The 71,048-nt window shown below is 45.0% G+C and overlaps 2 protein-coding genes, 2 long non-coding RNA genes and 2 pseudogenes across 10 annotated transcripts in view; 3 read left to right on the plus strand and 3 right to left on the minus strand.

Annotated features, from left to right (window-relative positions):
• The first annotated feature begins 2,563 nt into the window (after window positions 1-2,563).
• LOC309363745 (olfactory receptor 13H1-like) lies at window positions 2,564-3,842 on the plus strand (annotated as a pseudogene). The gene is made up of 3 exons: window positions 2,564-2,662; window positions 2,807-3,374; window positions 3,610-3,842. The product of its transcript is annotated as an olfactory receptor 13H1-like (transcript).
• A 22,242-nt stretch (window positions 3,843-26,084) lies between these two features.
• LOC309363760 lies at window positions 26,085-32,989 on the plus strand. The gene is made up of 3 exons (XR_014165580.1): window positions 26,085-27,409; window positions 31,665-31,784; window positions 32,622-32,989. It is a non-coding gene; the product is annotated as an uncharacterized lncRNA (long non-coding RNA).
• Window positions 27,881-33,039, minus strand: LOC309363758 (olfactory receptor 10K2-like). Its single transcript, XM_081900158.1, has 2 exons — window positions 32,988-33,039; window positions 27,881-30,119 (listed from the first exon to the last, which is right to left on the minus strand). Exon 2 carries the CDS (start codon window positions 30,078-30,080, stop codon window positions 29,130-29,132), a length of 951 nt encoding a protein of 316 aa, XP_081756284.1. The 5' UTR covers window positions 30,081-30,119; window positions 32,988-33,039; the 3' UTR covers window positions 27,881-29,129.
• Window positions 33,040-35,404: 2,365 nt separating this feature from the next.
• On the minus strand, window positions 35,405-36,713 carry LOC309363759 (1-phosphatidylinositol phosphodiesterase-like; annotated as a pseudogene). The gene is made up of 2 exons: window positions 36,609-36,713; window positions 35,405-36,431 (listed from the first exon to the last, which is right to left on the minus strand). The product of its transcript is annotated as a 1-phosphatidylinositol phosphodiesterase-like (transcript).
• A 23,192-nt stretch (window positions 36,714-59,905) lies between these two features.
• Window positions 59,906-71,048, plus strand: part of HTATIP2 (HIV-1 Tat interactive protein 2) — a gene marked incomplete at its 5' end in the record, with an annotated part of 14,805 nt that continues 3,662 nt past the window's right edge. Inside the window, 5 exons of one of the 5 annotated variants that reach the window (XM_081900911.1) lie at window positions 59,906-59,951; window positions 63,935-64,194; window positions 66,210-66,317; window positions 67,100-67,237; window positions 68,683-68,744. In XM_081900911.1, coding sequence (XP_081757037.1) covers window positions 64,000-64,194; window positions 66,210-66,317; window positions 67,100-67,237; window positions 68,683-68,744 — 503 coding nt within the window. The other 4 variants (XM_081900912.1, XM_081900914.1, XM_081900915.1 and 1 more) reach the window with 4 other exon arrangements.
• On the minus strand, window positions 66,082-70,407 carry LOC309364140. The gene is made up of 2 exons (XR_014165750.1): window positions 70,281-70,407; window positions 66,082-66,287 (listed from the first exon to the last, which is right to left on the minus strand). It is a non-coding gene; the product is annotated as an uncharacterized lncRNA (long non-coding RNA).

Genomic DNA, 71,048 nt, shown 5'->3' on the forward strand with positions numbered 1-71,048 from the left:
AAGCTGTTGTACTACAGCTACCATCAGCCCCTGACCCTTGACCATGCTGGCTGGGGGGATGGGAGCTGGAGTCCAACAACCTCTGGAGGGCCACAAGTGGGGGCATCCCAGCCAAAACTGTCACATTGGGCAGGGGTGGAGGACAAACTGCCATCTATAGATGTGGAAATATGGAAACAACGAGGAGAGGCAGGATTGAGATTTGGAGCTATGCTTCAAGGTCCAGGCTATGGGAAGTCCCGAAAAATTAATAATTATAATTTGGATTATAATTTGGTATTTTTTTATTTTAATTGGATTATGATTTGATATGTTAATTGGATGTTTTTTATTTGGAAAATTAATAAAAATGATTTAACAAAAAAGAGAGAGAGAGCCCTCCATAGCTGGCAGTGACACCGAGGAGGAGGAGGAGGAAGGGGGGCTCAGGGGGGGTGATGTCAGCGAAGCTCAGATGCTGACAGGAGGAGAAGTAGGCATAGGGAGAGGACAGTTAGCAGCAGAGAGGAGGGGGAGAGCAGCTGTAATCTGAGCTCTAAACAAAGGGGAGAAGAAAAACAGGGCCAGAGTAACAGAGTGACAGTATGAGAGCTCCAAAAGTGAGCCAGACGTTGGAATGCAGGAAACATTCTCTCCCAAATCTCATAGGATCTCAAAAGTGGCCAAGACACAATACTGGAAGAGAAGGTGGGGGCTTCCGTGCTGGGGAAGGGGGAGGAGCTCAGTCTGGACAACTCTATCTTCTGGGGAGGACGATGAGTAGAGGAGCTGCATCCTAGTTCATTGTTTTAGCAATAAATCTGAAATAATTAACAGCCAGAGTTGTCTCACATTTGTGGGCGAGACCAAGCCATAACACCAGCCCTGATTGGGAGGTTTTAAGGGTTTATTAATTCAACATAGTGCCTACAAAATTTATCATGTTCTTGTCTAGAGTGGAGCTTGCCTCTGAATTCAGTAGCTTCCTGTGATGATTTTCTATGCATCTTTCCACATATGTACTCTATATCCACGGGGCCTCTTTTAAAGGACTCACCCTGTATAAAGTCCTGAGTGTCAGGCACACAGATTATAAAGCTGAAAAGATGCTTTCCCAGTAATTGTGTGTAACTGAGGGACTGTGTGTCCAAAACAAAATTACTTTGGTGTGTATTGATAACAGGGAATTCAACACTTCAGCTAACCCGGAATCAAGGATTATGCTTCTTAATCTACAGGATTTGTTCCACAACTATGTTGAGAAAGTATCTATAGTGTACTTGACAAATTACAGTGCACTGAATACTAATTTTTGAAGATACAGGATTACTGTTGCAAGCTTTGCCCATGTCTGCAATGCTTTTGCTCAGGCTTCCTCAACCTCGGCCCTCCATATGTTTTGACATGACAATCTTATTTAAAGTCAGTAAAATAAAGTTTACTCACAGTATCATCAGTTCACAATTGGATCCCTGAAGGCAGACTTAGGTTACAAAAGTATATATACATGTGGAACTATCCCATAAGCGAGTTAGTTCCTTTGTCCCTTGTTGGCTGAAAGCCATCAGGGAATCTCTAGCTGAAGAGATGTTGCTTCTTCGAAGAATGGAGTCAGAGAGAGAGGGCTGTGTCACCTGGGCAGGTAAGGTCACACCCACCTCTAGTCACATGCAGAAGAAGTTTGCCCCAGCCCAGGAGGAAACAGGAAGTTTACCTACTGGCTGGTGCAAACATTCCTCCTTATGTCCACTCTAGGAATGTTGTACTTGACTGCTATGTGTTTCACATCCCACAAATTTATGGTGTTGTTGTTGTTTAGTCATTTAGTCATGTCCGACTCTTCGTGACCCCATGGACCAGAGCACGCCAGGCACTCCTGTCTTCCACTGCCTCCCGCAGTTTGGTCAAACTCATGCTGGTAGCTTCAAGAACACTGTCCAACCATCTCGTCCTCTGTCATCCCCTTCTCCTTGTGCCCTCCATCTTTCCCAACATCAGGGTCTTTTCCAGGGAGTCTCCTCTTCTCATGAGGTGGCCAAGTATTGGAGTCTCAGCTTCACGATCTGTCCTTCCAGTGAGCACTCAGGGCTGATTTCCTTAAGAATGGATAGGTTTGATCTTCTTGCAGTCCATGGGACTCTCAAGAGTCTCCCTCCAGCACCATAATTCAAAAGCATCAATTCTTCAGTGATCAGCCTGCTTTATGGTCCAGCTCTCACTTCCATACATCACTACTGGGAAAACCATAGCTTTTACTATACTGACCTTTGTTGTCTCTGCTTTTTAAGATGCTATCTAAAATTTATGGTAGACTTTGCTTAACATTTACCCTTCATCCTGTGAAATTTAGGGGGGAAAGAAAGAGGGAGATAATATATAAGCAAATGAAGAAGAGGAAAGGATGAAGGAGGTTGTCACAGGCTTCAAATAGCTTTATTTTGCATGTAAACTCTAGTCAGGGTCTTGCTAGGCTTATGACTCAGATGGTCTTCACTCATCAAACAGCCTGCTAAAGAAAAAATCACCATCCTTTCATCTTTTCCCAGCCCAGAAGCCAGAGCTTTTCCCAGGAGATGCCAAGACCATGGGTAACAGCAGTGATGCAGTGGTGACTGAATTTATTTTGCTTGGTCTCTCCAACCATCCCTTGGATCAGGTTGTATTCTTCTGGATCCTCTTGGCAGTCTACCTCAAGCTTCCTCAACCTCGGCCCTCCAGATGTTTTGAGACTACAATTTCCATCATCCCTGACCACTGGTCCTGCTAGCGAGGGATCATGGGAGTTGTAGGCCAAAAACATCTGGAAGGCCGAGGTTGAGGAAGCCTGGTCTACCTTATCAACCTAGTTGGGAATGGGCTGATGGTGGTGCTGATCATAACTGATCCCCACCTACACACACCCTTGTACTTTTCCTTCAGCAACATTACTGGACATTAACTACACCAATAGCAGTGTCCCCCAGGCCTGGTCACCTGTACCACTGAGAGAACCACCATTTCTTTCATGGGCTGCATGGCCCAAATCCACATTAGCTTATATTTTGGCATGACTGAATGTATCCTCCTGGCTGTTATGGTATATGACTTTGCACTGCACTCTGATTATGAACTGGAAAGTGTATGTCCAACGAGCAGCTGGGACACGGGGCAGTGGCCTGATATTGACTCTCATCCTCACTGCAATTGGTCAGAAAAAGTTATGTGGCTCCAACATCATCAATCACTTCACCTGTGAGGCACAGACCATTGGCAAAGTGCACTGTGCCAACACCCATCTCAATAACATCATCTCTTTTATAAACACTGTGACTGATCTCATTGCCCCCTTTTTATTCATCTTGATGATGTACTTGCGCATTGGCTTGGCTGTGTGGGAGAGCCAGTGTAGTGGACTTGTAATCTGGTGAACCGGGTTCGCTTCCCTGCTCCTCCACATGCAGCTGCTGGGTGACCTTGGGCTAGTCACACTTCTCTGAAGTCTCTCAGCCCCACTCACCACACAGAGTGTTTGTTGTGGGGGAGGAAGGGAAAGGAGAATGTCAGCCGCTTTGAGACTCCTGAAGGGGAGTGAAAGGCGGGATTTCACATCCAAACTCTTCTTCTTCTGTGTGGTGGTTCCATTCTGCTCAGGATCAAAGTAAGGCCTTTCCCACTTGTAGCTCCCATCTGGTTGTAGTTGGTATCTTCTATGGCTCAGCCATGTTCATTTACCTTCAACCAAAATCTAAACATACTATAGACAAGGACAAGGTGATCTCTGTTTTCTATGGAGCAGTGACTCCCAAGCTGAAACCTGTGATATACAGCCTGAGGAACAAAGATGTACCCTGAAGAAACTGCTTAGGAGGAAGTTCCCAGAATAAGAGACCCTCAGAAATCTAAACTGATTTGTTCATGTCTTGCCAAGTTTCTAATAAATATCTGAAAAGATAAAGGACTCCTGACAGTTAAGTCCAGTCGCAGACAACTCTGGGTTTGCAGCGCTCATCTCGCTTTACAGGCTGAGGGAGCCGGCATTTGTCCACAGACAGTTTTTCTGGGTCGTGTGACCAGCATGATTAATCCGCTTCTGGTGCAACAGAACACTGAAACCGGAGCAGCGCACAGAAACAACATTTACCTTCCTACCAGAGCGGCACCTATTTATCTACTTGCACTTTTTGGCGTGCTTTCAAACTGTTAGGTTGGCAGGAGCTGGGACTGAGCAACGGGAGCTCACCCCGTCTCGGGGATTCGAACCACCGACCTTCCGATTGGCAAGCCCAAGAGGCTCAGTGGTTTAGACCACAGCGCCACCCGCGTCTCCTACCTCTACATTGAATTCCAGTCACTGTGGAACAGTTGCCCATGTGTCCTCTTCACAGGCCTCCAACAGTCATCTTCTTAGCCACTGTGGGGAACAGGATGCGGGACTAGATAGAACTTTGTTTGATCTAGCAGGCATCTTCTTATGTTCCTACCTGTCTTCAATCACACCAAATTTTTTAATGTTCGGTCCATGCAACCTTTAGTGTGTGAGTCAATTCATTTTTCAAGTGGATATGCACATGTTAAACTGAATTGTTCATTAGACATCCAGCTCCTGATTGCTGGTTTTGATTTCCCAGCAATTCTGTAGATGTGTCTAGGGCTGCCATTTTTCACACCTTTAACACAGCTTGAGCCACACACAATAGCAGATGGTAACACTGATGTTACAGTGAAAGGCATTCACTGCTAATTTCTGTGGTTCAAGCTGCTGCTAAAGGCATAACCCTCCAACTTATAGTACTGGGATGGATCCAGGCTACAGCAGGCACGTTGTAGCCTCATTGAATCATGGGGGGGATAAGTTAGGGCTTAGTCACAGTTACCATTCCTCCACTCTTTCCAGGCACAATCTGTGCTTTAAAGCACCTTGTCCAAGCACCTTTTCCCCTGCCAGAGCTTTCCGCATGAAAAGTCACCCTTTAAAGCTCAATCGGAACAATATATGGAAAACCTGAACTGACATTCCCCTGATTGAGGGGAAGAGTGGGTTTTTGCAGAGAAAGCTCTGGGGCAAAATAATATTAACAAGTGATTTTAAATACAGGTGAAATTCCAGAAACATGGAAAGAGGCTTACATTACAGTAATTCCAAAACAAGGTTCAGATTTGCTGCAAATTAAAAATTATAGGCCTATCTCATTGTTAAATAATGGTTATAAATTATTTGCAAACATTTTAGCTAACAGAATGGAAAAAAATTAAATGAGTATATACATCAAGATCAGGCAGGATTCCTTCCAGATAGACAAATGAAAGAGAATATAAGAAATATTCTGAATACCTGGAGGTCAAAAATGAAAATAAAGCAGCAATGATGTTTATAGATGCTGAAAAAGCCTTTGATAGCATCTCTTGGAATTTCATGACAAAATTACTTGAAGAAATTAATTGTGGATCCAAATTTTAAAAAGGAATACAAGCAATATATTCAGAACAAAAAGCCAAATTAATTGTAAATCAGGTGATAATGGAAGACTGTAAAATACAAAAAGGAACTAGACAAGGTTCCCCACTATCACCGCTTTTGTTCATCCTGGTCCTGGAGGTGCTTGCCAGAAATATAAGAGCAGACAAGGAGATCACTGGGATAAAAACTGGGGAAAGTGAGTTTAAATTGAAAGTATATGCTGATGACCTAGTGATTACAGTGGAAGATCCAAAAAACTCTCTCCCTAGAGTTATAGAAAAGATTCAAAAATTTGGGGAAGTGTCAGGATTTAAATTAAACAGAAATAAAACCACATTATTAGTTAAAAATCTGAAGGAAGAAGAGAAAAAAGAGTTGGAGCAAAGTATTGAGATAGAAGTCCATAAAAAGGTAAACTATTTAGAGATATGGTTAACACCAAAAAATATAAATATCTATAGAGATAATTATGAAAAAGTGTGGCTTGAGATAAAAAGAAATTTAGAAATATGGAGTAGAATGAACCTTTGCCTACTAGGAAATATTGCAGCGGTAAAAATGAATGTTCTGCCAAAAATGCTCTTTCTTTTCCAGACAGTCCCAGTAATGGTGAAAGGTGACTGCCTCAAAAGATGGCAGAAGGAAATTTCCTAGTTTATCTGGGGGGGGGGGGAGGCCAAGGATTAAGCATAAGATACTTACAGATACAAAAGAAAGAGGCTGTTTTGCCCTCCTAGACCTTAAATTGTATTATGAGGCTGCATGTTTGTTTGTTTGTTTTTCCCATTCTGTTTTTTTTAAAAAAGATATTTATTAAAGTTTTACAAAAAGAAGAAGATTACAAAGTAAAAAGAAAACAGAAAAATAGAGGAAAAAATACAAAAAATACAAAAATACATAGAAAAACGATTAAAAAATACAGAAAAAATAGAAAAACAAAAAAGTAGTTAAAAACAATCAATTTTTCTTTTTGATAACCGCTATCCTCCCCAGAAAAGATAGCCTCAATCTCTCCCAGATTTCAAGATCTTTCTTAATATTCTTCCAAGTGACTTCATAATTATCCTTATATAGGTTAATATTTTTTGCTGATATCCACACTCCAAGGTATTTCACTTTCTTTGCTGTTATAATTCCCGTCTTTTGTTCTAGTTCTACAATATCTTCCTTAGTTGGATTTTTAGTCAACATTTTAGTCTTATTTTTATTAATCTTGAGGCCTGACTCCGCTCCAAACTCTTCAAATTTTTGCAAGGCTTCTTTCATACTATTTTTCGGGTCTTCTAGAGTTAATACAATATCATCCGCGAAAGCTTTTATCATATGTTCTTTAGTCCCTACCTTAATCCCTTTCACTTCCGCTGCCTCTCTCAGTCTCTTAGTAAGTACTTCAAGTACTGTTATAAATAACAGAGGAGACAGGGGGCAGCCTTGTCTAGTCCCTTTAGATATGTCAAAAAATTCTGATGTCGAATTATTTATTATTAGCTTAGCTTTTTGTTCATTATAGATAGCTTCTATACCTTTTCTAAATCTTCCACCCAGCCCCATCGTTTTTAGATTTTCTGTCAGGAAGCACCAAGAAACGTTATCGAAGGCCTTTTCGGCATCAATGAAAATCAAAGCGGCTTGTTTGTCTATTCTGGTTTCCAAATATTCAATGATATCTATCACATTTCTTACGTTGTCCTTCAATTGTCTCCCTGGAAGGAAGCCCATTTGATCTTTATGGATTCTGTTATTTAATACTTTTTTTTTTATCTTTCTGCCATTACATCCGCAAACAGTTTATAGTCGTTATTTAATAACGAAATCGGCCTATAGTTTTTCACCTCTAAGGCATCCACATCTTTTTTAGGAATTAATGTAATATAGGCTTCCTTCCAGGTGTTCAGGGTCTTCCCTTCTTTTAAAGTATTGTTCATCACTTCACATAGGGTTGGGCTTATTTGATCACTTAATACTTTATAATATTTGGCTGACAGACCATCTGGCCCCGGCGCTTTACCAATTTTCATCTTTGATATTGCCTTCCTTACCTCCTCCTCTGTAATCAGCTGATTTAGTAATTCTTTTTCTTCGGTTGATATCTGTTGTAAATGATGTTCTTTCAGATAGCGTTCTATATCATAGCCTGTCTCCTTACCTCTTTTATATAAATCCTTATAGTATTTCTGAAACAACCTTTTTATTTCATTTGGGTCTTCCACTATCTTGTCTCCATCCCTTATCCTACAGATCATATTTTGTTTTTTCCTTTCTCTTAGTTGCCAGGCCAAATATTTCCCTATTTTATTAGCAGATTCAAAACTCTTCTGTTTCAACATTTTAACTTTCCACTCAATCTCCTGGTTTACTATCATAGAAAATTGGGCTTGTAATAACTTTATATTTTGTTTTATAGTCTCATCACCTGGCTTAATAGTTAATTGTCTTTCATTCTCCATTAACTGTACTAAAATCTCCTCCTTCTTTTTCTCTTTTTCTTTTCTTTGATGGCTGTTTTTCTGAATTAGAAAGCCCCTCATGACGGCTTTCCCTGCGTCCCAAACCGTTTCTAAAGCTGTCCCTTTATTTAAATTCCACTTGAAGTACTCTTCAATTGTTTCTTTTGCCTTAATCACTATCTTTTGATCATTAAATAGAGATTCGTTCATTCTCCATCTAAGTACTCTAGCCTCTTTACCCTTTAACTCTGAATATACTGGGTTATGATCAGATATAGTCTGTGGGAGAATTTCAGATTTGATTAAGTTCTGTATCAATTCCTTAGTGATCCAAATACCATCTATTCTCCCCCAACTCTGGTTAGGATTTGAGAAGAAAGTATATTGTTTTACAGTAGGGTTTTTGAATCTCCATGCGTCAATTAGTCCCATATTATCAACCAAATAAAAAAATGTCCGCGGTAACTTGCCTTCCTTAATCTCTTGTTTTCTTGTTGATCTATCCAGGTTTGGTGACACCACTCCATTAAAGTCACCCATCACTATCATTTTTTGATCCATCCACTCTGTTAACTTAATACCTAATTCAGAGAAAAAGACTGCTTTTCTGTCATTAGGTGTGTATAGTCTGATGACAATAATCTTTACTCCTTGAAACATAATCTGTACTACAATCATTCTCCCTTGTTCATCTTTATACAGTAATTTTGGACCAAGTTTTCCCTTTATATATAGAACCACTCCTCGTTTCTTAACTCTATCTGAAGCCACAAAATCCAATCCTAATCTCTTATTGCTTAAAATTCTCTTATGCTTTCTTATTACATGAGTCTCTTGTAGGCAGATTAAGTCGAGGTTCTTTTTTAGTAAAATATGCGCAATCTGGTTCCTTTTATTTTTATTGTTGAGTCTGTTCACGTTCCAGGTCAGAACTTTTAGAGCCATTACTTGTATGCAAATAATAAGATAACAAATCTAGATTAAATCTACTGTTTTTTATCTTCTATCTCTTCTCCTTCCCTCTCTTCTCCTGAATTTGTCTCCCTCTCTCCTTCTCCACTCTCTCCGCCTCCGTCCCCACTCCCCGATCGTTCACCCTCCTCCTCCCCCCCCCCCATCTTTCTGAGTTCTTTCTCATATCTTCTTGCAATTTTTTCTAATTCTGAAGGGTTGGACAGTTTGAATCTTTTTTCCTTAAAATAGAATGGAATTCCTTCCGGAAATTCCCATCTATATAGGATCCCATTTTTCTTCAGATGGTTAGTTAATTTTTTGTAGGCATCCCTCCTTCGAAGAAATCTCTTTGTATATGATAATTGGATTTCCTCCAATATATAACCTTTTGTTATAATTCTGTTTCAGTATTTCGTTTCTCATATCCATCAAATTGAACATAACTAATACATCTCCTGGCAATCTTTTCCCCCTGGCTTTAGCTGATTTTGTTTTTATCCGAAAAATATTTGCCAACGAGTAGCTTATCTCTCCTTCCTTTCTATCTAACCAGATTGCCAGCTCTTTCACCATTTTAAATCTTATGTTCTCATTTGTCTCCTCTGGGATCCCTCTAAATTTCAAGTTTACTTGATTCTGTCTTATCTGGGTCATTGCCATACTATCCAACAATTCTTCCTGTACTTTACCTATTTCCTTAACTTCTACTTTAATCCTGTCCAAGTCCCTCTTACTATCCTTCGTGTCTTTTTGCACCCTTTTCATTGAGTCCTCAAGCACCTTGGCTCTTACCGATAGATCTTTAACTTTTCCTGTTAATTCTCCCACCACCCCCTCCAATCTTTTGTCCAACGTATCTTGTACTTCCAGTAGTTTTCTTTCAATATATTGCTCATTATGCTTAAATTCTTTCCTTATCTCAACCATTAAACTGTCATAGCCCTTGATTTCCCTCCCCTCCTTCCCATCTTCTTGTCTAGATGGCGTTCCCACCCCCTTTTTCATATTGAAAACTCTCCCTCCCCTGGCAGTCACTGAAACCACCTGCTGGCTTTCTCTGTTCTTCCCGTAGATTCCTTCCGAAGTAGTCCCCTCCACTCTCACACGGTGGCGCCTTGTAGACTTTCCAAGTCCTAGATCTATTATCTTCTGTAGGGTCTCACGGCCAGTTGTCCCTCTCCCCGCGCCACACGACAACTGTTCTCATAAGTTACTGGTTATCCGCCGTTGGGGGGCGGCTAAGAATAAGGAGGTACCGTACCAAAGAAAAAGAAGAAACCTATTGGGAGGATAGGGAAAAGCAATCAAGGTAAAGAAGGTAATCAAACAATGGGGAGAGGAAGAGGGTGACCAAAATATCAACAAGTGGCACAGAGCAAAAATAAGAACTTGCAAAGTTCATAGAAGGGCTATATAAGAGACACAGAAATAACCACCAAAGTTGCTGAGACCATTGGCTTGAATCCCAGCGGCCAATAGTCCCCTGGAACTTAAACAGAGTGTGGGGTGAGTCTTAATCCAAAAGCAGGCACATGGGTGTGGGGCAGGACCAAACTAGGACGTCTCCTGAGGGAGGAAGCTTTTATATATAGCAAAAAGTCCTGACCCACCGTCCTGATTACGCTTTCCACCTTTCCAAAAGCTCTCAATCTCTTTCCGCTGTAGCAGTGAATTAATCTAGAAAGTAAACCCCCTCTTCTCCAGCCAAAATATTAGGTTATAACTCTTTATGTTGGTGAGAAGAACAAGAAATGAGGTGTTGGTACGGAAGCTCGCTGCTTTCTCCAAATTTCTCCAAACAAACAAATCTCTTTTTCCTCCCAAACGTCACTGGAAGGGCGCTGCCTCTCCGCGTCTTCCCTCCTCCTGCTGCTGATCTGTTTTTCACTCTTTTAATTGGCCCGAGTAAAATAGCAGTTTCTATCCTTTGTTCCAATATGAGAGGTGTGAGTAACAAAGAGGTGTAAATAATAAAAATCGCTAAGCGTATGCTGCTTGACTCAGACCATGTTCACAGACGGCATGCAAAGGGGTTAATTGCCAAGAAACCGCCCCTGCAATCTCCTCCCGGTCGTTAGCGCTGCTATCTCGCCAAGTTGAACAGAAAAGTTCCTTTCACTTCTTTCTAGTCCCTTAAGATATTTTCATTTGTTACTTTGCCTCAGAGTCCTTATACTTTGTATCTGAGGTCTCTCTTCTACAACCACTTAGCAGCAGCTTTTTTATTTTTCCCTCTCTCCCAGCCTTACGTTGTACTCCATTAAAACTACGTTGTAGTTAAAAACAATCAATTTTTCATATTTTAAATTTCCTTTGCTTATTTCCCAGACCTCCTCACACCTCCCTTTTTTGTATTCCCATTCACATAATTAATTCAGCAAATCCTTACCCTCTTTCTTTTATCTTAACTCAATATCTCAACATGTTGTAACTTTATATTTTCATCCATTATCAATCCATTTTTACATATTCTTGTTAACCTTGTTGCTAAGGCCGCTTGATTTCATTCCAACATCATTTTAACATTCATTAATTTTACAATGTTTCTGCAAATAGTCTTTAAATTTCTTCCAATCTTCTTCCACCGACTCTTCTCCCTGGTCTCGGATTCTGCCAGTCATTTCCGCCAGCTCCATATAGTCCATCACTTTCATCTGCCATTCTTCCAGAGTGGGTAAATCTTGTGTCTTCCAATACCTTGCAATGAGTATTCTTGCTGCTGTTGTAGCGTACATAAAGAAAGTTCTATCCTTCTTTGACACCAATTGGCCGACCATGCCCAGGAGAAAGGCCTCTGGTTTCTTCAAGAAGGTATATTTAAATACCTTTTTCATTTCATTATATATCATCTCCCAGAAAGCCTTTATCCTTGGACACGTCCACCAAAGGTGAAAAAATGTACCTTCATTTTCTTTACATTTCCAACATTTATTATCGGGCAAATGGTAGATTTTTGCTAGCTTGACTGGTGTCATGTACCACCTGTATATCATTTTCATAATATTCTCGCTTAAGGCATTACATGCCGTAAATTTCATACCTGTGGTCCACAACTGTTCCCAGTCAGCAAACATAATGTTATGTCCAACATCTTGTGCCCATTTAATCATAGCAGGTTTAACCGTTTCATCTTCAGTATTCCATTTCAACAGCAAGTTATACATTCTCGAAAGTATCTTTGTTTTGGGATCTAACAGTTCTGTTTCCAATTTTGATTTTTCCACCTGGAAGCCAATTTTTTTATCCAGATTGTAAGCCTCCTGTAATGGTGGTATGGGGTTACTTGCGCGTAAATTGCCTTTGGTTTGGTTAGATCGCTTGCTCCACCATGCTTAGGGTTAGAGCTCGCGCTCCGTGACCTGTTAGTCACTTGCAGAATCCATCAGTGAGCGTTTCCTGAACCTCTTCCAGCATAAGAGCTGTTTGACTCCCAGTCTCCTCCTATGTTCCCTGCGCGGAACGCGTCTGCGCAAGTAAGGGGAAGGCAGGGGCGTGCCAGCACTCTCTCCACTAGATTCAGGTGAAGGGTCTAGGAGCCCTGCCTCCAATTCCCCTATCTCCCTCTCTTCTCTATTGGTGTTACACGGAATACCTTCCCCCTTGCTGGTCCCCTCTCCGGCAGAGCTCGGGAGCTCTGCCTCAGCCTCTCGCTCTGATGTCAGTTCACTGACGTCCACCTCCCTCCCAGGACCCCCTCCACCCCCGGCCGGACCCTGTGACGTGACCTTGTCCCCTTCTTCAGCCGACGATGCAGGGAACCCCCGAAAGGAGCTGCCGTCGTCATCCGAGGACTCAAACCCCGCACCCACTCCGATCTCTCACGGGAGGGGTTTCCCAATCTGATTCCTCCTCTCCGGACGATTCTCCTCCTTCCTCTTGGGAAGCTGGAAAACCCCTGAACTCCTCCTCCTCGTCATCGGTGGTGGCAAATTGCTCTTCCCAGAATCTCTCCAGGGGTTTGGGCTTCCTCGGATACCTGTTGTGGAACTCTTCCACCAGATATCTATCCTCTATCTCCCCTGCGGGAACCCACGTGTTCTCTGACTCGGGTTCCCCCTCCCAAGCTACTAGGTACTCCACCTGCCGCCCCCGCCAGCGCGAATCCAGGATCTCCATTGCTTGGTGGTGATGTTGCCTCTCTTCCAGTTGTGGGTGTGTGAGCCCTTCTCCTCCTACCCCCCGGACTCTCCGCTCCTCCCTGTACGGTGAGAGTAGTGACCTATGAAACACCGGGTGGATTTTCATGCTGTCTGGCAACTTGAGCCGGAAAGCCACCGGGTTCACTTGGTCTGTTACCTCAAATGGTCCCAGCCGTTTTGGCCTCAGTTTTTTACACCCGCCCTTGAAGGGTAAGCCTTGTGTGGATAACCACACCCGGTCCCCCACCCTTATGGTCTCCCCTTCGCGGTGGTGTTTGCTTGTCTTTTGTACGCCTCCTTGGCCCTTTCCAGATTCATCTTAAGCTGCTGGTGCAGGGCTTCCATTTCTTCCACGAACTGCTCTGCGGCGGGCACGCTCCACCCTTCCTCCCCCCTCCCGGGAAAGGCCCTGGGGTGACACCCATAATTAGCCAAGAACGGGCTCATCCCCGTGGACACATGCTCCGCATTGTTATATGCAAACGCTGCCAGTGCTAGCTTTTCTACCCAATCGTTCTGTCTCTCGTTGACGTAGCAGCGTAGATATTGTTGTAAAATGCTGTTCGCCCTCTCTGCTTGCCCATTAGTTTCCGGGTGCCTCGCCATCGAGAATCCCACCTCCACCTGCAATAAGTTCATAAGCCTCCTCCAAAACCTCGAGGTAAATTGTTTCCCTCGGTCAGAGATAACCCTCGAAGGAGCCCCATGCAACCTGAAGATGTGGTTCACAAACAACTGGGCGGTCTCCTCTGCTGTCACGGCATGAGAGCACGCTATAAAATGGCACATTTTGGTTAGCAGATCTACTACTACCATGACTGCTGTCTTCCCTCTAGATTTGGGTAAATCTGTCATGAAATCGATAGACACCACCTCCCAGGGTCTTCCCGGTGTGGGTAAGGGTTCCAATAGTCCCGCCGGGGCGGCCCTCTCTCCCTTGGCCCTTTGGCAGCGGTCACACCCCCGTACATACTCTCGTACATCTTCCCTCACCCTTGGCCACCAAAACTCCCTGGTGACCAGCCACATGGTCTTGTGTTGTCCAAAGTGTCCCGCTGTTGGGTTGTCGTGAAGCTGTTGGGGCACCCTTTCCCGCAAGGCCTCCCCGGGCACATACATTGCTCCCTTGTAATACAGCAGTCCTTCCCTTTCCTCAAAACCTCCCCGGTCTCCCCCAGTTTCCCTGAGTTCCCTGATTCTGGTTTGGGCGAATTCGTCCTGGCGAATTAGTTCGGCCAGTTCTCGTTTCCCAACCAACGCTCCCCCACAAACCCATCGTTCCTCAGGGAACACGTGTCGAGCTTCTGGTGGTCCTTCTTCCATGTACTCTGGTTTCCGGGAAAGCGCGTCTGCTCTCACGTTCTCTTCTCCTGGCACGTACTTGATCTCAAAGAAGAACTTGGAGAACTCTTGAGCCCACCGAATCTGTCTCTGATTGAGAACTCGCGCTGTTCTCCAGTATTCCAAGTTCTTGTGATCAGTGCAAACCTGAACCTTGTGCTGAGCCCCTATTAGGATATGTCTCCACTGGCGGAACGCTGCGTAAATAGCTAACAGTTCGCGATCATACACCGTGTAGTTCTGTTCCGATTTATTCAGCTTCCTTGAGAAGAAGGCGCACGGCCTCCAGGTGTGTTGGTCCCGTCCTGGCTGGAGTAACACCGCCCCTATGGCTCTGTCTGATGCGTCGGTCTCTAGCCTCATCGGCTTCTGCAGGTCCACGTGCAGGAGCTGTTACTCAGAGGCGAACGCCTTCTTTAGCCTTTCGAAGGACCGTTGGGCACTTTCCGTCCAGACGAACTTCTTTTTGCTACTGAGGCAATCCGTGATGGGTGCGGTCAAGTGGGTGAAGTTCTTGATGAACTTCCGGTAGAAGTTGCTGAACCCGAGGAACCTCTGTACATCCTTCCGGGTCTTGGGGGCCTTCCAGTCCAGCACCGCCTGCACCTTGCTGGGGTCCATGGCTAGGCCTCTGTCTGACAACCTATATCCCAGGAATTCCACTTCTTTGGCGTGAAACTGGCACTTTTCCAGCTTGACCCACAGCTGGTGTTCTTGTAGCCTTTTAAGCACTTCCCTGACGTCCTGGACATGCTGCTTTTCATTGTCCGAATAGATCAGGACGTCGTCCAGAAATGCTACACAGTTCTTGTACAGCAGGGGACCCAGCACATGGTGCATGAAGCTTTGAAAACAGGCTGAGCCTGACTGTAATCCAAATGGCATGACTAGGTACTCAAAGGCCCCTAGGGGGGTGAACGTGCTGGTTTTCCATTCGTCACCCTCTCTCATTCTAATCAAGTTGTATGCTCCCCGAAGGTCCAGCTTGGTAAAAATCTTACCCTTCCTTACCCTAGTCAGAATATCATCAATTCTGGGCATTGGGAAGGTCACGGGTTCCGATACAAGGTTTAATTTTCTGAAGTCCACTACGAGCCTGGGCTTATCCGTGTTTTTTTTGTCCACAAAGAACACAGGGCTGCCCCCCACTGCCTTAGATTCCCTTATAAACCCCCTTTTCAGGTTTTTGTCTATAAAGTCTCGCAACTCCTGCATCTCTCGGTCTGACATGGCATACAGCTTACCCACCGGCAGCTGCACCCCAGGGAGTAGGTTGATTTGGCAGTCGAAGGGCCTATGTGGCGGCAGCCTGTCCGCTTCCCTCTCGCTGAAGACCTCTTGTAAGTCCGCGTACTGTGGTGGCACTTCCGCACTCTGCTTCAGGGTGGTTGCTGCCACTCTGGCCAACCTCACCCTGGGCTTCACTCCCCCTAGGCAGTGTTCCAAACAGTGCGCTGACCCGAAGGTGACTGTCCGCTGATGCCAAGCCACCACTGGATCATGTAGCACTAGCCAGCTCATCCCCAGTATTATAGGGGGTCCTGCCAGTGTGGCCACGTGAAAGGCAATGGTTTCTGTGTGCCTGGACACACTCATTCTCATTGGCGGGGTTTGATGTGTTACCTCCCCTCCCAGCAGCTCCCTGCCATCTATCGTGGTCACTTGGAGTGGGAAATCAAGTGGCAGCAGGTGGATCTGGTGCTCCAGTGCAAACTCCCTACTAAAAAAATTACAGGAGCTGCCTGAGTCCAGCATTGCCTTCACCTTGACTGGGTGTCCATTTGGGAGTTCTAGCACTACCTCTACCGCTATAGAAACCTTGGGTGGGTCCGGTTGGGGCACTTCTATTAGTTGTTCGCTTGGCTGCTGCGCCCCCCTGTGGGCAGTCAAGCGCTGGCGTTTCCCTGCACCTTTTCCTCTCCCCCCTCCTCCTCATTTCCAGCGGCTCCCACCATCCCTTGCCAAGCCTTTCTTTGTGGGCAGACTCTGGCAAAGTGTCCTGGCCGTTGGCAGAGGAAACATCTCTTGGTGCTTTTCCCAGCCTTTCCCTCCCTTTTGCCTCCTTGGTGGGCGCTCGGAACCTCGCGTGCGCGCGCCCCATCAATTTCCATTGGCGCCACGTCATCGGAAGGCTGCTTTGGCATCTCAGGAATGCGGTAGTCAGGGCAACGCTCTCCTCTCCCTTCCCGCCTTTCCAAAGCGCGCGCTTCCTGGCGAGCGCCTATCGCCATCGCAGCTTTTGTCAGCTGATCCATAGTCTCCAGGCGGGGCGCGCGGGAGAGCTCATCCTGGACAGTTGAGGAAAGCCCCTCCTCAAAAAGCATCCGTACGGGGGGGCTATTTAGATCCCATTCCAGCCTGTGTATTAACATCGCAAAGCGGGACCAGTAGTCTCTAACGGAAAGATCCCCCTGCTTGCATCTCATCAGCTCCCGCTGGGTCAGACTCTCCCCCAATTGGCTTGAATACATAGCGTCCATCGCCTGAAAAAACTTCCGGACGTCCTTCATGGCAGGGTTCTGCGCGGCCATTAAGGGTCTAACCCATTCCCTCGCGCTCCCCTCAAGGTGCCCCACAATATACGCCACCTGCGCTGCTTCGTCAGCAAAGTCATCATGTTGCAGCTGCAAGGCGTACTCTATTTCTGTTCTGAATCCATTATATTCCTGGGGCTTCCCTCCAAATTTGTGTACCAGTCCTGGCACCTTCCTTCCCACTGGAGTGGGTTTCACCTGCGCGTCCTGGGTGCGCCTCTCATCCAGCCACGCCATCAGCAGGGATACATGCCGTTCCAGCTCCTGGTTCCTCTTCACCAGGTCCTGCACCCCCGCAGCTTCCTCCGCTGCCCCGTTGCCTCCAGTTTGGCTCATGTTTCCCCTGCTAGCACACAAGTAACCGCAGCAGTGACTGACGGATTGCTGTAATGGTGGTATGGGGTTACTTGCGCGTAAATTGCCTTCGGTTTGGTTAGATCGCTTGCTCCACCATGCTTAGGGTTAGAGCTCGCGCTCCGTGACCTGTTAGTCACTTGCAGAATCCGTCAGTGGGTGTTTCCTGAACCTCTTCCAGCATAAGAGCTGTTTGACTCCCAGTCTCCTCCTATGTTCCCTGCGCGGAACGCGTCTGCGCAAGTAAGGGGAAGGCAGGGGCGTGCCAGCGCTCTCTCCACTAGATTCAGGTGAAGGGTCTGGGAGCCCTGTCTCCAATTCCCCTATCTCCCTCTCTTCTCTATTGGTGTTACACGGAATACCTTCCCCCTTGCTGGTCCCCTCTCCGGCAGAGCTCGGGAGCTCTGCCTCCGCCTCTCGCTCTGATGTCAGTTCCCTGACACCTCCCTTATTTGATAATAGTGAAGCCAGTCTCGCACTTTATCTTTTAATTTCTCAAAACTCTGCAATTTCAATTTGTCTCCTTCCTGTTCCAAAATTTCCCAATATTTCGGCCATTTGGCCTCCATATTGAGCTTTTTCTGAGCTTTTGCTTCCATCGGTGACAACCACCTTGGGGTTTTATTTTCAAGTAAGTCCTTATATCTTATCCAGACATTAAACAATGCTTTCCTGACAATATGATTTTTAAATGCTTTATGAGCTTTAACCTTGTCATACCACAAATATGCATGCCACCCAAAAACATTATTGAAACCTTCTAAATCCAAAATGTCTGTGTTCTCAAGAAGCAGCCATTCTTTCAGCCAGCAAAATGCTGCTGATTCATAATAGAGTTTAAGGTCTGGCAGGGCAAATCCACCTCTTTCCTTTACATCAGTTAGTATTTTTAATTTTATTCTGGGCTTCTTGCCCTGCCAAACAAATCTAGAAATATCTCTCTGCCACTTCTTGAAACAGTCCATTTTGTCCAAAATTTGCAATGATTGAAACAAAAATAACATTCTTGGCAATACATTCATCTTTATAACAGCAATTCGACCTAACAAGGAAAGCTTCAAATTTGACCATATTTCTAGATCCTTTTTCACTTCTGACCAACATTCCTCATAATTGTCTTTAAATAGGTTTAAGTTCTTAGCGGTCATATTAACCCCCAGGTATTTTACTTTCTTAACCAATGTTAACCCTGTCTCCTTCTGAAACCTTTCTTTCTCTATCGGTGTTAAATTTTTCTCAAGAACTTTAGTTTTTAACTTGTTCAACTTAAATCCTGCCACATGACCAAATTCTTGAATCAGTTCTAATACTCTTTTAGTACTAGATTCTGGCTCCTGTAATGTCAGTACTAAGTCATCTGCAAAAGCTTTCAATTTGTATTGTTTGGCTCCGACCTGTATACCTTTAATCAAACGGTCCCTTCTGATCATATTTAGCAAAACCTCCAGGACCGAAATAAAAAGCAATGGGGAAATTGGGCAGCCTTGTCATGTCCCTTTCTCTATCTTAAATTCCTCTGTCACCACGTTATTAACTATTAGTTTAGCCTTTTGTTCTGAATAAATTGCACTTATACCATTTTCAAACCCTTGACCAACCCCCATCCCCTGAAGATTTTTCTTCATAAAACTCCAGGAAATATTATCAAAGGCTTTCTCCGCATCTACAAAGATTAAGACTGCTTTAGTATTAATGTTCACTTGCAACTTCTCCAAAATATTAATGATATTCCTCGTATTGTCAGACAAGTGTCTACCTGGGAGAAAGCCAGCTTGGTCTTTATGTATCTCTTCCACTAATACTTTTTTTAGCCTTTTAGCCAAAATATCTGCAAAAATTTTGTAATCCACATTAAGCAAGGATATGGGGCGGTAGTTCTTAAGTTGTGTCTTTTCAGACTCATTTTTCGGTATAAGTGTAATATAAGCTTCCTTCCACGACTCTGGCGCTTTCCCCCCCTCCAAAATTTCATTGCAAACCTCCTTTAGTGGTTGAATTATCCAATCTTTCAAAGATCTGTAGTATTTTGCAGTTAAACCATCCGGCCCTGGAGATTTGCCCAACTGCATATTCTGTATGGCACCTTCCACCTCCTATTCTGTTATCTTATAGTTCAACATTAACTTATTTTCTTGAAAGATTTTCTGTAGTCCATTTGTTTTCAAGAATTGATCTATATCAGACTCTTTCTGTGGCCCTTGTGTATATAACTGTTTAAAGTACCTCTGGAAGCATTTTCTAATTTCCACTGGATTCTGAATATTCTTTCCTTCTACTTCCAAATTAGTAATGGTGTTAAGTTTTTGTCTTTTTTTCATTTCCCAGGCTAACAATTTTCCACATTTATTAGCCGATTCAAATGTCCTTTGTCTCATCTGTTTAATTTTCCATTCTATTTCCTGATTCATCATTTTCATATATTGAACTTGATATAACTTTATTTCTCTCAGAATCTCTTGTGACTTTGGTTTCGCTCTCAGTTTCTTCTCACCCTCTTTTATTTTTTCCAAAATTTTATCTTTTTTCTCATTTTGAATTCTCTTCTTTATTGCATTCTGTTGAATTAGAAACCCCCTCATAACTGCTTTACTTGCATCCCAGATTACTCTTTTTTCAATGGTGGTATTCATATTTATCTCAAAATAATCTCTCAATGTTTTTTGGGCCTTTTTGATAACCTCTTGGTCTCTAAACAAGGTGTCATTCATCCTCCATCTGAAGGAACCGGTTGGTGTTAATTTCATCTCCATTTTCACAGCATTATGGTCGGAGCAAGTTTTAGGGCAAATTTCTACTTTTCGAGTCTTAGGTGCCAGTCCTCTAGTTATCCAGATTTGGTCAATTCTTGTCCATGTCATTTTGGCTTCAGAGAAGGTTCCCTCTCTACCCAAGGGATTATTTATTCTCCAAATATCAATCAAGTCCATATTGTCAGTAATCTCAAAAAAAGTTTTTGGTAGTCTGCCATCTTTAGTAACTACCTGTCTCTGTGACTTGTCCATGTTTGTAGATACCACTCCATTCATATCTCCCATCATGATGATGTTGTAATCCATATAGTCCAACAGTGTCTCATGCAACTTCTTAAAAAAATCAGATTTCCCCTCATTTGGTGCATAAACTCCTACTATCAAAAATTTTTCTCCTTGTGTTTGAATTTCAATTGCCACAAATCTTCCTTGGTCATCTTTAAAGATAAATTTTGGTGATAGGCTCTCTTTTGCATAAATTACGACTCCTCTCTTTTTAACCTTGTCTGATGAAATAAACTCTTGACCCAATCTTTTATTAGTCAATACTTTCCTATGTAGCCTTATCACATGTGTTTCCTGTAAACAGATCAAGTCCAATTGTTCCTTTTTCAATATATGAAAGACTTTTTTCCTTTTCTCCGGGGAATTAAAGCCATGGATATTCCAGCTTAATAGTTGCAGAGACATGGTGTGTTTATTTTGCTTTTCCTCCAACTGCTCCCAATAGTTGTTCTTGTTCTGGCGGTGGTATCACTTTCTCTAACTTGTCCAGTCCCAAAGGTAGTGATGCTATGTCTTGAATTCCTGGTCTTAATGCTCTTGGCTCTTTTTCAACTTCTTTTTGCAGGTCTTCTCCGTGCTCTCTCAAAAAATCTTCTTTATCTTCCACTGATCTTACTTTAACCTTTCTCCCTTTGAAGGTGAAGGATAGGCCTTGGGGGAATTCCCACCTAAAAATGATTCTATTTCCTCTCAGCAGGGCCACCAAGTCTCCGTAATTAGACCTAAGATCCAAAAGATATTTCGGGATGTCCTTAAATATCTCCACACTTGCTTCGCCTATTTCCAAGGTCTTCTGGAAGTGCAGACTCAGTATTTTATCTCTCTCCTCTTTTGTTCGGAGGGAAATCAAACAGTCTCTCACCCTGTTCTTTCTCTCCCCCCCTTCCAAGTCTAAAAGCACTTACTATCTTGAAATCTAGCTTGTCTGAATCTAAGTTCCAAAATTCTGCAAATTCCTGCGTAAGAAAGTTGCTCAAGCTGTCTTTCTCAAGTTCAGGTACAGCCCTGATCCTTAAATTGGTCTGTTTTTCTTTTAATTCAATCATAGACAGCAATGACTTGTGATCCTCAAGCTGCCTACATATCGGTGGTATCTTTTCCTCTACAGCCAGTACTTTTTCCTTTGCTTCTTCAGCTGTCTTTCGATTCAAAGTAGATTCCTGCAGCAGTTTCTCAATAGATTCTGTATTTGAGTTCACCTTCTGCCCCAAATTATTGATGCTTGAAGTGTTTTGGTCGATTTTTGTTGTCGCTTCAGCAACTTGTTTACTTAATTTTTCCAAAGATCCAAAAATCTTTTCTAATGCTGAAGCTAACCCCTCTTCAGATGCCATTCCTTTAAGTCCAACTTGAGCAGAATCTTCCCCTGGTGGAGCAGAAGGGCCAGACGCTGATGCTCTTCGCTGCTGTAGTCTAGTTTTGCCCAATCTTGTTGTTCTTTCCTGAGGCGAATTTACCATAACACTTTATCTAAGGATCAAGGTCAGTCCCACGGTTAGAGCTTGTTTAGTAGTGGAAAATTCCCCTGGCCAGTTTAGAGTGGAAAATTCCCTGGCCAATTGTAGCAATTTCAAAGTTCCTCTAGGGGGACACAGTAACAATCAAAACTTGTAACCATAAAGTAACTTTTCCAACTTTCACGAATCCCCCATTTAACGAAATAAACAACAGTTTCAAGTCCGGAGAAACCCTTTGAAGGAATGGGTTTCCAAAACCCAAAAACTGACTGTGCAGGCAGTTTTAAACTGCACCAAAATTCCTATTTTTCCTTAGCTAAAATGCATAAACTCATGCCGTTGAGTAAATCCATAACAAGAACAAAGCTCTCTCCCTTATCAGTCCATGGCGGCAATGAGTGACCTTGCCAAGTTCCAGTACAGCAGGGATGATGCGTGTGTGCTTTATCTTATGTGCTGACCACAAAGACGCGCAGACCCATGTCTGGGAATAACACCAGAGTGTGTTCTCAGAAATGGTGACCTCTGCGTCCCAGATAAGGGTAGGAAGAGGAAATCCCTTTTAAGGTTAAGAGTACCAGAGCAGGAACATATGTGATGTCAACCTGTGTACGTAGGCCGACGTGGTTGGGCTCCTAGGGGAGGAGTGAGAGGGTGCCTGGAGGATATGTAAACTGCATGAAACCTGTCATTTCTTTGTACTTGCTGTGGACTCACCACGCAGGTGCCTTCTGCTATCCGGAGAGCAGAATAAACTCTTTCTTTGAACCAACCTCGGTGTCATTTTGACTTCCTTCCTCCTGTCCCGGAGCAACACAGACCCAATCGGTGAACTCCAATAAGGCTACACCTTCAGAATCAAAGTATCTCTCTTGCAGAGTTAGCTGTCAAAAAGTTGCATTGTCCATAAACAGCGCGATTCGCAGTACAGCAGTTCTATTATCCCCTGGCAGTCCGTTCCCAGGCATTAAGTGGTGGTCTTTGTTCCCTTTTCTCTCTTTTTTGCAGGCAAAAAGTACTTCCCCTTCTCCCTCCCCTCTCCTGCACCTCAGGAAGGGAGTTCTCTTATATTGATGTTAGGATTTGAGTCTTTTTAACGCGGTTTTCAGGATCTTAGCTGAAACAGTCTTTGCTCTGATCTGTTTACAAAAAGCGGAAGGCGGACTTCCTGTTTACACCTTCCCGCTTCGGTGCCAAATTAATATTTTGTTTCCTTTGTTCCCCGGTCTTTAAGCTTGACCTACTCACGGGTAGTTGTTTGATGGCCAAATTGTCACAGGAAAAGGGTCGGCGCTCTCCGGCAACAGCTGTGTGGCTTCACTCCACGGAAGAAGCAATTGACTCTCAGCACCACGCCAAACACCCCGTTACACTCCAGAGCTCGTAACCGGGCTCCTTTGCGGATTGGGGGGGCGCTAAAGGTGCCCGCCGAGTCCCACGGTCACAGGCTTCACCCGCCTGTGGTTTCAGAAGGATCCCCGCTTCGCCGTAGCGGCAAGACCCGATTTCCGCGGAGCTATGTCCCTCAATACTAGAGGGATTCCGCCATTGACGATGGCGCCGCCTCCGGAAGTCTATGAGGCTGCATGTTTGGTATGGATCAGGGACTGGATAAAACTGGAAAAAGGAAGAAGCATTGGACTTAGAAGGTCACGATAACAGATTTGGATGGCATGCATACTTATGGTATGGGAAAGGAAAGGTACATAAAGGATTCTATAATCATAATTAGCAAATCATTAATGAGGGTTTGGGAGAGATATAAAGAGTTAATAGAACAAAATACACATTGGAGGCTCTCACCAATTGAAGCTTTGTTGCTCAAGCTACTTGGCAAGAAAGGGAAGTGGCTTACATACAGCGATTTATTAAAAGATCAAGAAGGAAAATGGAAACTAAAAGAGTATGAGGAAATAAAAGATCATTTTCAGAGTTGGTTACATTATAGGCAATAAAGAAGACAACAAGAAAGGATTTAGTTACACTACTTCTAGATTTCAAAAGGAAGTCATAGAAGGGAAAGTGAAGTTGCTGAAGTATTCTGCTAGAATGGGAAAAGGGACACAGGTGGTGCTGTGGGTTAAACCTCAGAGCCTAGGGCTTGCTGATCAGAAGGTTGGCAGTTCAAATCCCCGCAATGGGGTGAGCTCCCGTTGCTCGGTCCCTGCTCCTGCCAACATAGCAGTTCAAAAGCACATCAAAGTGCAAGGAGATAAATAGGTACCGCTCCGGCGGGAAGGTAAATGGCATTTCCATGCGCTGCTCTGGCATGTATGCTGTACGCCGGCTCCCTCGGCCAATAAAGCAAGATGAGCACCGCAACCCCAGAGTTGGCCACAACTGGACCTAATGGTCAGGAGTCCCTTTACCTTTACTAGAATGGGAAACATAAGATGAAGAGGTGTCGCTACATGCCAGGAACAACACAGGTGGCCTATCACAGAAGAAGTGGTTGTTCTCATGTGAGCCACAGAAGAGCCATCTAAAAATCAGTGCAGTGAGTCCCAGTGAGAGGATGAAACCAGTGGAGCGGACCACCACCAGTAATTGGAGACATAGCACCTGGCTCATGATTAGGGTATAGCACAATGGGTTGCAGATGACCACATTTAGGCCATCACAGCCAGCAAGAAGCACTCAGAGGTGCCCAAGGCAATGAAAAAATACATCTGCACTGCACATTCAAGCCGAGAAATATTGTGGCTCTTGATCAAGAAGTTTGCCAACATTTTGGGCACAATGACCAGTGTGTAGCAAATCTCAATGGAGGAGAGGTTGCACATGAAGCCAGAGGTTCCTAGGCTTCAGCAACTTCTACAGGAAGTTCATAAAGTCTTACTTTGAGATCCGATACGTGCCGGGAGAGGAAAACGTAAGGGCAGATGCTTAATAGCATGTTTAGATTCAAAACACATTCTGGATGCTTTAGAAGACCCTCAGCCTACTGGTTCATCTGAGGAAGATTTAGCCAAGATAACTGCTTGGAAACACAAGAATAAGGAAGCCAGACACATAATTTTGAGTGGACTTCGTGATGAGCATCTATCATTAATAAATAGTAGAGATGATGCATCTCAAATCTTAAAAGATATTGAGCGCATGTATGGAGAATCTACTATGAACTCCTACAGAACCTTGATGTATAAATTAACCAGACTGAGGATGAATTCAAAAGAGGAATTCACAGAGCACATCAACAAGATAACTGAGATTATTCAAAGGATTAATCTTACTCCTAAAGCTTTTGATGAAATTACAAAGACATCATTCTTGCACATACGTGTGTTTGGAAGTCCGTGTTACTACCACGTCCCCAAAGAACACAGACACAAGCTTAACTCCAGGGCAAAAGCAGGTATCCTTGTTGGGTGCGCTTCTGGAGGCAAAGGGTACAGAATCTTGGACTTACAAATTGGTAAGACAAATGCGCACCATGCAGTTTATTTTGATGAATATGGCAAAGCTGACACTAAGAACAGTGTTGTGGACTCTTCCAATGAGTCAGAAAGGTCTCAAGAATTTGTATACTTCCGTTCTGAAACCCCACAAAGTACTAATCTGCCTTCCAGTGTTATAGCCCCCCCTACAGGCGACACACCAGAAGACGACCAGACCAGACCCCTGGCGGCACCAGAGATGAAGAGGAGGACTCAGATGGGGACATGCCAGCATTGGAGGAGGAGGAGGAAGCTGATGCGGTCGCAAAACCAGAGGTCAGACGCTCATCCAGAACCAACAAAGGTGTCCCACCATTACGGCTGTCCTACTTTGCAGGGTTGGCGTTTCCACAGGAACCTTCCACTTGGGAGATGCCAGGAGATGCCAGCTGCTGAAGCCAGTCTCTGGAGGAAGGCCGTGCAGGAGCAGATGGATGCACTGCATCAAAACAAGACCTGGACACTCACTGAGCTGCCTCCTGGTAAGAAGGCCATTGGCAGTAAATGGGTTTTCAAGGTTAAGAAGGGGTCAGAAGGAGAAGTGCAGTGCTACAAAACTAGACTTGTATCACAGTGATTTTCACAACGTTTTGGTGAAGACTATGATGAAGTTTTTGCACCAAACGTGAGGTACAGCAGCGTAAGAATGCTTTTGAGCATTGCAGCCTCCAAGCAAATGAGGGTGAAACACATTGACATTGCTACTGCTTTTCTTCACGGGCAGATTTCTGAGGAAATTTATATGAAACAGCCCAAAGGTTTTGTAAAACCACATGAGGCACATTTAGTATGCAAACTGCAGAAAGGACTTTATGGACTTAAGCAGGCTGCTAGAGCCTGGAACTAGAAGTTGCATAAAATGCTGACACAACTTGGGTACAAGCAAGGCAACGCTGACAAGTGCTTGTACAGTAGGTCAAATAATGGACAATTCTCATATATCCTAGCATTTGTTGATGACCTGATTATTGCCACAGCAATTGAAAGAGATTATGCACAGAAAGTAAAACACCTTAGCAAAGAGGTAGAGGTCAAGGAGCTAGGAGATGTCCAGTACTACCTCGGGATCCAAGTGGAAAGAGAAGAGGATGGCTCATTTCTTCTCAGCCAGAGACAAAAGATCCACGAGCTGATTGAATGCATGCAGATGCAAGACGCACACCCAGTTGCTACACCAATGGCTACTGACTTCTTGAAGAATCAGCAGGATTTGAAGCGGTTGCCAGACAACAGTGAATACAGGTTGGCGATTGGTAAACTTTTGTATTTAGTTACCACATGTAGACCTGACTTAGCTAATGCTGTGGAGATTCTTAGCAGAAAAGTGAATTCTCCCACTGAGCATGATTGGGCAGGTGTAAAGAGGGTGGTGCGATATTTGAAGGGTACCATGAATTGTAAATTAAGGTTACCAGCCGTCAGAGACCCTAAGTTGGTTGGGTATACTGATGCGGATTGGGCTGGGGATAATGCTGATTATAAATCAACAAGTGGTCATGTTTTTATGTTTGGGGATGGACCTGTTGTGTGGGGCAGTCATAAACAGAGCTGTGTAGCATTATCTTCCACAGAATCAGAATACATTGCAGCAACAGAAGCGTGCAGAGAGATTGCCTGGCTCGATCAACTCATCAAGGACTTTGGGTTGTGAGAAAGGAACCTGTCAGCTTACTAGAGGACAATCAGAGTTGCCTGAAGCTGACACAGAGTGAGAAGTTCCTGGCCAGAACAAAACACATTGGGGTGAAATACCATTATATACGCCAGATGATCCAGGATGGACTTGTGGAACTGTCTTACTGAAGCACCAAAGAGATGACTGCTGACATCCTGACAAAGCCCCTACCAAGAGAGAGTTTCCAGAACCTACATGTCACGCTGGGACTCCGGGTGGTTGAATAAAGTTATTTACGTTTTGTACATGTTGTATTGCCTGAGAAGGGGTATGTGGGATGTAAAACACAAGAGCAGTCAATTACAACATTCCTAGAGTGTACATGTTTAGACATGGGGAGGGATGTTTGTCCAGCCAGCAGGTAAACTTCCTGGGACAGACTTCCTCCACATGTGACTAGAGGTGGGTGTGGCCTCACCTGTGCAGGTAATGACAAAAGCACAGGGCAGGGGCAGCCATCTCTCTCTCTCTTCTCTTCCTTCGAAGAAGCAACATCTAAAGATGCCCTCTTGGCTCCCAGCCAAGAGAGGACAAAGGGACTATCTTCTTATAAGATAGAATCCAAATGTATATTACTTTATTAAGCTGTCTGCCTTTCTGGGATCTGATGTGAACAGAATGTGAGTAAACTCTTTTTATACTTTTGTAAAAGACTGTGTCGTGTCTTGTATTTTAAGAGGGAATAAAGGGGAAATTACCAGATGATTATTATGGAGGTTCTAGCAAACCTGAGCAAACGCTACTGTTGCAAACTTAAGATAAAGGGGAATGTTTTACTCTGCTGATATTAGGAACTTTTTAACACAAGTTGGATAAGGATATAATCACACAATATATCCTCTCCTGCATCCCTGAACATTCCCACAAAAACTTTAAAGCCTGTGAACTGGTGAAGTGCTTTCGCCTGTTAGCAGAGCTTAGCAGAGTATTGCAGCTTTTCTTAGACAACTCTTGAGATTGCTCAGTCAGGAACGATGATCAGGAACAAAGACTGATGACTAGTAACTTGATTCTTGTAGTTTATTTACATAGCAGTAACCACAAGCTATATACAATTTACTAGATACAAACACGACTTCTTAACTCTCAGAATACTACTAACACACCAGCACACACCACTCACAACTAGTGTCATAGGTCATGCTGCCTATATGAGAGACCTCAGCCGATCACAGAGCTATTACTGGGTCCTCTTATCTTTAGGCAGATTTCTTCTGTGCTCCGTCTCCCTAGCCTGCTGTTGAGACACTAATTGCTCACTTGCCAAGCTGCACATAGACTATGAATTTCAACAATACTCTCCAGCGACAATGTGTCAGCTGGCTGCTCTGTCTCTATCTCCCCTGGCTCTGCCCCCCTCCCCTTCTCCTAACACTTTCCAACTCTTTTTTTTTTTTGACGAACTCTGAGGTGTGACCCTCTTCAAACCCCTGCTGCATTCCTCTTCTTCCGCAGTGTCAGGAGAACGGGTGGTGGTGGTGGTCACCATTCCTCCTCCATTTTGTTCCCTGGAGTCCAATCCCTGACAGAGGGTAGGACTCAAACCAATGGTTCCAAGTTGCAAGAAAGGAGATTCCAACTAAACATTCAGAAAAACCTTCTGACAGTAAGAGTTGTTCAGCAGTGGAATAGACTCCCATGAGAGGTCGTGGACTCTCCCTTCTTGGATGTTATTAAACTGAAGTTGGATGGCCATCTGACATGAATGCTTAAGATCAGATTCCTGTATTACAGGGGGTTGGGCTAGATTACACTTGGGGTGCCTTCCATGATTCTATTATTCTATCTCATAAGTCTCAAAGGGAAGGAAATGTGAAAAGGTTAAAATTTCCTAATCCTAAATGGCAGGTTTGGCATGTAAAGATCAGCTACCTAGATCCATGTACTGATAGTGGCCGCCTCCCAATTGGGAGTATTTGGGGGGAGGGATTCAAATGCATAACAGAAATTTAGGTTTACATAATGAAAGTGGACTAAAGCACTCTTTTGCTCTGGCACAACAAATCCAGGGTTTTATTTTACTCATCTCCTTAACATCTGGTGGAAGGACATTCCACAGGGAGGGTGTCACTACCAAGAAGGCCTTCTGCCTGGTTCCCTGTAATTTCACTTCTTGCCATGAGGGAATTACCAGAGGCCCTCAGAGCTGGACCTCAGTGTCTGGGCTGAAAGATGGGGATGAAGACATGCAACAGCACACATCGTCAGATATGAGTTAGACATGTGGGAACTGGCTGAGAACATGGCTGTGGGTCACAGCAATAGTACTGGATGGACCTATCCCATACAGTTCCCTAACCCTTCCATGCAATCTTTCAAAGTGAAGATGCATATGCCCCTTTAATTTTTAGTGGAAAGGAATTTCCTTTCCCATATTCTCCAGAATGCTCCCCTGACCTCCTTGTTTCTGAGGCTGTAAATCATGGGGTACAGCATGGGTGTGACATTGGTGTAGATCAAAGACACCACCTTGTCCTGCTCTAGGGAGTAGCTAGCTTTAGGGCGGATGTAAATGAAGATGGCACAGCCATAGTGGAGCACGGCCACAATCAGGTGAGCAAAACAGGTGGAGAAGGCCTTCTTCCGGCCTTCAGAACATTTGATCCTGAAGATGGAATTGGCTATGAATGCATAGGAAATGAGAATAAGCAGGAATGGAATGAGCAAGATCATCATGCAGACAATGAACACAGCCACTTCATTGAAATGTGTGTCACTACATGCCAGGTACAGCACAGGTGGGATATCACAGAAGAAGTGGTTGATATCATGTGAGCCACAGAAGGGTAGGCTGAAAATCAGCATGGTAAGTCCCAGTGAGATTGTGAATCCACTGGCGCAGGCTACCACCAAGAGTCGCATGCAGAGATTCCTGCTCATGATGAGAGTGTAGCGCAATGGGTTGCATATGGCCACATATCTGTCATAGGACATCACGGCCAACAGAAAACACTCAGCGCCCCCCAGGGCAATGAAGAAATACATCTGAGCAGCACACGCAGTCAATGGGACTCTTCTGCTCTTGGCCAAGAGGTTGGCCAACATTTTGGGTACAATGACCAGAGTGTAACAGACCTCAATGAAAGACAGGTTGCGCAGAAAAAAATACATGGGGGTGTAGAGGGCAGGGTCAACTAAGGTTATGACCACAATGGCCAAGTGTCCCGACAGAGTGATAAGATGCATGGCAAGAAACAAGGCAAAAAACAGAGACTGCAAAGTTGCATTGGTGCTGAATCCCAGCATGAAAAAATCAGCACCCAGGCTTTTGTTCTGCCCATGTTGCTCCATCCTAGGTTACATACTTGTCAGGCAGTGCTTGCTGTCAGTCTGTACAAGAGTGAAACAAAGATAAAATAAAGACAGGATAATATTAGCAAGAGGCAACAGGCAAAGATGAAAAGATTGCCTTTGAAACTACTCTTTTAGTCAAAAGTAAATGTATGCAGTTTTAATTGATCAGTTAATCAGTTAAGACAAATTTGATGAGTCAGGTAAGATTTCATTATCATTGGGTGACATCCCTAGCAGAGACATCCAGATCATCAGTTGCTACAATGTTAACATGCGCTTTCCCCTTTTTGCAATTTGGAAGCCAGTTTGGGTTTTTTGGTGGTGGTAGTGGTTTTTGGAGGGCGGAGAGGAAAACCATGTACCAAATGGTATGTGATATTATTCAAACCTAAAGCGGGGTGGTGGTGGGAGCTTAAACTGGCCACTTATTTTGAAGGGAAATCAGCCAGCTGGAACCCTGACCTAGTACCATGCTCACAACCCAGATTGGTACTCACAACTGTTTCCTGCCAAAAATCACTTCCCTTCCCCAGATCCTTCGATCCTTCCTTCCTTCCTTCCTTCCTTCCTTCCTTCCTTCCTTCCTTCCTTCCTTCCTTAGAATATTCACTTTTATATAAGATATTGCACTATACAGACTAAAAACACAGTGTTGCAAAAACCCACTAAAATAACAAACAACAGTATGAGTTGGTTGGCAGTATTTCTTTACTGCAAACAGCATCCTAGAGGCCAAATAAAAGCTGGGATGGGGGTGGTTTTGGAGCAGGACGCTAGCATGGCACCCTGACCTGGACTGGGAGCTTAGCACCAGATCATGTGACTCTTTGCTGAGTGGTAGAGCATCTGCTCTGCAAGCAGAAGGTTCAATGTTCATTCTCCAGATGGGGCTAAGAATGTCTGCTCTCTGAAACCCTCGAGAGCTGCTGCCAGCCAGAGTGGGTGATGCCGAGCTAGATGGACCAATGGTGTGACTCAGTACAAGGCAGCTTCTTATGTACAAGGCAGCTTCCTATGTACTGCCTCAGTACAAGGCAGCTTCATGGCCTCAATGCAAAGGGAATCCCCCTGCACACAGAGTCTGGAAGTGGTTCTTCTGAAACAAAAACACTAGTTGGTAGAGCATCTGCTTTGAATGCAGAAGATCCCAGTTGAAATCCCTGGCATCTGCAGTTAAGGCTAGGCAAGACACCTACCTGAAACTTTGGAGAGCCACACCAACCAAAGTTGTACACATTTATCTCCATAGAGCCTTAATTATTTTTCTGCCCATTATGGCAATTGTAATGTATTCTACTAGATGTGGTATAGTTTTTTAATTGTATCTTTACAGATATGTCACAGAATATCTGAATAAAGCTCATAGATGGCTGGTGGTCAACAGACCTCAGTTTGGGAAGCCCTGCTGTAAACAGTACTTGTCTGACTCAGTAGAAGACAACTTCCTATATTCCTGTCCTATAAAAATAACTCACCTAGACATTTGGACGTTTGTTTAAGTAGGATGTATGAGATCCCCACAACAACAGAGTAAGGGCTGCGTGTTTTTGGATTTTTTAAAGAAGTGGTTGATTATTGCAGGTTGTAGCAATCTTACTGCTCCCACTATCTCTCAGCATAACCTGCTTCAATGAGTGGCTGTGATGTGAGAATGGAGAGAGGGAGAAGCCTGTTCCCCACCTTGAGCTCCTTGGAAGAAAGGTGAGATATAAATGTAAATACATGTAAATAAATAACCAGTGTGGAGAGGTATGACAGGTGTTATAGATCTATGCAGTGGTCAGTTTTGAAGTGTGTCACAGAGACGTGCCTGCAAAAGAAGTTCCCTAGCCATGTCTCCAAGGAAAGTCCAAAAACGCAGGCAGCTTTGTTTATTTTTTGCATTTATTACATACACACACAAGTGTGTGCATGTACATCTGCATGTGTGTAACCCACCCAGAGGGTTTTTTTTAGTTAAGTGTTCTATATATTTCATTATAGAACATGCAGCTTCCTCAAAGAGCATCAGGACACCATAGCATAATATCCAGTTCATTAGGATGACTGTCACAAAACTGCTACAGAGGTCCAGCTAACTCTTCATCCAGATAAAGAGCAGCCTTCAGCTTTTAATTAGAAATGGAAGCAATCCTGCAAATAAGTTTTGACATTTAAAGCGTAGATGTAGGAACCCCCCCATCCAGCTTCGGTTTATTGTCCTCATTCTTCAGCTTCCTCTATGCAAATCTGTCACAACTTGAAAACTTTATTTGCACCACATTCACTTGCCAGACTAAGGAGAGTCCATCAGTTACACTGGCTCTGAAAAGAAATTCTTGGAACTGTATGCTCCTGCATTCCCTCTCCATTCCCACCATTGTTGCTTGGCTATGCAAATCCTTAGCCCCAGCTCCCTCAACCTGGTGTCCAAAACATTTGGTTGGCTTCAAGCTGGGAAAGGCTGCCTTGAATATCTTTCAGGCATTCTCACAAAGTGGATCTTGCTTCAACCCAGTTTGCAATACAAACACATTTTTTCTCTGCTTTCCCTTCCAGGCAACTATCAGAAGAGTTTAACATAGTAAAGTAAGAGAGGCTCAAAAAAGGACCATTCTGAAAAATGGTCTCTGCAAAGTCTATCTGTAGCTTATAATTCTCAACTCCTGCAGCTGAAAAGAGGAAGGATTGTAGCTCATTAGTAGAGCATCTGCTTTGAATCTGAAATGTCCCAGAATAGTCCCCAACACATCCAGGAAGGACTGGGAGAGAACCCTGCCTGAAATGGTAGAGAACTGCTGTCAGTCAATGGCTACAGTACTGAAGTAGATTGGCTAATGGTCTGGCTCTGTGTGCTCTGGCCTTTCCTATGTTCCTGTGAAACATTGTCCTGCTTTAGAACTTTAAAACCCTGCAATTCCTTACCTGTCAGAAGTCTGATTTGTTTCGTTATTCTTTTCCTGAGAAATTTGGACATTTTTTCGATCAAGAATCAGCAACTGCAAACTTCTCTTCTCATGCTGAATATGTTTATTCATAAGTCTAGGTGGTCAGATAGGAAGGTTTGCTGTAATCTGAACATGCATCACTAGCAGGAGGTGCTGGCTGCTGGCAGAGATGGAATAGCTATCTGAGCCATTTATAGGTTTGTTTGGTCCTCAGGGAGATCTTGCCAGCCTTTTGCATCAGAAGTCCAGAAGGAAAATAGGAACAGGATGCATGCTGCTGAAGGTGAATAACTTAGGCTGAGATAAAATGTCTCTCTCGCCAAAAGAATTATTTTATTCTATTTCAACAATTCATTTACTGCTTAACACCACAGCCACTCTCTGATGTTAAAAAGAAACAAAGAAAAATAAAACTAACTATAAAATCATAAAATTTGCTTTAAATGCCTGCTGAGATAAAAAAAAGATGTTCATCACATGCCAGCAGATCAACAGGGGGCGTGTCTGGTCTCGGGTGGGAGAGAATTCCACAGAATTGGGTCCACAGTACCAAACACAGCTCCTTGTGGAGGCAAGCTGTGTGACCAAGCCTTGTGGGCCCTCTAAAAGTGACTTCTGTCATGATTAGTTTGGGATATGAGAAGTCAAGTGGTCTTCAAGGTCTCCTGGACCCAAGTTGTTAAGGGCCTTGTAAATTAATACGAGAACCTTGAGCATGACTCAGTATTATATGGCAGTAAGAATGTAGCATAGCAGGTTCAAGTCCTGCTTTCTTTTCTCTTATGGGATGCTGTAAAACTAGTTGTTTTATATAATTTACTCAAAAACTGCTTAACTTGTTGCATTATGAAAATCTTAAGTAAAAACAAATCTTGTTTCAAGGTCAGGGTGGGAGAGTGGGGGGATAAACTGATCCATCCCTAGCCTCAGCTAATATCTTAAACCTGGACTACAAGTACATATGCAGCAAAATAAATTGGGAGTAAATGGGAAACTAACTGCACAACCCTATACATGTCCCATTGAGTTTCTTACAATGTGGACTGTAGCCTGCACTATGAGAGAGGAGGGAAGCAAGCAAACCAAGTAAGCCAATGCCCCCTTCCTTTTAACTTCACCCCTATCACCCCATGAATATCTATCCCCCCACCACTGATTGCCTTCATTAGAAAGCCCTGTAACCTTCTGCACTTTAACTGGCCCAACTGACTCCCTAGATTGGCTAGAGCAGAGTGAATAATAAGATATCAGACCATTTCTGATCCATGCCACTTTTTCATGCATAAATGCATTCTGTCCAGTTTCTTCATTAACTTGTAAAAAAACCAAAAACCCCAAACTTAAAATTCACATGGAAATTCATATGTGCCTTTTTTCAGTGCCTTTTTTCTATAAAACAATGTTTAGCGGTACTCTCATTTTGACTCTAGAAAACCACCATTTTATAGTTCAAATTGGGGAAAATAAATACAGTAAATGCAATGGCAGAGGAAGGGGGTACAGGGGTGCGGTCTGCCCCGGGTGTCATCTCTGAGGGGGGTGACAAAGTGACAAAAATCTGAGTGGTTGTTTTTTTTTTAAAAAAAGGGCCTGCAACGTGGTGTTTGCATCTGCCCATTGCCTCTCCCTCAGCTGCCCTACAGCTGAGGGGGAGGCGGCAGAGAGGCTCCATGCAGTACGCCCCATCCCCGGCTGCAGGACACGCGCACCGCCCCCAGCACTCAAGTGGCTACCTACACCACTGAACAAATGGACAAAAATACAAAGATTCACAAAATGTTTAGGAGTATGCGTACCCCTGCACACCCCCCCAATAAAAAGCACTGCATATAATAAAAAACTAAGAATGTCACCACACTGCACTCCGCTTGACCACAGACAAGTTGGTGCTGCTAACTGCAGCAGAAAGGCAGCTCAGAAGTGATGGGGTGGTGAATGTGAGGAAAGACTTTCTGTCCCTCATTCCCCACCCCCGCCATAGGCCACAATGGCATAAGATGGAAAGGGACATGGAAAGCACCCAGAAGTGGCAGCCAACCACTGGCTCTGGAGTGACAGTGGCAGCAGCATGCGGTGGAAAGGGGAAGGTCTCGTCCACCTTGGAGTCAACATTTTAATTTCTGATGTCTAAGATTGAAAGGATCAGCATGTCATCAGTGGGGGAGAGTGAAATGAAGAGGAGAAAGCCCCCCCCCTCCTCTCTGCTGTTACTGCTGAGCTGTTGCGATACTACAGTATGGCAACAGCACCCTCTGTCATTGGCCAAGTGAACTGCAGTGTGACAACATTCTTAGATTGTTATTATATGTATAGAAATATGACTTTTCATGTGCATTTCTTTTTAACAGACAGGGCTCTTTCTGGACTCTACCTAGAAATGCCAGAGATTGAACCTGATAACATCTGCATGCAAAGCATGGACTATCACTGAGCTCTGGTCTCACTCCTCTTGAAACACTTCACTGAACTTCATGCTGGCAAACAGAACAAAGTCAAATGGTCTAGTCAGTAGTAAAGGAATAATGGACAAAACAAAGTGATTCTGGACACCACTAGGTGATAACAACCTGCCTACAAATATCTGTGATTATAGATTAGGCTCTCCTTAACTTGGCTTCCTTAGTACATCTCTTAACAAAAACTAACCTCTACCAAGCTAAGTGGTTGTGTGGCCACTCCCCATCTCCAAATTACTCTCCACAATGGTGCGAATCAGTCCTGTACCAGAAAAATCCATTATCACCACACCCCAGCACACAACTTCCACAGCCTGAGCCCTCAGGTGTTCATAGCAGAGTGGATTGATTTATTTGGCTAGTTCCTCAGGGTTGGTGAAAAGCCCATTACCAGAGCAATAGGTAAGGTGTATGACAGCTTGGTCACCATTGGCTGCTGCATTAAGGTGCTCCTTAACCCGGTCCCATTTGCGCTCTGCAGAGAAAACGTCCCAGGCATCGCCAACACTTAGTTCCTCATACAGCACTCCCAACACCTCTTTCTCCAGTTCCTCCAAGAGGACCACCTTGCCTCATGCCTGGCCTAAGGTGGGAATGGCCTCCTTTGTCCAAACACAGCCCTGGCCTTCTTCATCCAAATACTGCTGCAAACAGGGGGCAAAGTCTTCTTTGGGAATAATTGGGAGTTCCTCTTTGACCCTCATAAGTACAGTCTCCTGTGGGTGGTCCCTGAGGAAGCTCAATGTCTTGTTCAGAACTTCAGAAAAATCAGCCTCCTGGAAAGTGTTGACATGGTAGATAAGAAAATGGCCACCTTCTAGTTTGCAGCGGATGTCCAGAAAGCGCATGCCAGCAGCCAGCTGAGCTTCGAGAGGCCAGCTCTGACAGTGGATCTTCAAGTCACCAAGGAGACTCATGGAATCAAGGGGACCAGGGACTGAGACTCTGGAAAGGAGAAGATTATTTATTTATTTATACCCCACCCTCCCCAGCCAAGTCAGGGCGCCTAACAACCAATAATAAAAACAAGTTGATTAAAATACAATTTAAAAGATTAAGATACAACATTAAAACATTAGGATGCAGCCTCTTCACAGGAGGGGAAAGGAAAAAGAAAAAGAAAGAGGGGGAGGGAATCAAACTGTCATATCTGACATCCAGTCAGGGAGGGTAACAGTGGGCCATGGAGTGTTGTCAAATGCCTCCGTCTGCTCCTGATTTTCAGTCTCCATGGTGAAAATGAACTTTCCTGCAAGGGATAGAAAACATCGTAGCTTTACCACTTCCTGTAGTAATATAAGGCAGCTGAGAACTTGAGAAACGAATGTCTCTGTCTGTCTCTGTGTGTCTACATAAAAACAACATACACACAGAGAGAATATACGCGTACATACCAAATTCAAGTTATTCAGTGTGTTGTATTATGGTATAAACAGTACAAATACAATTTTTAAAATATACAGTCACAATCAAGTCCCAACAAGCTCTCATTAACAATTCTACAGCAGCTAGCATCAACAGCTAGCAAAGACCAAGATGAACAAGGAAGTTTTCAGCATACACTGATATTGTATAAAAGTTGGTGCACCCCTTATTTCCAGTGGGTAGGCCATTGCAGAGCACGTCCACCACCACATAAATGCCCTCTTCCTCATTTATATCTGGGAGGTTGATGGGTAGGTGCGTGGGTGAATAACCCCATGAACAGGAGGGCTTTAAACTGACTAATGTGGGGGAGGGAGACAGTGCTCCTGAAGGTAGGAGTCTATCAATTGATGAAGATGATCATCTAAATGTCATAGACCGAATGGAGCAAACAGCATGCAGACCTAGTGGTGGGAGGAAAAAATCCTTAAATAAGAGACACGGGGGAATGATTAATGGACTTCAATGTCTGTACACTAATGCGCAAAGCATGGGAAATAAACAAGATGAGCTTGAGCTCTTGGTACAGCGAACTAAATATGACATAATAGGCATCACAGAAACCTGGTGGGATAAGTCCCACAATTGGAATGTAAAAATGGAGGGATACAATCTATTTCAGAGAAACAGACCAGACAAGAGAGGAGGAGGTGTGGTGTTATATGTCAGGGATATGTATACCTGTGAAGAGATCCAAGATTTAGAACCTCAAAGCCAAAGTGAGAGCATTTCGGTCAAAATTAAGGGAGAGAAGAATAACAGGGATCTCATTGTGGGAGTTTACTATAGATCCCCAAGCCAAACGGAGGACATAGATGATGCCTTCCTGGAACAGATGGCCAAGCATGCAAAAGGAAGGAAGATAGTAGTAGTAATGGGGGACTTCAATTACCCGGATATTTGTTGGATGTCAAACTCAGCCAAGAGCATAAGGTCAAACAGATTCCTCACTGGCCTTGCAGACAACTTCATTGTCCAGAAAGTGGGAGAAGCAACAAGAGGAACAGCCATTTTAGATCTGGTCCTAACCAATGTTGATGACCTGGTTAGTGGGGTAGAAGTGGAAGGATCATTAGGCGCGAGTGATCATGCTCTTCTGAAGTTTACTATACAGCGGAAAGGAGCAGCCAAGCATACTAGGACTCAATTTCTTGACTTTAAGAAAGCCGACTTCATAAAACTTAGGGAAGTGCTGGGTGAGATCCCATGGACAGTAATACTAAAAGGAAAGGGAGTTCACGATGGCTGGGAGTTTGTTAAGAGGGAGATAGTAAAAGCACAACTTCAGGCAATACCAATGAGACGGAAACATGGAAGGTGCCTAAAGAAACCAGGGTGTCTATCTAAAGAACTTTTAACTGAGTTAAGATTAAAAAAGGATGTGTACCAAAAATGGAAAAGGGGGGAAACCACCAAAGAGGAATTCAAACAAATAGCCAGCACGTGTAGACACAAAGTCAGAAAAGCTAAAGCACAGAATGAACTCAGGCTTGCTAGAGAGGTTAAAAGCAACAAAAAAGGCTTTTATGGGTATGTTCGTAGCAGAAGGAAGAACAAAGAAACAGTGGGGTCACTCAGAGGAGAAGATGGTGAAATGCAAACAGGGGACACAGAAAGGGCTGAACTCCTCAATGCCTTCTTTGCCTCAGTCTTCTCCCAGAATAACTAAGGAGTTAGTACAAGAATACTTGGCTAGTCTAGATGTATTCAAGTCTCCAGGGCCAGATGAACTGCATCCAAGAGTATTAAAAGAACTGGCAGATGTGATCTCAGAACCACTGGCAGTCATCTTTGAGAATTCCTGGAGAACAGGCGAAGTCCCGGCAGACTGGAGGAGGGCAAATGTTGTCCCTATTTTCAAAAGGGGGGAAAGAGAGGACCCAAATAATTACCGCCCAGTCAGTCTGACATCAATACCAGGGAAGATTCTGGAGCAGATCATTAAGCAAACAGTCTGTGAGCACCTAGAAAGGAATGCTGTGATCACCAATAGTCAGCATGGATTTCTGAAAAATAAGTCATGTCAGACCAACCTGATCTCGTTTTTTGACAGAATTACAAGCCTGATAGATGAAGGGAACGCAGTGGATGTAGTGCCCCATGATATTCTTGTAAAGAAGCTGGTAAAATGCAGTCTTGACTATGCTACCACTCAGTGGATTTGTAACTGGCTGACTGACCGAACGCAAAGGGTGCTCATCAATGGTTCCTCTTCATCCTGGAGAAGAGTGACTAGTGGGGTGCCACAGGGTTCTGTCTTGGGCCCGGTCTTATTCAACATCTTTATCAACGACTTGGATGATGGACTCAAGGGCATCCTGATCAAATTTGTAGATGACACCAAACTGGGAGGGGTGGCTAACACCCCAGAGGACAGGATCACACTTCAAAATGACCTTGACAGATTAGAGAACTGGGCCAAAACAAACACGATGAATTTTAACAGGGAGAAATGTAAAGTATTGCACTTGGGCAAAAAAAATGAGAGGCACAAATACAAGATGGGTGACACCTGGCTTGAGAGCAGTACATGTGAAAAGGATCTAGGAGTCTTGGTTGACCACAAACTTGACATGAGCCAACAGTGTGACGCGGCAGCTAAAAAAGCCAATGCAATTCTGGGCTGCATCAATAGGAGTATAGCATCTAGATCAAGGGAAGTAATAGTGCCACTGTCTTCTGCTCTGGTCAGACCTCACCTGGAGTACTGTGTCCAGTTCTGGGCACCACAGTTCAAGAAGGACACGGACAAAGGCAACCAAAGGCAACCAAAGGGGGGCAACCAAAATGGTCAAAGCCCTGGAAACGATGCCTTATGAGGAACGGCTAAGGGAGCTGGGCATGTTTAGCCTGGAGAAGAGGAGGTTAAGGGGTGATATGATAGCCATGTTCAAATATATAAAAGGATGTCACATAGAGGAGGGAGAAAGGTTGTTTTCTGCTGCTCCAGAGAAGCGGACACGGAGCAATGGATCCAAACTACAAGAAAGAAGATTCCCCCTAAACATTAGGAAGAACTTCCTGACAGTAAGAGCTGTTTGACAGTGGAATTTGCTGCCAAGGAGTGTGGTGGAGTCTCCTTCTTTGGAGGTCTTTAAGCAGAGGCTTGACAACCATATGTCAGGAGTGCTGTGATGGTGTTTCCTGCTTGGCAGGGGGTTGGACCCGATGGCCCTTGTGGTCTCTTCCAACTCTATGATTCTATGATTCTAACACTTATGCACATTTAAATCTCTCAAGGTAGCAGAGGAAGAGGCATCCAGAGTTCCACCCACCCATTCCCTTCTGGATTTGAATGTCCTCCTCCTCTCTGCCCAGCAGCAGTGGGTGAGGGAAGGGGGTGGATGGAAGGATCAGCAAGGGATGGGGCAAGAGGAGCTGTGGCTGCCTCATCTGTCACAGCATTGGTGGATTTAAAGGCATATGGAAGGACTTTTGCTACAGAAGCACCACAACTGAATCCCAGTTCTTCAGAAGAGCAGCCCACTTTCAACACACAGGTGCACTTATCTTCTGTTTGGGGAAGTTAGTGCTCATATTTTTAATGTGAAAAACCCCTACCTTTCAAAACCCAACCCCTTGATTTTCAGAACACCTCCTTTAGGAGGATTTGCTGGAGTTTGAATTGCGTAAAAATGGTCAGTATGGCTGATCCATCTTCATGTTTGGAGGCACTAATGCATCTGAGTATCAGGCTGGGCATGAATTGCCTCTTCACAGCTCTGGAAGGCAGTAGGAGCTTGGCAGGGAGCCTGTAGCGGGGGGGGGCTGGTTGTGCCCCCCAATACACCACTGACTCAAGATACCCTAAGTTTTGCAGGAGTACAACTAATCTTTAGGGGGGGAAACACTCATGGGAAGGGACCCCCCACTGGCAGAGGAAGGGGTGTGCAGGGTGTGTGGCCAACCCCGGGTGTCATCCCTGAGGGGGGTGACATCACTGCGGTGTCCCCCTGGGATTCTCGCCCCGCCCCTGGGTGCACAGCATGTGTGCCGTTCCAGGTTCCAGAGCCGCTAGCTCCGCCTCTGGACACCCGCCCCCCCAAAAAAACAGCTCTGAGGGAAGTTGGACTGAGCATGCTTAGTGGCATTGAATGCTCATGCACTGCTGGGAAGAGAAACAGGAAACCTACAGGCAATTTGGAAATAATGGAATGCTTGGAATCCTTAACACCCTGCACTACAACATTCTGTTACAGGTCTCAGTTCTCTGACCACTGGTCCTTTCGTAGCCAAAATGGAATCCACAAGAGGGTATTATATCAGCTTAAGAGCACTGGAAGAGTCTGCTGGATCAGGCCAGTGGCCCACCTAGTCCAGTGTCCTGCTCTTACAGTGGCCAACAAGATAGCTGTGGGAAGTACCCAAGCAGCCACTGCGCACAAGAGCAACTGGCATTCAGAGACCTGCTGCCTACAACCATTGTGGCTAGTAGTCACCGAAAGCCTTCTCCTCCATGAATTGGTCTAACCCTCTTCTGAAGCCATTCAGGTTAGTGGCCATCCTTGCCTCCTAAGGGAGAACATTCCACAGTTTAACACTGGGCTGCATGAAGGACTTTCTTTTACCTGCCCTGAATCCCTCAACATTCAGCTTCATTGGATGTTCACAAGTTCACATAGTGCTATGGGGATGGGGAGCTTTTCTCTGCCCAGTTCCTCTAAGCCATGGATAATTTTACACTCTTCTATCATGTTGCCTTGAAGTGCTCCTCCAGACTGCCTTCTGTGCTGCATTTCTAGGCACAGGTCTGGGTTTTACTGTGTCCAAGCATATTTTGTCAGTCAGGTTTTCCACAGATTGCCATTTGCTCCAATTCCACAGTGAAATGTGGGTTTTTCCAGGAAAAGCACCAAGACAAAAAGACCTGCTCAGACACAGAGCTTTGAAGCCCGGACCTGTGCTAGGAAGCAGGTATGAGTCCCTCATCGCCTTTTCCTTAAACTAAAAAGCTCAGAACAGTGAAACTTTTCCCCAATAAGGGAATTGCTCCATTGTGTTCTGGGAAACCCCTTTGTCGAAGAACAAAACGGAAAAGAAGCAAGCTGACGAGGACTGAACATGCTCAGTAGGCAAGGAATGATAACTGAGGAAAATAAAGAAAACAAAGTGCTGGAAAGAATGAAAGGGTGGATAGGGAGCGCTGCATAGTGGAACATTTTGGGTACAGGTCCCCCTTCTTCTATGGTTTAAGCAACTCTTCTGCCCCAGATCCATTTACTTGTTTTGGAAATCATGATCCTCTCCTGCCTCTCTCACTTTAGAGTTCAGATTTAATTGCTAAAATGTTACAAACAGATTAATTAATATTTCATCAGTTTGTGGATGTCACCTTACTCAACAGGCAGGAAAGACAGGTTTGAGTGCCTGCTTAAGCCTCGTTTGCAGATCTGACAGGGCTTTATCAACCAATCTGGAACATCATGCCAAGCACCTCCCTCATTTAGTCAATCTTCACCAGCTTCACCTGGGCTGGGCTGCCAAAGTTACTTGAGCTGGTGCACTGCTCTTGACACATTTCACATGTGCCCTTTGCACTATGGGCTCATCCAGACTTGCACTTGTGCCTAGGAAACATGGGTCCAAGCAGTTTCTCAAATCTTAGAAGGCCCTTCAGAACACGTCAGTATTTTATTGTATTATTTCGTTAAGTGCTGTCCATGGAAGCCCAGGACAATTCTGTGTCCAGGGCAGCTGTTTACAGCTCCACTTGGTACGCAGGCTGAGACCCTACCTGCCAACTGTCTGTCTCGCCAGAGTGGTGCATGCTCTGGTTATCTCCCGCTTGGACTACTGCAATGCACTCTACGTGGGGCTACCTTTGAAGGCGACCCGGAAACTACAATTAATCCAGAATGCGGCAGCTAGACTGGTGACTGGGAGTGGCTGCCGAGACCATATAATACCGGTCCTGAAAGACCTACATTGTCTCCCAGGACATTTCAAAGCACAATGCAAAATGTTGGTGCTGACCTTTAAAGCCCTAAAGTAGGGAAAACCCGAAGATCCAGGACAAAGTGCTGCCTTTCTGAAATTCCCCCAGACATCAATTCAGCCTTTGAAATCCCGGTAAAGTCTGGATGTTTGGCAGCCCTACCTAAACGACCTTGGCCCAGTATACCTGAAGGAGCGTCTCCAACCCCATCATCCAGCCTGGACACTGAGGTTACAGGGAACCACGCAGAGAGCCTTCTCGGTAGTGGTGCCCTCCCTGTGGAATGCCCTCCCTTCAGATGTCAAGGAGATAAAGAATTATACAACTTTTAGAAGATATCTGAAGGCAACCCTGTATTGGGAAGTTTTTAATGTTTGATATTTTACAGTGGTGCCTCGCAAGTTTTTTCATCTTGCGAATTTTTTGTCTTGCGAAGCACGGCAACTGCACCTCTTCAAGCAATGCACCCTGGGTATTAACGGTTTTAAGAAAAAGGAAACAAACTTGCAATATGTTTTCATCTTGCGAATCAAGCCCATAGGGAAATTCGTCTTGCGAAGCAACTCAAAAAACGAAAAACTCTTTCGTCTTGCGAGTTTTTCGTCTTGCGAGGCATTCGTCTTGCGAGGTACCACTGTACTATGTTTTATATATTCTGTAAGCCACCCAGAGTGACTGGGGAAATGCAGCCAGATGGGCAGGGTATAAATAAAATAATAAATGATAATGATAATGATGACAATGATTATTATTAAGTTCAACCAGCACGTGGTCTGGTTAAGGGTGGGTGGCGGATGCTTATCCAATGCCTGATGCCAAAACGGCTTACATCTGAAATCTATAAAGTTGTGGCCTAATCTAACCCACCCCATAGTCTTCTGTGTCTTATTTTCACTATCAAATCCCCATTGGCACACAGTATGCCTTATGTGCTTGGCCCATGCAATAAATGCTAACAGGGAATAGGATGTTTATTAAATAACAGCTGAAGGTTAATAAGCTTGCCAATATTGTTCATGTAGTGCAAGTAGTTATTTGTAGTGCAGTGATTACATGTCAAATTGTTACAGGCCCATCTTAAAACAATTAGGTTTGGTTTAAATAATTTCAGAGTGGTTGTAATCTGTAATCTGTAATCTAAGTAAATGAGGCCACAATCCTATATCCACTAACCTGGGTTCAATGGGTCCTACTTCTGAGCAGATATTTATAACCAAAGGAAATACTTCCAAAGGAACACAATTGCTTCTGAAGTCTCAATGCATGATCTGACTTTCTCAAATACCATAAATTGAACGTGAAAGAAAATAAATCTCCCTTCCACTGTCATGGAAGTATTTTATTTTATAAATATTATGGTCTGATAAGAATTGAAACATTTTAAAAGAGAAGGTTCAATTTAATTTCCCTAGAGTTCCCTTCAATAATTATTAAGTTCTCACTTAAATGTGAATTATTAAAGCCATCCAGTGCTTTTTTCTGGGGGTACTTAAAGGTCATCTTCTTCTTCTCTGGCATTCACTCGTAGCCGAGTAAGATGGTCTTCCATGAACATGGTTTTAACAGTGAGTCCATAAGTGACCGTGGAGGCCAATTCTGGATCTACACGTCCTTCCACAGTGGGGACATAGGTTTCCGGGTGGGAGCTGATCCCGGTAAGGGTTTGCTAAGCGTGCCTTCCTCTTAGCATGTTTCTCCCTTTTGTCCTGAGTTTGAGTGTCTTCAAAGTCCATGACACCTTTGGTAAAGTCTTCAAAGTCCATGACACCTTTGGTAAAGTCCATCACACCTTTGGTAAAGGCTTGCAGGCCAGTGTTTCCCAGTTGTCAGTGTTTATACTATATTTTTAAAGATTTGCCTTGAGACAGCATTACGCTTTCCATTTATAAGCTCTGGAATTAGTTCGCCTGTCTTCCCAAGTGATGTGTCATTTTTATAGACACCGTTGATGGAATCTTTTGAGAAGCTGGAGATAGTGTTTATAAGCGGACCATGTTTCACAAGCATACAGTAAGGTTGGTAGTGTAATAGATTTGTAAACAAGCACTTTGCTTCCCCTGTGAATGTCCTGGTCCTCAACACTCTGCACTTCAATTAGGAGATAGCTGTGCTTGCAGAGCTTAGGCAATGCTGGATTTCAGTATCAATGTCGGCCGTGTGGAAAGAGAAATGGTCGACACTTTCCAACGTTACACCATTGAGTTGGATTTGTAGTGCTGTAGATGGGGTGTTTTGTGCTTTGGTTTTTTGGATGTTGAGTGATAGGCCAAGCTTTTTGTAAGCTTCTGCAAAGATATTTAGGATGGTTTGGAGGTCATCCTCTGAGTGTGCACACACAACGTTGTCATCAGCATATTGAAGATCTCCGATGGAGGTTATGGTAACCTTACTCTTTGCTTTCAGTCTACTCAGATTAAAGAGTGTTCTATCTGTTTGATATATGATTTTGACTCTGGTGGGCAGTTTCCCTTTGACAAAGGATCATGGCAATGAAAATAATAGATAGAGTTGGGGCAACACAACCCTGTTTTACACACGATCCCACTTTGAATGGTTCACTTTGAGAGCCATTGTTATCTGTGATTGCTGCTGTCATATCATCATAGAGGAGCTGAAGGGTGTTCACAAATTTATCTGAGCAGCCAATTTTCAGAAGGACAGTCCACAGGGCATTATGATGTACAGTGTTGAAGGCCTTAGTCAGGACAATAAACACCATATACAGGGATTGGTTTTGCTCTCTGCAATTTTCTTGAAGCTGTCAAGCAGTGAAAATCATGTCCACTGTCCCCCTAGAAGGTCTAAAACCATTTTGGGATTCAGGAAGGGTTGCCTCAGATATTGTTAAGAGATGGTTTGCTAAGCCCCTTGCAATAATTTTGCTGGCTGCAGCTAATAAAGAGATGCCTCAATAGTTTCCACAATCCATTCTGTCACCTTTTTAAAAGAGATTGATAATTTTGGCATCCCTAAAGTCTTTTGAGATCTCCTCACTCTCCCAGATTTTTTCGATGAGCGTGTGAAGTTGTTGTATAAGTTTAATTCCGCCCACTTTGAAGACTTTGGCAGGTATCCCATCAGGTCTGCTGGCTTTGTTATTTTTCATTTGGTTAATAGCTGTACAAAGCTCTCCCAGATTTGGAGATACTGCAAGCTCATCTCTAATTTGTTTCTGCGGAATTTGTGAGAGGACCTCAGCAGCTACAGGGGAGCTTCAGTTTAGGAGATGCTGGAAATGTTCTTTCCAGCACAGTACAATAGCTTATCTTTTAGAAGTATGGTACCATCTGTTGAGCGTAGGGGACATATGCCATGATTTATTGGCCCATAGATGGTCTTTGTTGCTTTAAAGAAACTCTGTGCATCATTAGTGTTGACTAAGTGCTGGATCTCTTGAATTTTTTTTATCCATCAGGTATTCTTTAATTGTCTGGTTCTTCTTTAATTTCAGCCTTAGCATTGGCATAGGTTTTTCTTCTTAGTGGAGCAGTTTCTATCTCTTTGCCAGATATGAAAGGCCTTCCTTTTCTTGTCAATAATTATTCATACTCACTGTCATTCTCATCAAACCAGTCCTGGTGTTTCTTGGTTTGGTATCCAATAGTTTGTTCACAGGCTGCAATAATGGGTGTTTTTAGCTTGGTCAAGTGTTCCTTGCTGTTATCAAGGAACTCCAAAAGCAAGTGGTCCTTAGGAGTCATTTGGAAGCAGTCCTGCTTAATAGGATTTTGAAGGGCTTAAGTGTTCATTGTGCACCTTGGTTTCTTTCCTTGAAGCCTGTGTTGAGGTATAATCTTGGTAGCCATAGTGGAGTGTATTAATCGGTGATCTTTCCAGCAGTCATTGTCACTCGTCACAGGAGCACATCACGGCGATTTTCAGCTCAGACAATTACATAGGCTAAGAGGTGCCAGTCGTTTGACCGAGGGTGCCTCCATTATGTTTTAAATTTATTTTTTTGACAAGAGTGTGTTGGTTATAACAAGATAATGTGCTGCACATACAGTCAAAAGTAAGATTCCTTTCTGGTTGCTGTTGCCAATTCCTTATTTCCTAATAGTCCCAGGCCACAGATCTAAATCTTGCCCAACTCTTGCATTAAAATCACCCAGGAGAATAATTTTCTCCTCCTTAGGCGTCTCTGATCAGATGGCATCCAGCTGAGAGTAAAAAAATTCTTTAATGTCTTTATCGGAATCCAGTGTTGGTGCATAAGCACTTAGAATAATAGCCTGTTGGTTTTTGGTGAGTTTTATTCAAAGGGTTTAAAGCTGCTCATTAATGCCAGTAGGGACTTCTGACAAGAGCCTCACAAGATTGTTTTTGGTAGCAAAGTCTACTCCATGTATTCAACGTTCTTGTTCAGGTAGACCTTTCCAGAAGAATGTGTAGCCTCCTTTTTCTTCCTTCAGTTGTCCCTCATATTGGCTTTTTCGCAGATTAGTTTGCACTACAGAAAGCGTGCTGGGGAGACCACACATTCAAGAAACACAAAAGTAGGACTTCCGGTCTGATCACAAGGTGGAAGCAAGCGGGTTTTCCCTCAGAAGAGGGAGGCCAGCTCCGAAGAGGCAAAGGGGGGGTGCTACAAGGGCGCCGTAGCCCCTCAAAACCCCGCTGAAAGGAGATTCAGGGGGTCAGGATCCCAGTGCTGCCGAAAGAGCGATTCCCCCAGCCGCCAGGTATCCTCTTTAAGGGGAGACGAGAGCGGTGGGGTAGAAGGGCTGGCAGCGGGATGCCATTGCCAGCCTCTAGGAGCGAAGCCCCGAGCCTGCCCACTGGAGCAACCGGCTTTCCAAATTAAAAGAAATTGAATTGGTAACGTTAAAAATGACTAAATTACAGCTGATTTGGACCTAATTCGACACAGACAAGGGGTAAACAAAAGGTCAACCTTGTCTGAACTCTGAAGAGCACGCAGAGAATATCCACAGAGCAAACGGAGCAGTGAGTAAAAAACAAACGGAGACCGTTTCGGCAACTGAATCTATCCCATTTGGTGTGTGTTTTTTTGTGTTACTTTTTTTTTTAAAAAATGGATTTTTATAAAGAATATTGGGAACTGAGGGAATAGAGGAAACTGGCGCAAGCTTTGAGGAAAAACAAAATTGAATTTAGATGGGAGTTCCCAGAAGGACTATCTTTTGCATACAAAGGGAAAAGACACAGAATAACAAGACCAGACGAATTGGACAAATTTCTGAGAAGATATAAAGAACTGGGAAGAGAAGAAGCAGCATCAATTGAAGAAGGAGCTGAAGGAGGAGGCTCTCAAGACTCAGAAGAAGATAGAGGAGAGGAAGAAGAGGAAGAGGAAAAATAAAATTAAGGACTATTATAAAAAATTAATTAGAAACTATCATGGTGTTGAAATTATGGACTTGGAATGTTAATGGGATGAATGAGGGGGAAAAACAAAAATTCAACAATATTTGAAAAAACAAAATTTGGACATTATTTGTTTACAGGAGACACATGTGATGAGGAAACACAGAAAAATCTTAATAAACAAAAAATTAGGAAATGAATTTATTTCATCGGATAAAACTAAAAAGAGAGGTGTGGTTCTATATGTTAAAAATAAAATAGAGGCTCAACAGATTTTTAAAGATGAAGAAGGTAGAATTGTGGCAGTACAAGTCAAATGGCAAGGTGAAAAAATAATAATCGTCGGAGTGTATGCACCTGTGATGGGATAATGAGCTGCTTGTGCGTAAAAGCTTAGTCCCTCAGAGTTTGGCAAAGTCAGCAAACCTCTGTCTCTCACGGAGCCCCTTGAGCATGGCTCTGTCAGTCGCTGGCAGAATCCGACAGTGGGCGTTTACGGAATCTGCTCCAGCATAAAAGCTCCTTGACGGAAACGCGTCGTCTGGACTCTCGGCGCGACAGTTTCCGGTGAGGGGTGGGAGTACCTATGGGAGGACCTGGAACTTCTCCGCTGTTATCGCTGGAAGACTCCCTGAGCCATTCCTCCGTCTCTCTCTCGTTCTGATCCCCCACTCTCCCCCTGCTGGTGCCTTCCTCCGCTGCTGAGTCTCTCCTGACTTCTGAGAGCCCCTCCACCTCCTGCCTCTCCGATGGCAGTTCCCTGACATCCACCTCCCCTCCAGGGCCCCCTCCCCCCTCTCCCGCCCCCTTCCCTGCTGGCGGTGAGGATGGAAAACCCCGGAAAGAACACTCCTCATCATCAGAGGATTCGAACACTTCTCTCCTCTGTCTCCCTGTGTCCTCTTCCTCGTCAGAGTTTATTCCCTCTTCCAGCCCTGATTCTGGGAACCCTGCAAACTCCTCTTCCTCATCGGTTGTGCCGAAGTGTTCCCTCCTGAATCGTTCCATGGGCTGAGGTTTCCTTGGAAACCGTTGATGAAACGTTTCTATTAACATCTCATCACTGACCTCCTGTGCCGGTACCCATGTGTTTTCCGACTCCGCTTCCCCTTCACATTCTACCAAATACTCCACCTGATTCCCTTTCCACCTGGAATCAATGATTCCTGCCACATGCATGTTGCGTTCCCTTTCTTCTATGACTGGTGTTTGAGTAACCTCCCTCTCACGTTCCCCCCACTCTCGCCCCTCTCGGTATGGCGACAGCAGAGACCTGTGAAATACTGGGTGCAGTTTCATGTGGTTGGGCAATCTGAGTTTGAATGCCACTGGGTTGACCTGTTGTATGACCTCAAAGGGTCCCAGCCGCTTGGGTCTCAATTTCTTACACCCACCCTTGAACGGCAACCCTTGGGTGGATAGCCACACCCGGTCCCCCACCCTTATGGTTTCACCTTCCCTTCTGCTTCTGTCTGCTTGCTTCTTGTATTCTTCCTTGGCCCTCTCCAAGTTAAGTTGGAGTTGCCGGTGGATAGCTTCCATCTCTTCAACAAAGTGTTCCGCAGCCGGGACACTTCATCTCTCCCCTCCTTCTCCTGGAAATGCCCTGGGATGACACCCATAATTCGCCAGGAAGGGACTTATCCCTGTGGACACATTCTCTGCGTTGTTGTATGCAAATTCTGCCAGAGCCAACTTATCTACCCAATCATTTTCTCTGTCACTTACATAACACCTCAGATATTGTTGTAAAATCCCGTTTGCCCTTTCCGCTTGCCCATTTGTTTCTGGGTGCCGGGCAGTAGAAAAATTGACTTCCATGTGCAGTAAGCTCATGAGCTTCCTCCAGAACCTGGAAGTAAATTGTTTCCCTCTGTCGCTGACCACCCCCAAGGGGGCGCCATGCAACCTGAAAATATGCTCTACAAACAACTTGGCGGTTTCTTCCACTGTGACCGCGTGTGAACAGGCTATAAAATGACACATCTTAGTTAATAGGTCTACTACCACCATGACGGCTGTCTTCCCTTTGGATTTTGGCAGGTCCGTCATAAAATCTATGGATACTGCCTCCCATGGCCTTTCTGGTGTGGGTAAGGGTTCCAATAGCCCAGCTGGTGCCAGCCTCTCCCCTTTCGCTCGCTGACACCTGTCGCACACCCTGACATATTCCCGCACGTCTTCCCTCACCTTGGGCCACCAAAACTCCCTGGTAACCAACCACATGGTTTTGTGCTGCCCGAAGTGCCCCGCTGTGGGGCTGTCGTGTAACTGTTTGAGTACTCTGCCCCTCAGTTCCCCATCGGGTATGTACAGTGCCCCTTTGTAATACAACGCCCCGTTCTTTTCTTCAAACCCCCCTGTGTTCTCCCATGTCCCCCTGAGTTCTCTGAGTTTCTCTTGGGCGTATTCATCGTTCTCGGTACCCTCTACCAGTTCTCTCTGCCCCACCAATGCCGCCCCACACACCCAGCGGTCCTCAGGGATTATATGCCTTTCCTCAGGCGCTCCCTCCCCCTCTAAGTACTCAGGTTTTCTGGAAAGAGCGTCCGCCCTTACGTTCTCCGAGCCTGGTACGTAACGAATTTCAAAATGGAATTTGGAGAACTCCTGGGCCCATCTCACTTGTCTCTGGTTCAGTACTCTGGCTGTTCTCCAATATTCCAGATTTTTGTGGTCGGTTCGCACTTGGACCTTGTGCTGCGCCCCAATCAGCAAGTGTCGCCATCTCCAGAATGCTTCGTGAATGGCGAGCAGTTCTCGGTCGTATACGGTGTAGTTCCTCTCGGATTTGTTCATCTTCCGCGAGAAGAAAGCACACGGTCTCCATTCCGACGTATCTTTTCCCGGCTGTGGAAGCACAGCCCCCACCGCTCGGTCTGATGCGTCAGTCTCCACTCTCATTGGTTGCTGTAGATCCACGTGCAGAAGTTGCTCTTCCGACGCAAACGCCTTCTTTAATTTTTCGAACGCTTGCTGCGCCTCTTCCGTCCAGACAAATTTCTTCTTGCTGCTAAGACAATCAGTGATGGGCACCGTTAAGTGGGCAAAGTTTTTGATGAACTTCCGATAGAAGTTTCCGAAGCCCAGGAATCTTTGCACGTCCTTCTTAGTTTTCGGTGTCTTCCATTCCAGTACCGCTTGAACCTTGCTGGGATCCATGGCCAATCCCTTGTCTGACAACCGGTACCCCAGGAATTCCACCTCCCTGGTATGAAACTGACACTTCTCCAGTTTCACCCACAGCTGGTTTTCTTGCAATCTGCTCAGTACCTCTCTTACATCTCGTACATGCTGCTCCTCATTCTCCGAGTACACCAGGACATCATCTAAGAACGCTATGCAGTTCTTGTAAAGCAATGGTCCCAATACGTGATTCATGAACGATTGAAAACAGGCCGAGCCCGCCTATAGACCGAAGGGCATAACGAGATACTCAAAGGCCCCCAAGGGGGTGAACATAGTGGTTTTCCACTCATCACCCTTTCTCATACGTATCAGATTATATGCACTCCTAAGGTCCAGCTTGGTAAAAATTTTCCCTTTCCTCACCCGGGTCAAAATGTCATCGATTCTGGGCATGGGGAAGGTCACTGGTTCTGACACTGCATTTAGGGCCCGAAAGTCCACGACCAATCTGGGTTTATTAGTATTTTTTTTGTCCACAAAGAACACTGGGCTGCCCCCCACCGCTCGTGACTCTCTGATGAAACCTCGCTTGAGATTCTTGTCAATGAACTACCTTAACTCCTGCATTTCACTGTCTGACATTGCATACAGCTTGCCCACTGGCAATTGTGCTCCTGGGACAGTCAAAAGGTCTGTGCGAGGGCAGTTTGTCTGCTTCTCTTTCGCTGAAGACGTCAATCAGGTCAGCGTATTGTCGTGGCACCTTCCCTTTGTCCGTTACTTCCGTCCCTGCTAGAGTGGCCCTGGCCCCTTCCTGAGCCTTTCCCTCTTTGCAGTGTTCTAGGCAATGTGCTGATCCAAAGGAAACCACCCTCTGATGCCAGCCTACTAGCGGATCATGTAGTGCTAGCCAGCTCATCCCCAAAATAATGGGAACTCCTCCCAAGGTGGCCGCGTTAAACGCTATCAGTTTGGTGTGTCTTGTCACCCTCATTATCATTGGGACAGTCTGTTGGCTCACTTCTCCTCCCAACAGCTCCCTCCCATCAATCGTGGTCACCTGCAAATGGTTACTTAAAGGGATAGTCTGTATCTGGTGTTCAGCTGCAAACTCCTTTCTCATAAAATTACAGGAGCTGCCTGAATCCAATAGCGCTTTTATCTTTAGTGGGTGTCCGTTTGGCAGCTCTAGCAACACCTCTATCACCAGCGCTGGTCTTGGGGGTTCCGGCGTGGGCACTTTCACTGCTCTTTGGCCTGGCTGCTGTGCCCCAATGGTGGCAGCCAGGCGTTGGCTTTTACTTGCTCCTTGACTTCTTCTTCCTCCTTCCCACCAACAGCTCCCGCCATCCCTTGCCATTCCTTTCTTTGCAGGCAGACTCTGGCAAAGAGACCTGGCTCTTGGCAGAGATAACATTTCTTGGCACTCTTTCCCTCCTTCTTCCTCCCTTCACTGGGGTTTGAAACTGCGCGCGCGCTGTTCCAAGTTCCATCGGCTCTGCTGGTGGGAAAGGCTGCTCTGGAATCTCTGGAATGCGGAACTCCCTCCAACGTTCCCCTTTCCTTCCCGCTTTTCCAAAGCTCTCGCCTCCTGGCGCGCTCCTATGGTCAGCGCGGATTTAGTCAGCTGGTCCATAGACTCCGCCCTAGGCGCCCGGGAAAGCTCATCTTTCACTGCCGAAGAGAGCCCTTCTTCGAACAGCATTTGTATGGGGTCACTCGATAGATCCCAACCCAGTCTATGAATCAGCATGGTGAACTCAGTCCAGTACTCACGGACAGATCGGCTCCCCTGTTTACACGCCATTAACTGTCTGCGCACCACTCCCTGCTCAATCTTGCTGGAAAACATCAGATCCATGGCGCGAAAAAACTTCCTCGAGTCCTTTAGGATGTCATTATTGGCTGCCATCAGGGGCCTAACCCAGTCTTTCGCGCCCCCTTCGAGATGGCCAATCACAAACGCCACTCTCGACTCCTCATCGGGGAAGTCATCAAACTGCAGATTGAGGGCATATTGCATCTCTGTTCTAAAGGCTTGGTAGTTCCTGGGATCCCCCCAAACTTCTGCACCAATCCTGGCACCTTTCTTGCAAGTGGGGTGGTTTTTCCCTTAACCGCATCCTGAGCCCTCCTCTCCTCAAGCCTCGCCGTTTGCAGCGCTAGCTGGACCTCCAACGCCCTGTACCTTTCTTCCAGGCTTGGACCCGCTCCAGCTCCAGCTCCTGCTCCTCCGGTTCCGGCTGGGTTGCTCATGATGCCTCTCCTTGCACAAGCTGCTTTCAAAGACTGTCGGATTGCTGTGATGGGATAATGAGCTGCTTGTGCGTAAAAGCTTAGTCCCTCAGAGTTTGGCAAAGTCAGCAAACCTCTGTCTCTCACGGAGCCCCTTGAGCATGGCTCCGTCAGTCGCTGGCAGAATCCGACAGTGGGCGTTTACGGAATCTACTCCAGCATAAAAGCTCCTTGACGGAAACGCATCGTCTGGACTCTCGGCGCGACAGTTTCCGGCGAGGGGTGGGAGTACCTATGGGAGGACCTGGAACTTCTCCGCTGTTATCGCTGGAAGACTCCCTGAGCCATTCCTCCGTCTCTCTCTCTTTCTGATCCCCCACTCTCCCCCTGCTGGTGCCTTCCTCCGCTGCTGAGTCTCTCCTGACTTCTGAGAGCCCCTCCACCTCCTGCCTCTCCGATGGCAGTTCCCTGACAGCACCCAATGAAAACAAAATGGACTTCTTTAAGGATTTAGAAGAAAAATTATTTGAATATTTAGATCAAAAGATTATATTAATGGGTGATATGAACACAGTTGTGTCAATGGAGATGGATAGACTAAGAGCAACAGGTAAATCAAAAGAGGGGAAACTGCCAAAAACTTTCTTTTCAATGGTGGAGAACTGTAATCTAATTGATATCTGGAGACTGAAACACCCATTAGAAAAACAATTCACTTACCAGTCAGAGGCAAATCAATCAATGTCAAGAATAGATAAAATATGGATAACTAATGAGCTTACAATAAGAATTCTAAAGATCGAAATTCAACCTAGGACACTTTCGGACCATAACCCAATAAAATGTATTTTGAAAGGATTTGAAGAAAAATCTTTCCGGTGGAAAATAAATGAAAATCTTTTTGATGATCAAAAAGTGGTAGAGGATGCACAAAAATGTTTGAAGGATTATTTTATAAACAATATGAATCAAGGAACAAAAACAAGTATAGATTGGGATGCTGGCAAAGCAGTAATGAGATGTTTCTTTATTCAACAGAACACAATTAAAAATAAATATCGAGAAAAAGGGGAAAAAGAAATCTTAAAACAAATAATGGAGAATGAGAAGAAACTTGTTGCCAGACCCAATGATAAAAAATTGAAGATGAATATAAAAACATTACAAGTGCAATTTTCTATGATAATAAATAAAGTAGAATGAAATATCAAAAGGATGAGGCAAAGGAACTTCGAGTTTGCTAATAAATCTGGGAGACTATTGGCTTGGCAGATTAAAAAAAGGAAAGAGCAAAACACTACACACAAAATAATTGTTGAAGATAAAGAGATTGAAGATCCGAAAGGAACAAGAAAAGGAATTGTGGACTTTTATAGACGATTATATAAAAGGAAAGAGAAAGGGAATGGGGGGAAAATAGAAGACTACTTAAAAGAAAAAGCGGTGCAGAAGATTCTGACGAAAGAGAAAAATAAATTAAGCGAGATGATAGAAATAGAAGAAATAAGAAATGCAATCAAAGAATTAAAAAGTGGAAAGACACCAGGACCGGATGGATTTAGCGCAAGATTTTATAAAGAAATGAAAGACATTCTAATTGTACCATTGAAAGAAGTAATGAACAACATATTAACAAAAAGAGAAATACCAGAAACTTGGAAAGAAGCATATACTACTTTGATACCCAAACAAGACTCTGATTTATCTCAAGTTAAAAATTATAGGCCAATTTCGCTTTTGAATAATGATTATAAGCTGTCTGCAAGCATATTAGCAAATAGGATGAAAAATGTATTGAAGGGGTTGATACATAAAGACCAAGCGGGTTTTCTTCCAGGCAGACAAATGAAAGATAATATTAGAAATGTAATTAATATTATGGAATATCTAACTGCCAGGAATGATAAACAAGCTACGTTGATATTTGTGGACGCGGAAAAGGCCTTTGATGACATTTCTTGGGAATTTATGTTAACAAATTTTGAGATGATGGATATAGGACAAGGGTTTCTGAATGGTATTAAAGCAATATATAAGGACCAAAGTGCAAAACTAATAGTTAATAATGTGATTACAGAAAACATATAGATAAAGACTCTCCTCCCTGGAAGAGAGGGGAGTGCCTCCCTGGAAGAGAGGGGAGTGGTTGTGGGTGGGAGCCCGAGCTCCGCCCCTAGCAGGGGGCGTTAGCCCCCTGCCTCCTCCTCTCCCCTGGCTGGCGCCCACGCCCCTCGGCAGGCAGACAACCAGGTGCCTCCGAGGGGGCGTTTACAGCAGCCTTTTGCTGCGGTGCCAGCTCCTCCTCAGCCTCATTCTTCTCTCCGTCGTCTCATTGCGAGTCATCGCAGGGAAAGTCATCGCAGGGAAGAGCTCAGCCACGAGGTTTGGAGTCAGGGGGTGTTTGTGTGTGTGGAGGCAGTCTGGTTCCTGGCTTGCCTTTTTACATTTAGGAGGCTTGCGTGCGCTCATTGCTGTACTGCTTTTAAAAACCTAGGCACCCAAGTTTGCCTTGCTGTCTTGCTGTGTCCCCTTTTCTGTGTAAAAACCTACATTTAACCTTTTATTTCCCAAACTCCTGGTGCTGGATTTGTTTTGGCAGTTTAAGTGTGAATTACCTTTCTTAAGCTGCAGCTTGTTCCTTTGCCCAGCACATGGTCTCTCCACCACCAGCGAGGTCTGAGTGTGAGTGCCGTCTTTCTATCTCCCTTGTCTCCTCACTTTCCTTCCCCGGCCTCTGCCTTGGTGGCTGTGCGTTTTATTTTAATTTTGGCCAGGGTGCCTGTATGTTTTTCCCCTCTATTGCCCTTGCCCGTCCGATTGCTGGCTGGTCTGGGTGACTGAGTGGGTTTGCCTTACATTTTAATTTGTTAGCCAGGGTGCTTGTACGTTTTCCCCCTCCCTTGCCTGTTCCTCTCTAATCTTAAGTCGTGTGTGTGTGTGCTGGTAGCGTGTGTTTGTGCCTGCCGTTTGTTGATTTATTACTCTTTTAGTGTGGGTTTGATTTACCCTGCCATCCCTTCCATTGGTACCACTTAAATCGGGAGCCCCCTCTGAAATTTTTAATGATGCCGGGGCTTAGAATAGACTGTGCACTTAAACCTCACCCCTCTTACTTTGTCTAAGCCACACACCCCTCTTCGCTTGGCATTTGGGGGAAGAAATAAGGCAGGGCTTGGGGCGGACAATTCAGGGTTTCTGATCAGGGAACCATTCCTCAGCATTGTACATTTATACGTTTAGAACCTTTGAAGGTGTACCTTTGCCTTGTTCTTGTCATTGGCTTCACTTGCCAGTACAGGGTCCCTAAAGAAAATCGCTTTTAAACAAACAAACAAAAAAAAAGGTTGCGGCTTATAGACCCTTACTGAAAAGTCCAGGCTAACCCACGGTTTATATTTCCACTTCATTTTGGCTCACTGTAAATGACAGCTATTTTCCTTTTCTTCTAAACTTTTCCTTGCCCGGCGTGTTCATAAAAACTAAAGGTACAAGACAAGGATGTCCACTTTCACCATTGTTATTCATCATGGTCCTGGAGGTCTTTTTAAGGGCATTAAGAAGTAATGATCAGATAAAAGGGGTTACAGTTGGTTGTAAAGAATATAAAGTTAAGGCCTTTGCTGATGACTTAGTATTAACGTTGGAAAATACTACAAATACTGTAACAGAAGTCTTGAAAGAATTAAACCAGTTTGGTCAATTGGCGGGATTTAATCTGAATAAGAAAAAACCAAAAATAATTACCAAAAATTTGGATCAGGAAACAATAGATAAAATGCAGCAACAATTAGAGATAGAAGTGGTAAAGAAAGTTACCGTATTTTTTGCTCTATAAGACTCACTTTTTCTCCTCTAAAAAGTAAGGGGTAATGTGTGTGCGTCTTATGGAGCGAATGCAGGCTGTGCAGCTATCCCAGAAGCAGGAACAGCAAGAGGGATCGCTGCTTTCACTGTATAGTGATCCCTCTTGCTGTTCCGGCTTCTGGGATTCAGAATATTTTTTTTCTTATTTTCATCCTCCAAAAACTAGATACATCTTATGGTCTGGTGCGTCTTATAGAGCGAAAAATACGGTAAATATTTAGGAGTATGGTTAACCCCCAGGAGTATTGATTTATTTCAGAATAATTACACTCCAACTTGGAATAAGATTAAGAGACTTGGAGGTGTGGGGGAGAATGAAATTGTCATTTTGGGGAAGAATTGCAACGATAAAAATGAATGTGCTACCGAAGATGTTATTCTTATTCCAAATGATTCCAGTAATCAAGGGGGCAGCTATATTTAAAAATTGGCAAAAAGAGATTTCAAGGTTTATCTGGCAGGGTAAGAAGCCGAGAATAAAGTTTAAATTATTGACAGATGCGAAAGAACGAGGAGGCTTCGCCCCGCCAGACTTGAAACTATATTATGAAGCATCCTGCCTCTGTTGGTTAAAGGAATGGATGAAATTAGAAAATACTGATTTGTTAGATCTGGAAGGGTTTGATAATAGGTTTGGGTGGCACGCATATTTGTGGTATGACAAAAAAACGAGTACATAAAGGTTTTGAAAACCACACCATAAGAAGGTCTCTGGTTGAAGTTTGGGAAAGGTATAAAAACTTGTTGGAACCAAAAACTCCGTATTGGCTTTCGCCATTGGAGGCGATGAGTGTGAAAAAAAAATAATATGAAAGGGGGATGGGTGACATATCAGAGGTTAATACTGAAAACAGAAGGTAAATGGAAAATGAAACCATTTGAAGAGGTTAAGGAATATGTTAATGACTGGCTGCATTATTTCCAAATTAATGAAATGTTTAAAAAAGATTTGATTTCAAGAGCTTTTGATGATAAAGAATCAAAATTTCAAAGAGAAATAATAAATAATGACTTTAAAGTTTTGGCAAGAATGTATAAGCTATTATTAGAATGGTGTACAAAGGATGAAGAGGTAAAATCGGTTATGATTGACTGGGCCAAAGATTTTGGATATAACATACAAATGGAGGATTGGGAGAGATTATGGAAAGAAGGTTTAAAATTTACTGCATGCACAACAATAAAAGAAAATGTGATGAAAATGATGTATCGATGGTATGTAACAGCAGTGAAATTAGCAAAGATGTATAAGATATGTAATAAATGTTGGAAATGTAAAGAAAAAGAAGGTACATTTTATCATATGTAGTGGGAATGTAAGAAAGTAAAAAGCTTTTGGGAAATGATATATAATGAATTGAAGAAAATGTTGAAATATACATTTGTTAAGAAACCAGAAGCTTTTTTACTTGGTATTATAGGGAATGAAATAAATAAGAAAGAAAAGAAGTTATTTTTATACGCAGTGACAGCAGCAAGAATATTGATGGCCCAGAAGTGGAAACAAGAGGAGCTACCTACGTTAGAAGAATGGAGAATGAAAATTATGGACTATGTAGAGCTTGACAGGATGACTGGAAGGATCCGAAATCAACGAGACCAGAGATTTACAGAAGATTGGAAAAAAATTATAGAATATATGCAAACATTAAGTGATAATCAGATAGAGAAGATGTGAGAAGAAAGGTTAGAATATCACACATAAAAATGTTTAATATAAAACAATAATAGAAGTATGGCTTTAGGAATGTGGAAGAAGTAAAAATGTGAAGGAGTGTCAGTCAGGTTGAGACAAAAAAAATTCCTTCCAGTAGCACCTTAAAGTTAGTTCTTGGTATGAGCTTTTGTGTGCATGCACACTTCTTCAGATACACTTCAGCGCTCCAAGAGATCAGGCCCAGAGGAAGGCTGCGCGACAGGAGACCACAGAAGAGAAGATATTACTTCTTAATTTTCTTTAAAAATGATTTTTTTCAAACGAACTTTTTTTCTCTTTTTTTAAAAAAAGTGTCCCAAATTCTTTGAAAAAAATCTGGTAACCTTAGTATAAATACCCCTTTTTGCGGGGGGGGGGACAGGCTTCTGCTGGGGGGGCAGAGAACCTCAGATACTTTCAATGCTCTTCAACAATATTTGTGGATGGGGGGAGCTGCCCTGCTGCCCCCCCCCTTTGGCCTCGCCCTGCCCTACCCCCCCCCCAAAAAAAAAGTTCCTTGGGAGGGGGCAAAGGCTTGCGATCATTTTGGTAAGATTTCATTCTCCGATGCAAATGCGTTTCCGGGACCAGTCAAACGATAAAGGAAGAATAAACCCCAAGTAAAAGCGAACACGCATCAGCCCACAGACGTCGCGAGATTAACACGACGGGGAGGTTGCGCAGCTCACCCTGAATCTTCGCCGCGAAACATTTCCCTGGCTTTGCGGGGGTGGACTAGATGGCCCCGGGGCGTCCCTCGCCGCTCTCCAATCCCGCTCGGGAGGCGGAGAGCGCGAGGCGCGCACGTGCGCATGCGTCCCCGAGCGCTTCGTCCCGGCGGAGAAAGGGAAGAGCGGCGGCGGTTTGTCTTCGGTGAGTGGCGGGCGGGCGGCGCGGGAGGTGGCGGGGCGCGCGGGGAGGCAGCGCGCCGCTCGGCTCGCCGCTCTCCGGCTGCGCAGCCCCGGGAAGGGGGCGGGAAGGGGTTTGGGAACGAAGCTGCCCCCGGAGAGGCGCCCGAGGGGCGCCCCCCGGAGGGGGGTCTGCGGGCAGGAGCCGGGGCTGCCCGGGGCCCCGATCCCGGCGCCCTTTGCCCCCAAGGGCGATCAATGCGCGGCCGCACCTGGCGACGCGGGGGCGGAGCTGGGGAGGCGGAAGAGGGCGGGGGCAATGGAGTGCGCCTCTGAGGGTGAAGCCGAAGCGCTGTGTTAGCAGTCAGTGTGGGCGGAGGGAGAACAAGACGCCTCTCTCAGCCGAACTGATGTGCCAAGGGAAGCAGAGCCATGTGGTTGGCACCCGCAGGAGTTGCTTTGCAGGAGGCACCATCTCACCGTCTTGGGGACGCCCCTCAGGATTTGTGTAGGAGTTACTCCTTAACCTTTCCTTCCTCCAAAGATAACCCTCATGGCAGCAGAGGTTTAGGACCAGAGTTTTCCTTCTCCTACCTTCCCAGGCTGAGGAGCCCCATAGACCCCCACTTCCCTCGACTGCACATGCAGGGGCTTGAGGGTTGGGCCCACTCTTGATATCTTCCGCCCAGAGCCTGTCTTCACATGCAGGGGAACTCCGTAACTCATCAAGGGTCTGAGACCCATTGGCTACCTTCACCTGGGGTGGGGCCACTGTCGCATGCTGACAGCTTCTAGAATCTAGGAGCTGAGGGGTTGGACTAGATGACTCTCAGGGATCCCTTCAGACTCTGCACTTCTATGAACCAGCACTGGTATCTGGTTTGAAATCATGTCTGTTCTTAAACCAGGATCTAAGTCGCTTAGAAGTAGGTGGGGCTTCCAATGATGTCGTTGTTTGCTTGCATGTTTGCATGCTTGTTTGTTGCATCTATATTGCAGCTTTTTCCTCCAAGGAGCTCCAGGTGGTGTACATGGTAAGGTAGCAAAGGGGTGGGAAGTGCAGGTGAGGGGGGACTCCCACTCTCATCAGCCCCAGTGGGCAGGAATGGCGGTGGGAATTCAGCCTTCATCTGGAGGAGCAAAGTTTCCTCGATGCTGGGATAGGATGACAGGATTGCCTGCCCAAGATGCAAAAGTCATGCAGTATATTGATAGAGGCTTTCAAAAGAATGCTCTTTTAAAAAAAGAAAAGAAAGAAAATGAAATACCTTGCAATTGACTGTCCCGTTTTCTTGACAGGCTTAAAAAAATGGTGGTTCTCTTCCCCTTTTTTACTCATCCCTGTTGACTTCAGAGGGAATGAATATGGGAAGATTCAAGACAGACAATTCACCTATGGAATTAGCTGCCACAAAATTTCACACTAGCTACCAACTTGGGTGGCTCTGAAATGGAATTAGGCAAAGTCAGGGAGATTAGAGCCTGTCAGTGAATAGGAGCCACAATGGCTTTGTTCTCCTGCCACTGTCAAAGGAAGTGAACCTCTGACTGCCAGTTGCTGAGATGACAATTGGGGAGATAAAGGCTGTTGCATTAAGGTCCTCCTACGGCCACCTGAGAGCAGGATGCCCGACTAGATGAGCCTCTCAACTCATCCAGCAGGCTCTTAAATTCTTAGAATAGTAGAGATGGAAGGGATCCCAAAGGTCATTTACTCCAACCCCTCCTGCAGAAATCTCAACTAAACATCCTTGGCAGATGGCCATCCAAGTGCTGCTCAAAAACCTCCAAGGAAGGAAAGTCCCTTCCACTTTCTAACAGCTTTTACCATCAGAAAGTTCTTCCTGATGTTCAGTCAGAATCTCCTTTCTTGTAACTTAAAGCCTTTGGTTTGCGTCCTGCCCTCCAGACCAGGAGAAAACAAGCTGGATCCTTGTGACTCAAGGGCATCCTGATCAAATTTGCAGATGACACAAAACTGGGAGGGGTGGCTAACACCCCAGAGGACAGGATCACACTTCAAAATGACCTTGACAGATTAGAGAACTGGGCCAAAACAAACAAGATGAATTTTAACAGGGAGAAATGTAAAGTATTGCACTTGGGCAAAAAAAATGAGAGGCACAAATACAAGATGGGTGACACCTGGCTTGAGAGCAGTACATGTGAAAAGGATCTAGGAGTCTTGGTTGACCACAAACTTGACATGAGCCAACAGTGTGACGCGGCAGCTAAAAAAGCCAATGCAATTCTGGGCTGCATCAATAGGAGTATAGCATCTAGATCAAGGGAAGTAATAGTGCCACTGTATTCTGCTCTGGTCAGACCTCACCTGGAGTACTGTGTCCAGTTCTGGGCACCACAGTTCAAGAAGGACACGGACAAACTGGAACGTGTCCAAAGGAGGGCAACCAAAATGGTCAAAGGCCTGGAAACGATGCCCTATGAGGAACGGCTAAGGGAGCTGGGCATGTTTAGCCTGGAGAAGAGGAGGTTAAGGGGTGATATGATAGCCATGTTCAAATATATAAAAGGATGTCACATAGAGGAGGGAGAAAGGTTGTTTTCTGCTGCTCCAGAGAAGTGGACACGGAGCAATGGATCCAAACTACAAGAAAGAAGATTCCACCTAAACATTAGGAAGAACTTCCTGACAGTAAGAGCTGTTCGACAGTGGAATTTGCTGCCAAGGAGTGTGGTGGAGTCTCCTTCTTTGGAGGTCTTTAAGCAGAGGCTTGACAACCATATGTCAGGAGTGATCTGATGGTGTTTCCTGCTTGGCAGGGTTTGGACTCGATGGCCCTTGTGGTCTCTTCCAACTCTATGATTCTATGACAGCTCTTTAGATATTTGAAGGTGGCTATCACCGTGACGTTTCATGAGCTATGAGCTCATGGCGCCTGGGGAGGCACATGTGAGCTGGAGGGATGTGTGCAAGGCAGGGGGGAGGGCGAAGGAGCCCACCATGGCACCCCAGCTCTTGCCGTCAATCCTGCCAGAGTGACCCCACCCCAGATCCAAGCAGGGTTGCGCTGCGCCTTCTACCTGCCGCACAGCGGGGAACACAGCCAGCTGACATTGCACTTGTGGGTGTGAACCATGCGCTCCCACACAGGTGCCCCCCATGTGGCCCAGTGTTCCTCTCCGCAAACGTTGGTTCCTCTGACCGGGCTGCGTTGCACCAACGGCACCTGTGGGGGGCATCTGATTCATGCACCCTCAAAAATCCCTGCCCAGGGCCACTGCCCCTCTGGGCTCTCCTATCTCTTCTCAGTCTCCTCTTTTCCAGGCTAAACATTACCAACTCCTTCAACCATTCGTCATAAGGATTGGTTTCCAGACCCTTGGCTATGTTGGTTGCCCTCCTCTGCACACATTCCAGTTTGTCAATATCCTTCTTAAATTGTGGTACACAGGACTCCTGGTGTGACCAAGGCAGAATAGAGCAGTGCTATGACTTCCCTTGAAGTAAAGGTAAAGGGACCCCTGACCATTAGGTCCAGTTGTGGCCAACTCTGGGGTTGCGGTGCTCATCTCACTTTATTGGCCGAGGAAGCCGGCGTACAGCTTCTGGGTCATGTGGCCAGCATGACTAAGCCGCTTCTAGCGAACCAGAGCAGCGCACAGAAACGCCGTTTGCCTTCCCGCCGGAGCGGTACCTATTTATCTACTTGCACTTTGACGTGCTTTCGAACTGCTAGGTTGGCAGGAGCAGGGACTGAGCAATGGGAGCTCACCCCGTCGCAGGGATTCGAACTGCCGATCTTCTGATCAGCAAGTCCTAGGCTCTGTGGTTTAACCCACAGCGCCACCTGTGTCCCTTGAAGTATGTTCATCTTTAATCCTCACAACAACCCTGTGAATTAGGTTCGGCTAAGAGACTGTGAGTTACCCAAGATCACCCAGTGAGTTTCATGACTGAACAGGGATTTCAACCCCGGCCTCTCAGGTCTGAGCTCAACCCTCTAACCACTATACCATACTGACTCTCTTATGACTTATCCCCAGGTAAGTGTATAGTTTACATAGGATTGTGGTCCCCTCTCCGCCACCTCTGTTGACCTGCCAACAGCATGACTGTCCCCAGCACAGAAGAAATGAAGAGCTTCTGGAAGAGTTTCCAGGAGAAGAACCAAACCTGTTTCATCTTGGGTGCTTCTGGTGAAACTGGGAAGGAACTCCTAGCTGAGCTCTTGAGGCGACAGCTTTTCTCCAAGATTACCCTCATTGGCCGCCGGAAGTTGGAAGGATCACTTTACAGCAATGTGGTAATGAAAGCAAATGTTCCTTAAGTCATTGTTGATTTTTAAACATAGATCCAGATTCTCTTTCCCTCACCCCCGTTTTGTCCTCCCACCAACTTTGTGATGTAGAGTAAGCTATGGTAAGGTAAGGGTAAAGGACCCCTGGATGGTTGTCCAGTCAAAGGCGACTATGGGGTGTGGCGCTCATCTTGCTTCAGGCCAAGGAAGCTGGTGTTTGTCCACAGGCAGCTTTCTGGGTCATGTGGCCAGCAGGACTAAACTGCTTCTGGTGCAATCGGTCACCTTGACAAGTGCCAGAGTGCACAGTTTTGTTTACTAAGCTAAGAGATAGGTAAGCCCCTGAGCTTCCTGGGGATTCAAACCTGGGTCTCCTCCAAGCCTAGTCTGACTTTTCCACCACTAGACCACACCAGGGTTCCTCCAGGCATCCTATTTAGGGCTTATTCATGTTGGATTTGTGCTCATGATGCTCTTGGGCTAGTCATGCGCCATCCTACTTTGGTGGATGGAGCTCTCGCAGTGTCTCATCCTGGGAGATCTTCAAAAAAAAATGAGAGGCACAAATACAAGATGGGTGACACCTGGCTTGAGAGCAGTACATGTGAAAAGGATCAGGGAGTCTTGGTTGACCACAAACTTGACATGAGCCAGCAGTGTGACGCGGCAGCTAAAAAAGCCAATGCAATTCTGGGCTGCATCAATAGGAGCATAGCATCTAGATTAAGGGAAGTAATAGTTCCACTGTATTCTGCTCTGGTCACACCTCACCTGGAGTACTGTGTCCAGTTCTGGGCACCACAGTTCAAGAAGGACACGGACAAACTGGAACGTGTCCAGAGGAGGGCAACCAAAATGGTCAAAGCTCTGGAAACGATGCCTTATGAGGAATGGCTAAGGGAGCTGGGCATGTTTAGCCTGGAGAAGAGGAGGTTAAGGGGTGATATGATAGCCATGTTCAAATATATAAAAGGATGTCATATAGAGGAGGGAGAAAGGTTGTTTTCTGCTGCTCCAAAGAAGCGGACACAGAGCAATGGATCCAAACTACAGGGGGCAGGGGGTTGGACTCGATGGCCCTTGTGGTCTATTCCAACTCTATGATTCACTTCCCTGCCTCTCACCTAGGGTCTGCTACTTTCATTTGGGTGCAGTCCTTCACCCACAGAAGGGAAGACCCCAAAAGGATGGCTACCTGTGTTGAATCCTCCTTGTGGTGGGCAGCCCACTGCCTGCAACATGCCTGGCTTCTCTCCCCATCTGGAAACACAACCTCAGGGTGCACTGAGTCCATTTTTCCTGTTTCTGAGCAGTGCCAGCCAATTAACACTGTTTCATACAACAAGATGCTCCTTTGTGTTTCTTTAATAACTCGGCTGTCATGCCAAGATGTTACTGCTGGATTTCTCTGTCAGAAACCACAGAGACATCTCTTAAGACGGTGGGCTTGGCTGATAAAAGTTGCTCTCCGAATAGAGCCAACAGTATTCAGAATGTTACACAAAAACGCACAGGTGGAATCAATTAATTAATATTATAGGTAAAACTTATAACCAAAAGAACAACAAAGAAGACACTCTTATGGGATGCTTCAGGAAGCATTGGGGGCAACACAGAATGTGGTATGGGGCCGCGGACAAGCTGCCCAGCTCTGCCCTGCAAGAATCCCCCACGCTGGCTGGCAGGAGGTCTGGAGCAGAGAGGTGTGGGTTGGCCAAACAATCCTTGGAGAAATTGTAGATTTCTGCTCTCTAGGAAAGAATGGCAGAGCCAGCGGATGAGAGATGGGGTTACAACACCGCTTAACATATGTATTCCCCCCCCCATATATAAGTAGTCTGTGCTTGGCTTCCACATGTGTGGGGGCTTCTAGGGAGTGTGATGACAGCTACACCAGGAGATAGAAGTGAGTTTACTTATTTGTTTGAAGCTCCATTCCTCCACGTGGGTCATTTTTTTAATTTGAAGATTTGCATGTTGTTTTCTCCTTCTTTTGGCTCCTCTCGTGCTCTGCATCCCAGTCACAAGAAGTTGTTGACTTTGAGAAACTGGATGAATCGGCGGCTGCCTTCCAAGGCCATGATGTTGGGTTTTGCTGCCTGGGGACAACAAAGGCCAAAGCCGGAGTGGTGAGCAACCAATGCCAGCAGGAGGGCGGGGCAGTATTTTGTGGGTGGTAGGAACTGAGGAAGATGGCAAGGCCCACACAGCCATGGGGAGCCTCAGGTCAGGAGCCATTCAAGCACCTGTATTGGTTCCGTGGCCATCTCCCCACGCCACACACCCTCCACAGCTGCCCCCCCCCTTCCCTCAGCCACATCTCCTGGTGCTGCTTCTTGCTTGCCTGCATGGAGGATGGAGAGTGGCCTGTGAAGAAACTAGCCTAGTATGCAAATGTAAAATTCACATCTCTTGTTCCGCACATTTTTGCCACTGGAATGTGATCCCTGGAAGGTTTCTCAAAGGAAAAGTGGCTCCCTGTCTCCGGAGTAAAAGGAAATGGGAGGTGCATGAAGCAGCCACACAAGCACTTTGGTGTGGCCTAATGTTTGCTTTCTTTTCCTTTGTGTCTGAGAGCTGTGAGGGTGAAATGGGAGCGCTGGGACCTTGGCAGAGGATGCACTAGGAGTTGTTCATTTATTACATATGCACAACATTTCTTCCAAGTTGCATGAGGTTATCTAATTCTTTGTTCACAACAACCCTGTGAGGTACACTGGACTGAGAGAAAGACTAGCTTGCCCAACTTGAACACAGGTCTTTCCAGTCCAAGTTTTGCCCTGCACTAGCTGTCACCTGCTAGTTCAACCTACTGAGTGAAAATTATTGGTATTTAAATATGGCTTGAGTCACCCTTACCCTTTGGAATAGAGAGGATTTCCAAATAAATGTTACTTTCTCTGGCCTGCAGGATGGATTTGTGCGGGTCGACCGTGATTACGTTGAGCACTCTGCGAGACTCGCCAAAGCTGGTGGCTGTCACCACTTCGTCCTGCAGTCAGGCAAAGGGGCCAATAGTTCGAGCCGCTTCTTCTACCTCCGGGTTAAGGTGTGTCTTGTTGGAGAGAGCCTAGTCCTGGGGTGCAAACCCTCTGGCCCTCCAGATGTTGCCAGACTCCGGTACTCATCAGCTGCAAGTTGCAGTCCAGCAACATTGGGTGAGCCACAGGTTCCCCAGGTCTTGAATTGTCTTTCAAAACAAAGTAATCAATGTATGGGAGGAGATACCAGTTTTCTGAGCTATTCTGAATTCTGTCCTTAAATGCCAAGTTTTAGGTTTTAATTTTATGTACAGATGGCTGTGGCTCTAGGCTCTACTCTTCATTCTACTGCTATTCTGGATATTAGCAGAAGCTATTATTATTAATAATAATAATAATAATTGCCTTTCCTCCAAGGTGGTTTACAGGGTTTTCTCTCCCACCCCCAGACCATTAAACTTTCACAAAAGCCCTCTGGGGTTTGTTAGCTGAGAGAGATTAGTAACTGGTCCATGATCATCACGTAGCTTTCATAGCTGAGGAATAATTTGAACCTGGGTCTCCGCAGTCTTGGCCTGACACTATCAGCACTACACACGCGAGCGTGCGCACACACACAAACAACCCAGAAGCAACACAGTGTTTGTGGTTCAAAATGAAGTGGTCAAGATCAGTATCCCTGCCATAATATGGTGTGTTGTAGATGCGAAGCCAATGTAAGCCCTAATAAAGGGATGTGGTGGGGCAAGAGTAGGGGGGGGGCTTGGGTTGGATCCTTAGCCCATGCAGCTCAGTTTCATGACCTGGTAATCCAGTGTAAGTTACACTGATGAAAAGGGAAGTGTTACTCAAACCCTGTTTTAAAGGCTCACTTTTCTTCTGCCAGGCTTAGGCCAGCTCCAACAGGAGAAGCTGCACTCCTGAACAGAGTTTGGATCTGGTGTACTTTACGGTATTTTGCTTCTGTATAGGATTGCTTCATCAGCTGCCCCTGCCCTGGTAATTTTGAAGCTGGATTACTGCAGTGCACTTTTCATGGGGCTGCCTTTGAAGACAGTATGGAATACTGCAGCTAGTTTGTGAACAGGAATCAGGCAAAAAGATCATATCTTGCCTGCATAGAAACAACTCTACTGGCTCCCAGTGAGTTTTCAGGTTCAATTCAAAATATTGGTTTTAATCCCTAAGTTCTAATACATTTTAGCTCCCAGATAAAAATCCAAACAAGTTGTTTTCCCAGTCTCTTAAAAAGTGAAATATTTTAAAACTTGGAGCAACTTGATTTTACACTCTTTAAATTGGCTGTTGATGTTTCAGATGGTTTTTAATTTGCTGACTTAGTTTCATTGTATAATAACAGTAATATTTTAAATTGTACTTCTTGTTTCTTATTACTGTGTTAACTACCCTAGAAAAATGAATCTATGTTAAAAGTGCAGGATAAAACTTTTGTATGTAAGTAAATGAATGTGTGTGAGAGAGATCTAATATTTCATTTCCTCTTCCCCTACAGGGTGAAGCAGAGGACAGGGTCCAAGCAGTTGGCTTTGACCGTTGCTCCATTTTTAGACCGGCGTAAGTAATGCAAAGTGTGTGTTTGTTTGTTTGTGTGTCTGTGTGTAGATTGGGGATGTGTGGGTGGGATAGAAGGAAAAGCACTCAACTATTGACGGCCGTTGTGGGGTTGATGAGTGGTTGATGGGCACATCACAGTAGCGCTTGGGGGCGGGTTACACTTCTGTGCATTGACCGACCCACCCCTGCAGATCTATGTATTTAAACCATCTCCTCCCAACAGGCACGAACTAGTCAACTCCCATCTTGTTGTCTACTTGGGAGCAGGTCCCAAAGCACAGTGTGTGGATGTGAGGAGGCTTCAGTCCAACGTAACCTGTGCATAAGACACAAGCAGCCCAGCACCCAGTGAAACAAAAATTACCTTATTTTCCGCTCTATAGGACGCACTTTTCCCTCCTAAAAAGCAAGGGGAAATGTGTGTGCGTCCTATGGAGCGAATGCAGGGGGGAGGCAGGTGGGAAATGTCCTCAAGAGCTGCACACAAGCTCCGTGCGGCTCTTGCAGGCTTTTCCCCAGGAGGGAGAAGGGACTGACTGGCCACACCAGTCCCTTCTCCCACCTTGTAGAAAAGCCCACAGGAGCCACGCACCCTTTAAAGTGGCTTCTGCAGGCTTTTGTAGAAAAGCCAGCAGAAGCGGCACAGCCCCTTTAAAGAGCGCGTGACTTCTGCGGGAGGTGGGGGAATTTCCCACCCTCATAGAAAAGCCTGCAGGAGCCGCACACCCTTTAAAGAGCGCACCACTCTTGCTGGCTTTTCCCCGAGGAGAGACAAGGGACTGACTGGCCACATCAGTCTCTTCTCCCTCCTCGTAGAAAAGCCTGCAGGAGCCGTGCACTCCTTAAAGGGTGCGTGGCTCCTGTGGGCTTTTGCGGGAGATGGGGGAATTCCCCCACCTCCCGCAAAAGCAGGGAGAAGGTCTGGGCGAAGCGCACAGGCTGCCTGCAGCCTGTCTGCTGCTCCCAGAGCTTGGGGGGGTCATATTTTTTTACTTGATTTCCACCTCTGAAAACTAGGTGCGCCCTATGGTCAGGTGCGCCCTATGGAGCGAAAAATATGGTAATAATAATCAGTGGCCAAAAGCAGCTGAGTTTTGAAAAGTTCAGCCTGCCATCTTGATTCAGAATGGTACCCCATTGTAGCCACACATAGTTAAAAAGATGTTCCTTGTTCCCAGGAACCATTTTGAAAAATTTGGTTCCAGTATCTTAAGAGGTGTCTAAATGCATAACTAATGAAACAACTTTCCGAAGTTTGTAGTAGAAGAGGACTGTTCCAGTTTGGTCTCAGGGGCTATATAATGGCAGTTCAGTTGCCCTGGATTGGTTACCCTTTAACCACCCTTTGGTATAGGTATTATTAAAGAAGTTGGTAAAATAGTGGTTATGGCTCCACCCTTCCAAGGGCAGTTTGGCTTGATGTAATCCATCCTATTTATCTTTCCATCTCAAAGGAAACCCAGGATCACAGGTATGAGATTATGGCATAATCCGCTCAATCTGTGAAGCCAGTTGGAATCCAAGATACTGGCTTACCAGAGGCCTCCCCAGTGGGTTTTATGACTGAACAGATATTTGAATCTTGATCGCCTCAGTTCCAAGTTCAGCACTCCCACATAACAATGGCTCTTGCTTGCAACAGGTCTCTTGGCATCATTTTACTCCCAACAGTGCCTAAGTGCGCATTATGACAACATTCTGTTGGGCGTTCCAGCTCTTCTTGAGGGAGTTGTCACTAACCAGATCCAGGCTCTCTTGGATGAGACCAATTTCCACCTGTGTTTAGGCCTGGTTTGGACTGAAACTGCCTTGGTCATCCTGTTTGATTGTCTTTGTCAGGACAGAGGCAGGAGAATGTGACTCGGTTGGTTCTCTTTCATCTCTCAGTCTTCTGGAGCAGCTGAATTGGCAGTAGGTGGTGGCACTTGACAGTGGTTCTGGTCCTGTTTGTATGTCCATCTCCAGAGGGTTGTGCTCAGGAGATGTGAGGTGCCACATAGAATCATAGAGTTGGAAGAGACCACAAGGGCCATCGAGTCCAACCCCCTGCCAAGCAGGAAACACCATCAGATCACTCCTGACATATGGTTGTCAAGCCTCTGCTTAAAGACCTCCAAAGAAGGAGACTCCACCACACTCCTTGGCAGCAAATTCCACTGTCGAACAGCTCTTACTGTCAGGAAGTTCTTCCTAATGTTTAGGTGGAATCTTCCTTCTTGTAGTTTGGATCCATTGCTCCGCGTCCACTTCTCTGGAGCAGCAGAAAACAACCTTTCTCCCTCCTCTATGTGACATCCTTTTATA

This window comes from Podarcis melisellensis (assembly GCF_964234715.1).
Source record: "Podarcis melisellensis genome assembly, chromosome: 2".
Taxonomy (NCBI): domain Eukaryota; kingdom Metazoa; phylum Chordata; class Lepidosauria; order Squamata; family Lacertidae; genus Podarcis; species Podarcis melisellensis.

Coding starts and splice junctions, on each gene's coding strand:
- LOC309363758 (XM_081900158.1), bottom strand. CDS start 30,080: ATGGAGCAACATGGGCAGAACAAAAGCCTGGGTGCTGATTTTTTCATG.